The sequence below is a fragment of the Heteronotia binoei genome, chromosome 4 (assembly GCF_032191835.1).
Source record: "Heteronotia binoei isolate CCM8104 ecotype False Entrance Well chromosome 4, APGP_CSIRO_Hbin_v1, whole genome shotgun sequence".
Taxonomy (NCBI): domain Eukaryota; kingdom Metazoa; phylum Chordata; class Lepidosauria; order Squamata; family Gekkonidae; genus Heteronotia; species Heteronotia binoei.
The window spans coordinates 37,148,782-37,220,870 of NC_083226.1; positions in this window are offsets into that span (position 1 = coordinate 37,148,782).

Consider the following 72,089-nt stretch of genomic DNA (forward strand, 5'->3'; position numbering starts at 1 on the left):
GGATAGATTGAAGTAGCAAAGTTTATAAACTAATTCTGCTACTGTATTCAAAGGAGACATTTCCATTCTCTCTGATCTGCTGCAGAAGTCACTCAGGTAATTAAACAATGCTACCCAAGCAACTACAGCCTTGTTCAGCAGAACAAATTACTTTAAAACCATCATAGAGATGAAAACATACTCGAAGAAACAAAACTACAGTCCAAGAATCGATTACTGATGGCCTTCATGTTGAATCTTTAATTGCAAAAGTGTTCGTTAAAGCCACTGAAGAAGTAAGCAAACAAACTTGGTTCTTTTAAAGTTACAACAGAGGCCTATTATGCACGGGTGTTTTGCCCTACTTTCACCATGCATGTGCGTTGGGTTTTCTTTTTCATTCTGCATTGTTTTTTTGACTCACAGCTGGACTGCCCTCTCCTGCCACCTGCTTTAAACAGGGCAGCAGGAGAAAGCAGGGCAGAGCTGCATCTGCAGGGAGTCATTGGCTTCCTGCAGGCACAACAAACCCAGCTGGGCTGCCCTCTCTTGCCATCCAGTTTAAACTGGGTGGTGGGAGCTGGCAGGGAAGAGCTGTGCTTGTGGGGAGCTATTTGCTCCCCATAGGCGCAGCAATCCCAGCTGGGCTGCCCTCTCCCACTGCCCAGTTTAAACTGGGCAGCGGGAGAGGGCAGCCCAGCCAGAATTGCTGCAGAATAAATACACCAGAGGAAAAAGAATGGTGTGTACTGCAGGCTCAGAATCAAGCTTAAAGGCTTGACTGCTCGGATTCTCTGCAGTAAGCTGTGAGTGTATAATAGGCCAGAGACTTCTGGATTCTATTCAGAAGAGCCTTCATAGGTATCTGTCAAATAAAACAGTAGCCAAGTGGAGTGAGGTTCTAGCAGCAATAGGATCAGCATGTGATCAGGGCACTGATTAGAGAATTTGACCAGAGGGTTGAATATTATTCAACAAACAAGTGAAGATTTAACTTTTCAGAACCTCAACAGTGGCAATGGCGGCAGAGGCAGCAGCAGCAGCAGAAGAAGAGTTGGTTTTCTCTGCCCTAAGGCGACTCAAAACAGCTTACAATCACCTTTCCCTTCCTCTCTGCACAACAGGCATCTTGGGAGGTAGGTGGGACTGAGAGAGTTCCGATGGAACTGTGACTGCCTGACCAGAGATCCCCAGCAGTCTTCATATAGAGGAATGGGGAATCAAACCTGATTCTCCGCATTAGAGTTAGCTACTCTTAACCACTATGCCACGCTGGCTCTCAGACCTATCTGACTGTTATCTTTCCTGGAATGAAAGAAGTAGAAATCCATTTCTTGATTCTTCTAGTCACATCTGCTGCAGGTGAGCATTCTTGTTCATCCTTGAATTTAATGTTGTGTTCTAAAAGTACAGATTGCCTTCTGCCAAATTATGTAAATGAATTTATGTGGTGATGGACTAGACGTACCAGATGTGACAATATTGTATTGGAGATATTTCTTTCACAGTACTGTGCAAAAATTACAATAAACAAAGGAGGATGTACCTCTAATGCTTCACACGATGGCTAGTTAGTCAGCTTTAATTGATGCCATGATAATTTATATAAATATTAAAAATATAGATTAGATCTAATGAAAGAATCATGAAACAGTTTTAATTCTCTCCCCCCCCCACACACACACATAACCATATAGCCCATTTCACCTCCACATTTCAGGGTCTCACCCTTCTATTCTCATCTCCCTAAAAACTGATACCCTCTTTGTGCAAATTTCTGGGGAAGAATGTTGCTGGTTTGTGAGTGAATATTGGGAGTGTACGAAGCATCATTTACTGATTTTTGTGCTATGTGAACTCTTTGGAAGAAGGATTGGCACACAATACATTTGTGGGCTACTATTAGTGGCTATTTTCCTTTCACTCACAGTAATTTAGATCAAATTATAAGCCTGTATACAGCTTATTACACATATGTTCTAGTACTAAACCCCACAATATAACCCTATATTATTAGTGTGGCAGATTATTGCATTTTTATCTCAACTTTCTCCTAAGGAGCTCAGAGCAGTCCACAAGATTCTCTCCTCCTCCATTTTATCCTCACAACAATCCTGTGAGATCAGTTAAACTGAGAGAAAATAACTGGGCCAACATCACCGAGTCAGCTTCATATCTGAGTAGAGATATGAACCCTGCTTTTCCTAGCTCTAGTCCAACTCTCTAGCCATTTACAACAGTATCTCAGAGAATGGTTTGCCTACTGCCACCTAGCCTGTTCACAGAAGCAGTTTTAGCCATGGGTCATCTGGATGGGAGAAAGAAGAGAAAGTGCAGGCACCCACCATTGCTCATGACCACTCCCTCTGGGGCTTGGGCAACTGACTTGGTGGTGGTCGTGGGTACCTGCATTGCATGGGCTATGGACTGCCCCTTGCTTGAGGGGCAGTGAAGTCGGCAATGGGGGGCACAGGGATAGTGGTTGCAACAATTATTATGGATTCCCATCCTGGATTTTTGCCCGGGTTCGCAGAATCACTAAGACCGCCTCTGTCTGTTCATGGTAAAATGAAGTTTGAACTGGGGTCTTCCCAACTCTCAGTCCATTTCTACACTAACAGGCATTTATCTGAATAGGTAAATGTATTCCAGGCTATATCTACTAAGACTATTTTTGTGCTTAGTGGTAAGAAGTAGTGCATGACTATATTTCAGCATCAAGAGACAATAAGCAGATGGTTTGCTTACAGTAACTAGGAACTGCTAAGATCAAAGTTTCCTATGCAAATATTAGCACTTGGGAAATATTAGGGTGATTTAGACTTCTCTCTAGTCTAGAGGGTTTCGTTTCCCTGTTGCCTGCTGGGAAGCAAACATTATTCTGTTCCAATATATTCCATGCTGTTTGAATAGTTGTCACCTGTCTGGATCCTTGACATTTGGAATTACAAAGATTGTCTTCATTCCTCCCTATGAATAAGCGAAACAAATCACCTTCTTTCATGTCAGTGCTGTGAGGAGGGGAAGAATGTTATATTTGTATTCTGTGCTAGCGAGGGCTAAAAATGATGGATGGAAATAGATTCACCTCAAACACAGGCAAGAGAGCTAGGGCAAGAGGGTCATCTGGAAACATGGCGGGAGTGAGGGTTAGAAAACAATGCGATAGAAGATTCCTGCCCTTGCTCAGAATAGCATATAAACTTTGGTGGGGACAAGAGAAAGGAGTCTGGTAAAGTGAAGAACATCCCAGGCTGGAATTTTGAACAGGAATGGGTGATTACCTTTGAAGGAGCTCAGCAGTAGACTTATACAAACTAGATGCAGGAACTTTGCATTGAGAACTTTAATGCAAACATCATCACAAGCTGAATTTATTGTGATGAAACTGCTTGCTTACGCTTAAGTCAAACCCCCTTGCCAGATCAACTTAGTACTGTAGTTCACTTCAATGCTACCAATATTTCCCAAGTGTTAACAATGTCAGGCAGGTTGACAACTGCACAGTAGCCACATGTGCCAGATGGTCACAGCATTAAGTAAGTATACTTTACTTCTGTGTTGCAAGTGATAGCTATTTTAACACCTGCGCAGCCAGCAAGAAGCATCCCACCTGCCCTGCAGATTGGGGAAGGGGCAAAAAGACTTAGTATTTCCCACCCCATCCTCCATATAAAAATAAAGCGCACAAACACACTTTGGAGATGCAAGAGGGATTAGTAATGAATAAAAATTATCATTATGAATGACATCATACACCCTGATCTGGATAGTCTAGGCAAAGCTCAATCTTGTCAGATCTTGGAAGCTAAGCAGGGCTGACTCGGGCAAATACTTGAATGGGAGACCTCCTTGAGATATCAGAGCCAGAAGGACAGGGACAGGCTTTATTCATCCGCCTCTCTGAATATCCTCCAGGCCTCCAGTAGGGGTCAGTCACCAGAGATCACCATGATTTACACACATACACACACAAACATTTTAAAAACAGCATATCATATGTTTATGCCAGAAAGAACTCTGAAGTGGTATGATCCAGAAATGACTATCATGGTATATTTTATATGGTATATGACATATATCTTCCAAATACTTGATTATTGTTGCATTAAATACCATCTTATGTTTTTTTTAATTCTGTTTTAATGCAAGAAGCTAGAATGCAGAAAGAAGGACTTGGCAATATATTGAATGGGCACAGATTCCTTCCGAAGTATCCACAAAACTAAATGAAATTGCCTAGGGAAGAGAAAGGCATTATGCTTAAAAGAAATCCTGCCTTCTCTAAAAGCAGCTGAGGACAGTGTATACAGACCCCACCCCTTTTCATCCTCACAAACCTCTGGGAGGTAGGTCAGGTTGAGAGACACTGACTAGCTATCTGAAGTGAACTTCAAGGCTAGCTAGCCCAGTGAACTTCAAGGCAGAATGAAGGTCTGAACCTTGGTTTTCCTAGCTTTATAATCTGATGGTCAAAATTATTCATACAAAATCCACATGTCAGCATAGCCTAGACAGTCACTCGACAAGAGAAAATGGAGGCAGAGCATTATCATTCTTCCACTGGGGTTACGATAACTTAGAAAATCTAAAGGGCATAATCCAGAGCCAGTAGCGGTTAAGTATGAGGACTCTTATCTGGGAGAACCGGGGTTGATTCCCCACTTCTCCACTTGCAGCTGCTGGAATGGCCTTGGATCAGCCATAGCTGTCACAGAGCTGTCCTTGAAAGGGCAGCTTCCATGAGAGCTCTCTCAGCCCCACCCACCTCACAGAGTTTCTGTTGTGGGGGAGGAAGGTAAAGGAGATTGTAAACCACTCTGAGATTCTGAGTAAGGGCGGGGTATAAATCCAGTATCATCACCATCACCATCTTCTTCTTCTTCTTCTTGGAATCATGGTTATACATTGAAACAGAGACTTATCTTTACAAAACTCTCTGTTTCTCTGCTTGGATAAAGATGGAGTAGTGAAGAGGGAGAGGCATCCCTCCCAGAGTGTTTTCACCATCAGAAACAGCACTGGGAGCCTGTTGACCTTTCAGCTTGGGTCCATGTGCCCTGGAAAAACATGTGGTGCCAGAAAAAGGGAGGAACAGATGCCTGGGTGCCATTTCCGGTGGCAAAAATGCTGTGGAAGCCCAAAGGTTCTCCTTCTCCCACATCCTGTTTTGGCCCTGACACTCTAACCAGCACACCGTAATGGGCTTGCACTTAAACTAAAACCAGTGGAAGTCTGAGTGCCAAAGAATTCCTGAGAGGAAAAAGAGATTTCTTTTTGAATAGGCATTTTCTGTTCCTATTCTGCATAAAGTTAATTTGCTTAAGTTTTCACAAGGGAGCTTTTTTCTCTTTTGGGTAACCAACTATGCAGCTTAGCATTAGAAATTGCCCCCCTTTCCCCCTCACAAGTTGATTTTAATGGGATGAACTTCTCACAATGCACTGTCATACATCAAACAGAGTTGCCTTTCTCCCCTTAGATGTCTCATACCAACACATGATTATGCCCTCTAGATTTTCTGAGTTATTGTAACCCCGTGGGAGAATGATAATGCTCTGCCTCCATTTTCTCTAGTCGAGTGACTGTCTAGGCTATGCTGCAGCCATTTAAATCCAGTCAAGCCAGGCCTAAGAATGGCAATCAGAGAGAAAATGAAACTTCTACAAAATAATTAACATTTAACTCTGCATGCAAGGGGAGAAAAAAGAGTTTTGTGATGAGATCTCCAGAGGGTCATAAAATTAAAAAAAGAAAGAAATTAGTAGAGGAAAAAGTTTGTTATCTGACAGCTGGGAAGTTAATAGTTTTACCAGGGCTTATGACCTGCAGGCTTCATAAGAGACATTTCTTTTCACGATGCTTCATGATGATCTCCCGGTGTATACAGACTCCATATTCCTGCTGACATTGTTAGGCCTACCATCTGCCTTGGGAACTGTGGTGGTTTATGAGGAGTTGTTGATGTGCCTGCTTCTGCCTCCAGCTTCGGAGCCCAGAAGTAGCGTCCTCTTTTTCCCAAAACAAATGTTGGCATGTTGTGCTCAAAAGCACATCTCAAATAGTTATAGTTTGTTCCAACTACAGCAGTGGAACTCACTCTAAGGCTCATGGAGAATCACATTCACAACTACTATCAGTCATAAGAGTTGCATTGGCTGATAACAGATGGGCAGTTTGGGCTGACTCAGAATCCAACATCAAAAATCCTTCCAAACGCTAACATCTGCTGCCCGTTCCTATCCTGTACTCACCCCATCTGACATCCACAGAACAGCTCAAAAAGTTGCCAGTTTTGAGTGGTAGCAAAGTTTTGAGCCACACTCCAGTCACCTCTTTGGCATCTGGATGCGGAAGTGCACAAGTGCACAAGTGAGGTGCCTTGGTGGTGTAAACCCATAAAGCCACTCCAAGCCGCTCATGAGCACATGAGTATGCATATGTCCATGACCACTGAAATTGCCCCCCATTTGGAATAATGAGACAGACTCAGGTCTTATGGATTAAAGGGCCACTTTATTCATTATAACATAATGGCAAGGGCAAACATGGGTCAGGACAAGCCAGGGGTCCTTGCCAGACCACCTCCTTGACCTGTGCTTGGGCGAGCCCAAATGCCCTGGGTGTGAGCCGTCTTATGTGGCTCAGACCTGGCCAACAAGGCCACATAATCCCCGCTTACCTGAGTTCCACCCTCCCCCAAACTGTACAGCCTGAGATGTGGACAACTCTCCATGTGACAGGATCCCAAGGCCCCCTGGATTCGGCCCTGGGCCGTACAGCTTAACAGTCACTCCATGGAGACCACACACCAGAAAGGTGAGGTGCCATGGGTGCTCACCAATACCCAACAACAGGTGCCCAACAGAAAACAGCCAGTGACCAACCCAGTTAAATGGCACCACCCATGCCAATTGCCAGCACCCATTCATATCAGTACAGGGTAGGCAAAAACACCCCCCAACTGGCCAATTTGTTGGAGGGTGTGTGTGAAAAATTCCTACCCGGCCCCTATTAAAACCAGGCAACCAGTGTGCTTGAACTGGTTAGAGGACGGGCGAGCAGGCTGAGAGCGGCAAACAAACTGTGCCACTGGGGGCGTGGCCAGCCTTTTAAGGCCATCCTTACCCCCAGCCCATACCCGGATAAGCCAGGTGAATCCTCTGCCTCCTCTCCTTCCAAGGGAGCAATGGACAGCCCCCAGTTTTAGTGGCCGGTGGCTGCTCAGCTAGGAGGGGGCCAAATTGCCCCCCCAGTTGGAATAATGAGACAGACATAGGTCTTATGGATTAAAGGGCCACTTTATTCATTATAACATAATGGCAAGGACAACCATGGGTCAAGACAAGCCAGGGGTCCTTGCCAGACCACCTCCTTGATCTGTGCTTGGGTGAGTCCCAATGCCCCGAGTGTGAGCCATCTTATGCAGTTTAGACCCAGCCGGCAAGGCCACATGATCTCCACTCACCTGAGCTGCATCCTCCCCCAAACTGTACAGCCTGGGATGTGGACAACTCTCCATGTGATGGGATCCCAAGGCCCCCTGGATTCGGCCCTGGGCTGTACAGCTTAATGGTCGCTCCAGGGAGATCACACACCACAAAGGTGTTGGGTGCTCACCAATACCCAACAACAGCTGCCCAACAGTAAACAGCCACTATCAGGGCCAAGCCTCAGCTTAGGTCCTGTACCCCACTAACACTCCAGTTCCTGTAGCAACCCTTGCCGTATGTTAGCCAAAAAGATTTTGTTGCCCTTTACCGACAGATGAACTTCGTCCTGCCTGTACAACTCACTAAAGCTAGCTTGAATGGATGGATGTGGGACAAAACTCCTAGCCCATTCTCGAGAGCTATTTGAAAAGCCCTGTTGGCCTTTGTGCGGGCTCTCTTCAAGCCTGCTGGGTCCCAAACTGCCCACCCTTCCCTGTGTGGCAGCATGGCTGACCACAGGATGAGAACACCCAGCCACCTTTGGCAAATCATCCTGAGATCACCCCGGGCCTGGAGGGAAAGGGCTTTCCATCCCAGGTCGTTCTCCCCCAGGTGTATCACCAAAATATGCAGAGGAGGACCCCTCTTCCCCATAAAGAGAAGGGGAAGAAGCCCCTGCCACCACATGCCTCGGTGTCCTTGCCTCTCAATGAGTGCCCACTCGCTCAGGCCCAGTTGCAAACCAACCGGCGTCCGTCAGGCCTGATGCACCGCCCAAAAGATGGTACTGTGGCCACATATGAGGATCCTCCTCCTTTCAGCTCCGGCCACAGCACCTAGGAAACAAAAATAGTTAAAACATGCTCCCAATGTAGCTGTAAACTAGTAACTCTATAACGAACAGGGAATAGGGTACAGGCAGGAGGGACTTAATCTCCAGGTCATCAGTGGCCACATGTAAGCATAGTAGGCCCCCGATCTCTAGCATCCCACCCGGCAAATGGCCTCACCCCCGTAGCCTATAGCTGCCACCGTCGAGGTTGCACCTATCCTAAATGAATGGGTACCAAACTTTATGCCCCAAGGCCTAACGATGCAAGAGCCCTGCTGGTGATCACCCAAAACTGGTACTTTGTCAAGGGGGTGCGGTCTTTATGACAAAACAGTGGCCCGTCCGCCTTTCCCTGCAGGTCTATATAATGTGCAAGGGTCACCATGCAACCCTGCTGTCCTTGGTCAGTTTTGGACCGATGGACATGAAGCAACACTTGACCTCCCGAGAATTTAAGATCTCCCATCAGCAACACCTGTCATTACAGGAAAGTACCACCAGCTCAGACACATGCAAGGCCCCAAAGAAAGCTGTCAGCGCAGCCGTGTGAAAAAGCGCCTCTTCGAAATTTGAGGCACACACTGATCCCCAGCTGGCATGCAACCCTTTCAATATGCTTGGGGAAATTGGTTGCCTGAGGTCTGCCTGTGGTCCAGCCTCCTGTGTCTAACCCTCCAACATTTTTTGAATCCAGAAATCCTTCGTTGCATCCATGAACCCCTGGGCCTTACTTAAAAAATGACAATGCTGCCATCTGTCCCCTGATGGTCTTTACCATTAGGCCCCTCTCCTTCTGCCACACAGAATTGCATTAGGTGCTCCACCGGGACTGGCCAGGCATCAGGCAACCCTGCCCCTTCTCTAAAAACAGCAAACTGGCTAGCCGCCCAGTTGTATGACCTTTTAGTGCTAGGTGCTATGGCAAGTTGGATCGCCCGGACAACTTCATCCCTCCATCCGCCAAATCTCTGCTGGAATGTGCACAGGTAATGGGTCGGCCTCTGGGATGAGCTGATGAAAATGCTCCATCTGCTGGCGAGACAGAGCGTCTGCCACACCATTTCAAGAGCCCAGAACATGCTTTGCCAAAAACAAAATATTTAGCTTAAGGCAATGCAAGGTAAAAGCTCTGACAAGGCACATGACTGGTAATGACTTAAAGGTCAAGTTATTGACCACATGGACAACTGCCAAGTTGTCACATCAGAAATGTACCATGTGATTGGCAAGTGCAGGTCCCCAAAGGAACAGTGCGACCACAATGGGGAAGAACTCCAAAAATGTCAGATTACGGCACAACCACTCATCGAGCCAGCACTCGGCACACCAATGCCCTCTGAAATACACCCCGAATCTGGTGGTGCCAGCTGTGTCTGGAAACGATCTAGAGCTTGGTTTCCAATCTCATCTCACTACACCAGAAAGAAATGCCGTTAAAGTCAGCCCAAAATTCCTCCCATACATACAGGTCGCACCGCATACCCTTGATCACCCTGGTGTAGTGATGCGGAAGGTGAAGAGCTGCCATCCCATCACAAAAACGCCTCAAGAAAGCCCACCCCGGGGCCACCACTTTGCATGCAAAGTTCACTAGCTGTTGTAGTTTGCGCAGTATAACCTTGCATTTTCCTCTCACTGTCTGCATTCTGTTCAGGAGGTCTTTCAACTTAACGGCAGACAGCTGTGATAACTGCCACACAGTATTGATTGTTGCCAACCCCAAGGCAACACCCCGGCAGATGTGGTTTGCCCCCCCGCCCCTGCTTCCTGCAGCATGAGTCGCCTGCCATAGCAACCAAGTGCCACCGGGCCATCTGACTATGCCAAGGCGCCCCACAGGTGGGATAAGAGTGTCTTGCACTGGAGCATGTGGTTCAGGATGGTTCTTTCTAAGCCAGCCCAATTTGGGATGCTTCCCATCCACTCCAAACTGCCCATCTGTTATCAGTCATTGACTCCCATCCTTGGCATGAGGTTTGCTCCTCAGGAAGGTTCTCAGCCTAACAGTTTCTCTGATGGGAGCAGTTTCAAGGTGCGAACCACCTGTCTGTCATAAGCCCCACTGTGCAAAGAACTTGCCCACTTTCCTGAGCAAATGCCATACTCAGGAACAGTGCTCAGAAGAACTGTGGGTGACAGGTCAAAGAGCCACATATATCTCCTGAGCCACCGACTATCACTGGCACAGAGCCATGAGGTCTACTGCAGAGTTTTTAAAATTAAGAATGTCATCTGAGGGAAGGTTTTGGGGTTTTTTTAAAGCTGTTTCATTTTTCCTTTGAGTTTTTCCAGTTCCTCAATGGATCAACAGAGTAATATATATATCTTTTACATATCCCAAATGGTACAGTGAATCCAGGCTCTGTTCTGCGCCAGCATAATTTAAAATATTCCAGCACAAGGACAGCCATTTTGAAATAGTTAGGGTTATGCACTAGGAATTCAGAAGAATTCCACACTTTTGCTGGTCCAGTTTGAATAGTGATGATTCAACACTGATGGCGTCGAATAAAGTGAGCTTTGACTCACAAAAGCTTATGCTGAGTTAACATTTGTTCATCTTTAAGGTGTCCCAGGACTCTTGTTTGACTCCAGTGATGGTTCTAAGTTCTGGGGCACAGTCCACATATTGGACTTTCAGAGCAACTAACCAAAAATATAGCAGCTGACAGGGCTTTTTTTTGTAGAAAAAGCCCAGCAGGAACCTATTTGCACATTAGGCCACACCCCCTGATGTCACCATTGTTTTGCACATTGCATTTTTGTAGGGAAAGCCCAGCAGGACTTCATTTGCATATTAGGCCACACCCCCTGACACCAAGCCAACCAGAACTGCATTCCTGTGCGTTCCTGCTCAAAAAAAGCCCTGGTGGTTGATATTTAACATGACTATTATACATCAGAAGCTAAGAACTCAAGACTACAGGAAGGAAGGGATTCAGCAGTTTGGAAATGGTTGAGGACAGTACTTTGCAGTCAATTTGGGCTTTTCTGTCCTCTAAATTATGTGTTGTCACCTGCAAAGGTTGATGCCATGATGTTTCACTTGGTTGTTATTGCACAATTGCTAAATTTTCTTAGATGCCTTTGATAAGTGGAATTTTGACCTCACTATCCTCTTAGAATTCTTTGAACAGTCAGCCAGCATCTCAATAAAAATCAGGTTTTTCCAGTTCTGTATGATAATTATGTTATTATGTTGATGAGTCAGAATTATCAGCTGCTATTTACTCAACAGATATTAACTGGCGTAGTATCTCCTGGTAACAAACTTTGCTGAAGACTAGTGTGCATAGATCAAAATCAAAAAGTGCAATTAATCGTTAGGCAACAGTTGACAATTTATATGGGAAGACATTGCAGTCATTTGAAAACAGCTGAAAATGACAAGCAAAAAGCAGCTGCAAAAGAGGCAACTACAAAAGAGGCAACTAAAATTTGGCTGAATACTCACAATTTGTTTTTGTTTTTTGTTTTTGTAAAAATAAAATAAAATTCAGGAGCAGAATTTGGAATCCTGAAACATGAACAAAACCCAAATGAACTAAAATGGACATGTTCATACATCGTTATATACCTTACAGGCCTTGTTATTTTGTTATGGCTGCCAATCTCCAGGTGGATCCACCCCAAAGTCTCCTGACTCCACCTCCAAAGTCTCCTGGCTCCACCCCCAAAGTCTCCTGGCCCCACCCTCAAAGTCCCAAGATATTTATAGAGTCAGACTTGGCAACCTTATATTTTGTGCCAGACTTATACTTGCCAATAAGTAGGCTAAACCGAAGGAAATTTGCTGGCTGCTTGTGTGGTTTCAATTCTTCTTGGCACTCTTTTCTTTCCTTCTTCTTCCTTAAAGTCCTTGGCCTCATTTGCCAACTTAATTATTTAACCTGAATGACAGCAACACCTCCATGGAGTCCCAAAGCCTAATATGTGAGAACTATTGCATCAAATGGAGAGTTATGTCATCATTAAGTGCCCTGTATCACAACTTGAGCACATCAAGCCAAGGACCATGAAAGCAAGGAAAAGGGAGGGAAATGCTGCAGGAAAGACATGTATCAAAATAATGTGAATGTACCAAAAATAGGAAGGTATATTTTCAACACAAAAGGAGATAAGTAGTTTTATAGATGATACAATTCTTCCTCCATAAATATCTTGATAGGGTGCACTACAGCTACATATACATTCTTCTAAGTCCCTTTGATTTTAATCATTTCAATAAATAACTTAAAACAACATATCTTTGGCTATTTGGTTCTAAGGTTTCTTTTCCTCTATTGAAACAAGAATTTAATAGCAGGCATGCTGCAAACTTCAATATAACCAAATAAGTACTTTGTACTGTTTCATATTATGAGATAACAATAACATGCACCATAATTAACTAGTTACTGCCAGCAATGACTAACATACACCTATTTGTATAATACCATATATTGAAATAATCCTGACAACTCTGAATGCAACTGAAAGTGGTTCTATGAAAAGCTTCACAGAAGGGGGTGCAATCACCTACGTTAAAAAATGCACTTTCAATCCACTTTTAAGGTACTTTTAAACTGGATTTTGCTTGTGAAATGGCAAAATCCATTTCAAACAGCTTCTGGCTTGAAACTGCATTGCTATGCATGTGTTACCACACCCTGAAAAAAGAAAACACTACTATCATTCTGGCAGGGCCATCACATTAATATTACAAAAGGGAAAACATGTCCATATTTTCTTTTTCTTTTATATTTACAAAGCACTGGTCAAGATGCCATGGAGACATGACTAATATGCATCCAGATCAATCAGACATTTCAAATTTCTTTGTAAGAATTGCACTTAATGCAGAAACTGTTATAATATGTAAATGATACAATGAAAATACAAACAGTTCCTTACTAAGGAAGGAGAGCTCCCAACCTGGTGAAACTTGCTGCGAAACAACTTCAGGGCCTTGCAGGATCTTATGCAATTCCTCAGGGCCTGTGAGGCAGAGATGTTCTGCCAGACATTTGGTTGAGGGCCACAACGCTTTACATTTTGGCTGGCACCCTCCCTTGTTCTCGGTCCCCTCAGATCGAGTCAATTCCTCTCCCCCATATGCATGAGACATCCACAGGCTGGAAATGGGAGGGAATTGCAAATTTTGCCTCTTGATCGTTTGAATTAATGTATTGATAAAAGTGGATTGATTTTACGGTTTTAATGTTTTTTATATTGTTGTACATTGCCTAGAGCCCTGCAAATGTAGGGATTAGGCAATCCATAAATGTAATGTAATAAATAAATAAACAATACATTGTATATGCCTATATTTACTGTGAATCATGGTCTGAGTGTTTGGAGACACCAATGGTCTGTGCTGGACTCAATGAGAGTGTTGTAAAAGCATCAGTGTCCCTTGAAACATATAGCTGGGAGCACGCATGCGCCTGAGGAAGCGATTCCGAGAAACGGGATCTTACCAGTGTCCTGTTGCACAAGATCTCCACACAAAGGGACTTTGGACTCGTTTGGACTGTGGATCAATATTGGGAGCTTTATGGAGCCAGTAGAAATTGTTTACTAATTTGTATGGGCCTTGTTGTGAAACAGAGCGTTAGCTCTTTGTGAACTGCTTTAAGTATTTTTATGAGTCAGCACGCAGAATTAAATGCATCCATGAATTTATATAAGTCTTTATTAAAAGTCTGTGCATATAAGTGTTTGCAGCAATATAGATTGTGTGCCCTTTGGGCTTTGGGTTTGTTTGGATTTGCTGAAGGGACAGCAGTTGTTTTGCAAAATGTTAACAATGAGGCAGCCATATGAAAGAATGTTAGAATGGGGAGGGGGGTCTTTTCCCTAAGGCCATTTTACTACCAAAAATCTCTTCTACCAAGCTGGCTTTAAAAAGGTAAAGGTAGTCCCCTGTGCAAGTACCAGTTGTTTCTGATTCTGGGGTATTGTCGCATCACACTGTTTTTACGGCAGACTTTTTAATGGGGTCGTTTGCCATTGCCTTCCCCAGTCATCTATACTTTATCCCCTGCAAGCTGGGTACTCATTTTACTGACCTCAGAAGGATGGAAGGCTGAGTCAACCTTGAGTCCAGCTTCCACCAGGATTGAACTCAGTAGGAGTGTGCATTCGGTTCGGCCGAACCGTATAAGCCGCCGAATCACCACTGATTCGGCTGTATTCAGAATCGGCTGCAGCCGATTCCAATTGGGGCCCATTATGCGGCAGCCGAGTACGGTTCTCCGTATACTTCCGTATATATATATTCGGAAGAATACAGATGTCAATGCAAAAGGTGGGAAAGTGGCTTCTGCAGCCTCAGGGGAGCTGCTTGCCTACTTTTCCGCCTTTGGTAGCCTTTTCCCGCCTCTCCCATAGCCTCCCTGGGATCAAGGAGGGGGGAGGGGGAGGAGGAGCCCCAGCAGCCAATCCAAAGCATGCATTTGCAAAATGCATTGCAGATGCATCCTTTGCAGGGCTGTTGTGTAGCTGATGGCCCAGCCATCATCAACATTGTTGTTCTTTTGATCTTTTGCTTACTTGGGTATCCAAATAAGCACTGTTGTCTGGCCAATCATAGAGCAGTGCTATTTTTTGAAACTACTCTCTGTAGGGCCAGAGAACCTTTTTAAGGAGTCTTCCTGGCTGGACTCCTCCACTGCTGCTGTGTTGCTGTGTGTTGGTTGGTGTGAGAGATTGTGCTGCTGCTGGCTGGCCCTTGGCTTCAGCTGCTGCCTGCCGCTCTCTCACTCAGCCTTACCAGACTTCCCTGGAGTAGAGAAGACAAGGTAAGACAGTCTTGGGGTTCTTGTTTTTATTTTAGTTGGTAAAAGGACTTTTTAAGACTCAGAGTCCCTTTACTTATCCAGATTTTGGTGGTGGTGGTGGTGATGGTAGGGTAGCTCCATACGTTCCCCAGAGAGCACTGCGATCAAGCGCAAAAAATCTTCTTGAAATCCCTGGGCCAAAAGAAACTAAATTAAAAGCTACCAGAGAACAGGCATTCTCTACAAAGGCCCCCCAATGGTGGAACCAATTGCCGGAAGAGGTGCGGGCCCTATGGGATCTTAACCAGTTCCGTAGGGCCTGCAAAACTGCCCTCTTCCAGCTAGCTTTTTAAGACAGAACTCTTGATAAGACCAGTAATACTGAGCCATCTTATACGCTATTCGACTGTATTTTAATGTCTTACTGTTTTATTGTTTTATTTTTAAATTATTAACTGTATTATTTATTGTCTATTTGTATAATGGTTTTCACCATGTCCTGTTAGCCGCCCTGAGCCTGCCTCGGCGGGGAGGGTGGGGTATAAATAAAAGTTTATTATTATTATTATTATTATTTGGGGTTAGGGGGTTAGAGGTTTCTGCTTGGGGAGGGAGCCTGGGGTGGAGGGGTTTGCCAATTTGCCCATATCTTAATTTAGTGAGAGGACTTTTAAAAGTGCAGTGTCCTTTTACTTCTTCTGATTTGGGTGGCTTGGATTTCTTGGGGTTAGGGTGAAGGGTTTTTTTGGGGGGGAGGGGTTGGCAAAGTTCCTGTATTGTTAAAAGTTAAGTTTTTTACTGTTTTAAAAGGATTCTGTGTTTGATTTGTTGCTGCTTGTTGTGCTTGGCCAGCTTTCCCCATGTTGTTTGGGGCAGGGCTGGAGAGCTGGCATCTGTAGATTGTGTGTTCTGTGGCAGGGAAGCTGGCACCTGGGTGAGAGACCCAGAACCAGCAGGCTTGTTGTGTTTGGCCAGCTCTCCCCGTGTTGTTTGGGGCAGGGCTGGAGAGCTGGCATCTGGGTTTGCTGCAGCCAGGTCTGCAGAGCAGACCTTGAGCAGATTGTGTTTTGTGTGGCGGTGATGTTGGCAACTGGATTTATATTGGTTCCAGGCCTGCACTGCAGGGTTCATAGAATAGATAGAGGGATGTAGTGCATTTGGGTCCTATAGAGATTATCTGGTGTGAAGTTAGGTTTGGCTTTGGGTGCCCCAGGAATTGGTCCAATTTTTTTGGGAGACTTGGGGGTTTTGTAGGGGAGAGTCCCCTGAGGGTTCCCTGCAGTTTTTGGGGCTCTCCCTCAAACCCCCTGCCCCCCAGTAGCCTCTAATTATGCCATATGTTAGGGTATAATGGTGGAATAGGGTATAATGGTGGGATAGGGGCACCCTCTTTGGGTGCCCCTGGAATGGGATCCCCTGGCCCAATCTTTTTGGGACTTGGGGGGTTTGTAGGGGAGAGTTCCCTGCAGTTCCCCTGCAAATTTGGGGGCTCTCCCTCAAACCTCCTCCCCTCCAGGTGGCTTCAAATACACCCTATTTGCCATTGATTTCAATGGCCCATAGGGAATAATGGGGCCGTATATTCGGAAATAGCCGCGCATCTACTGTATATGCGGCTATTCCGACTACGGAATTCAGAAATATACGGGATACCAAATTTTTTTCTTCCGTATACTTCCGAATCCGTGTAATTCCGAATTTTTTTTTTTTTGCACATCCCTAGTTGTGAGCAAAGCTTGGATGCAGTACTGAAGTTTACCACTCTGCGCCATGGCACTCCTAAGCTGGATTTACCTCTGTTGAAAAAAGTGGATAGGATCCCTTCTTGCCACTTCTTCATAGTCCTCTTCAAGGCAGATTACAATTAAAAATAATAAATTATCAATATAAAATTGAAAAAGACATTAAAAGTAGCCCTGGGACATAAAACACACAAAACTATCCATAAAACAGGCCTCAGGACAGACATAAATGGTTAGAAAGGTTAATTTGTTTATTGTATGGCAGGGTTACACTTAGGAAGCATATAGTAACATAAAATACAGAACCAAGTTGATACAACAGGTATGCAGACTGACTGAAGAATCCCCCTAAATACTAATATCTAAATTTTAAGTCCACTCACTCGCAGCTGGGGAGAATTCAAAGAGCTCCATCACATCTCCCTAGAAAGCACATCACTCACATTCCTGTGACAGCGAGGAAATAGTTTGATGGGCTGCACAACTCCATTCAGATCCTTGCATTTTGCCCCATTTAAACAACAGGTCTGCACAACTGCCAAAGCCTGTTCATATTCTATTAGCTGTCTTCCATATTTTATATAGCAAGTCAAATCCTGTGGGTCTCTCATTGGTGTTTATCAGGTTATGGATATCAGGGGGGACCTGACTGCACCCATTGTCACAACCATTCATTCCCTAGATCAAAATTTTTGTGATTGCAGGATCTGTGCAGATCTTATTGCTGGGTGTTGGGATCTTAGTCTGAATAGGCCTGCATCAGCCATGTCTTTGTGGATAAGCAACCCTCTGTTTTCAATGATCTTTCTATAATCAAAAAGAACAGCATCTCATCTTTGGAGATGTGGGGGAGTGATGTGACACAAGATAGGTAGCCAATAGGTGAGAGTGGGTTTAATACATCTGCTGATGGCTCTCATTGTTGGACATCAAATTTGTGGGCCTGAGGGCTGTTGAGTCACACTGAAGCACCATATTCTACAATACTATGCACCAACCTCAAAGCTAAGCATTTAAGTGTAAATGGTGGTTTATCCGAAGTCCAGGAAAAACAGAATACTTCTGTTTCCATCTCAATAACAATCTTGTCAAATGTAAACTGAATGTCTGCCTTAATGGTAGACAGCTTACACACAACCATATACCTAAATGTCTCAGCATTACCCTGGACAGGACTCTGATTTATAAACAACATCTTACCAATGTAACAGTGAAATACACATGCAAAACAACGTCCTCCCCCCAAAAAAATTAGAAAGGTAGGTTCATAAATGCACTGATAAAAATCCTGGGTAAAAACATATGTTTTGGCCTAATGCCTAATGGATAGTAGAGATGAGCTTCAAAGGAGAGTGTGCTCCAAAGAAGAGGTACCACTACAGAAAATGACCCATCTCTTACCATCCACCTTACCTATGAAAGGTACCTTACAGGCAGCAGGGATGAGAAGCAGGTCTTAATTGGTGGGTAAAACAGTACAGGAGTGGATGGTCCTTGAGGTCCCTTGCTCAGGTCCCAAGATTACAATAAATCTCAATGGAAGAAGAAGAATTGGAAGAAGAATCTTTCTTCTTCTTCCAAAGGATCAGTCCCTATTTTGTAAAATCTTACATAGAACAAAAATTTGTGCTTTTTCACTAGGGGTTAAATCAGGAATCTATCAGATTTGCTTTGCTTGACATTTAGAAGAATGAAAACTAGAACAATATCTAAATATCCTGACTGCTCATGAATATTTTTGCAAAAAATATTTATTTTGCATTTATTTTTGCAAAAGTCCACACTGGCTTTCTATTGTGGAGATGCCATTAAGGGGGAAAAAAAAACCCTTTGCCTAACAAAACATTTATGATGTGACTGTCCTGTTGGGTCCTGTTTAATGCCATCCAGTTTGTTTACCTAAACAAAAAATGATATATTCAGTGAATTCAAATGAATTTGCTAGTTTGAGAATAAAATGTTAAGGATGAAATTCTATCAATTAGATTTCCAGAAGCTTCTCAGGGACTTTTCCTGTAGTCTGAGATGAAAAATTGCAGATTTATGGAAAGATTAAACAATTTGCCAATTTATTTTTAAACACTGTCACTTTGATCCCTCCATTTGTTTACCATTGAGCTATTAATCCATTGCAATGAGGAAGTCGTTTGCATTAATATTAATGTCTGACACGCTGAGGGATCAATGAAAGCAGAAGCCCTGTGCACTTAAAAGAGCACCATAACACATAAAAATAAATTGATTCCATTAGAGGTCTTGTCCTATGCATGAATTTGTTCCGAATGATCGGTCAAAATACATTGCTGAGTGATGAATGTTCAGCATCGCTATGGTATTACTGTGATTATTTTGCTGATTAACTTTAAAAAAAAAACTATTCTTTTTATGTCAAGAAGGGAAAAGAGAGAATCAACCCCCATACAAACATATTGGTTTGCATCAGACTTCCCTGAGCAAATTGATCTTCAGGCTGGGCCTTGTATGCATACAAATGTCTAGAAGAAGGAATATCCCATGTCTCTTGGCATTTGCTGGATCATAGACATACACATACTGTTGGACAGATGACCAGTGTTGTCACCATCAGTAGTTATCTGTTGCCAGAGGGAAGGGGACCAATTCTTCTTAAATAGTAGATGACATCCTCAAACCACCCATTAGAAGAAGAAGAATTGGTTTTTATATCCTACTTTTCTATACAGTAACAAGTTTATTTATTTATTAAATGCAATTTGTTAGACCTCCCTTCCCTGTGAGCAGGACTCAGGGTGGTTTGCCTCAGAGGCAGATACAATAAATAACAGAAGTAAATACAACATTAAAAGTACCTAAACCTTAATAATAAAACAATGCACTGTACAAGATAGCAGAAATAATTTCAGTACCCACTATACCCCTGGTGTGGAGGGAATGTGGAGAGGTGAGATAGGGATATGATAGTGCCAGACCATCGCTGTACTCAACCAAATGCCTGGCAGAACATCTCTGTCTCACAAGCCCTATGGAAAGGTAACAAATCTCTTGCAGAGAGTTTCATCTAGTTGAGGACTGCCAGATTACTCTTGAGCTGGGGACCACCAGAAGGTTCTTATTCCCAGAGCATAGGACTCTTCCAGGAGCACATTGAGAGAGGCAGTTCTGAAGATATGTGGGTCCCTGACTGCTGAGAGCCTTAAAGGTCAGAACTAAGACAAGTGGATTACAATCTCCTTCCCTTCCTCTCCCCTGACATGCATCTTGTGAGGTAGGTGGGCTGAGAGAGGTCACCCATGGTCACCCATCAGTTTACATGTGGAGGAGTAGGAAATCACACTCAGTTCTCCAGACAGAGCCCATTGCTCTTGACCATGACACCACACTGGCTCTGTTAGCTGGGGACATTCCCATGTACAGCAGTGCTCTTCACCATTGTTCTCTTTCTTCTCCATTTTCTGTCTTCCAAAATATGACACTGTATGGCTTTTGGATGGTATTTATCCCTACTTATTTTTACATGAAGTAAAAGGCATCCCAGGTCCATTTTCTTCCCTTCCCTCAGGAGATCTAGCAAAATTTATCCTATATTCTGATATAATCTTGTTGGTAATTCCAATTTGTTCCCACTGATGGTATGAATTCCCACAATGATATCAGGATACAGGTAACATTTAAGGTATGATGCAAAAAATTATGATTTATTTTATTAATGTAGAATATTTCTATACCACCTCTTCAAAGTTCTACTCAAGCTGGTTTACAATTAAAAACCACTGTATTAAAACACATATTGTTCAACATAAGGTTGATATGAGATTTTGGTGTCACTCCACATTCCTTGCAGTGTGTCATTCTATTATACCGAGACTTTGTTCTCAGCTTTCTTCTTATTTTGTCAGATATTGGTACGCAGAGAGCCATCAAGATTTTTACCTGTATCATTTTTAGTTCCTATGCTACCTTGAGAATCTTGCTTCTTGTAAATATGATTGAAATTCTTGTACAAGTCATATCCAACAACAGATAAAGAGGCTTTGAATTAAATTAAAGTTATAGCCTCAAGACTGTTGTGGGAGACACACTTCAAAGACCATAAGAACTGCATTCATAAGAACATGTTTGCTGGGCTGAATAAAAGTTTCTTAGCAACTGGCATTTTTAATGCCTTTTTCTCCCTGAACTTATCCATTATGGATTATTTATCCCATTATCTCTTGGTGTAGCTAAGTAAAACAAATGTATTGTTTTTCTTCCAGCATTAGCATACTAAGAGTTTTAGTCTTTGAATGTATGAACAATCATAAATGTAATGGAAGACGATGCAAACCTTTGTTAATGGAGTTAACCTAGCTTCACTAATTACAAATGGAAACGATTAAAAGCCCTTAATAACATAATGGCTCTCCTAACTTTTACTGAAATCATTATTATTCTTTTTTCTTTGTGGGAGACATTCTATGAGATTAATCATGCATTTCATTGTGCTGTTATTTAGAGTTTCCTCACAATTGTTGAGGGGTGTGCATGGTTAGGCTCACAAAATTCCATTTTGTACCATTTGTACTTTTTCAAAGCTTTGGTCAAGATCCATCATTGTGGCAGAGTATTATTTTGGTAGAACTGGGAATCAACAAAGACACACAAAACACTGAAAAGGAAGTTAACACTCATTGGACTCAAAAGGTGTCCTTGCCTTTGTTCTAAAGCCCTATTGCTTCCAAAGAGGTATAATTATACAATTCCCTCTAACTCACACCTTTAGCAAGCAATCCTAGGTAGGATGAAGACTTAAACACTCTGAAGTCCCTCAGGGTGTGGCAGAGAGGCTGAAACTTGGCCAAACTCTCTTATTGGAGTTTACCTACTTTGATTGAATCATGGCCTTAGAAATCCTATGCATATTCTCTTGGAAGTGAATCCCTGGTGACATCAATGGGCCTTGCACCAGAGCAATCATGCTGAGGAGCAGGATATTAAGCACAATGTCTCAGGAGTATGGTTCACTGGAATAAACAGAAACTAGGTGCATTAGCATCAGAAAATAACCTCTTGATTTTTTCCCCATGTCAATGGGGTAATACAGTATGGATTTTTAAAACCTGAATTTATAGCAGTGTTGACAATGGACTGGAAGGCCTTATTATTGTTGTTGTTAATAGCTGAAATGAAACATCCCTTACTCAAAGCCATCTGTCTCCTCATCTTAATCTGCTCTCTATACATTTACTTCAGTTCCAACAAATCTTGGAGAAGTGATATTGTACAGTTATTTTTAAACTCACAGTGCTTCTGTTAAGTGTACCTTTTCATTATTCTACAGTCACTGCTAAACCAGCTATGCCTCTTGGCTTCAAAATATGTCCTATCAAGGTTCTTTCTTCACATAGAGAGGCCTAAACAGTTCTCATAACTCGTTCAAGTTATACAAACAGTTGGAAATTGAATCTGATGCAGAATCCTGCTAACTATGGTGTTATAAAGAATTGAACCCTTTATAGTTCTACCCTTATCACTAGACTTAGAACTCCAACATAATCGACAAACTTTATTTTGATTTTGTGTGAGAGAAAAGTTTTGTGCTGGAACAGAATAGCATTCCAAAGAGAAGTCAGTAGAAAAAGAGAATGGGAGATGATCACTTCCCATAAAATCTCCAACTTTTACATATTCAAAGAGGGAAAGATATTCAAGTGAAACCAGAATATAATCTTTTATGCTGGCTATTTTGAGCTAGGGTTACCTGGCTGCTGATGGGGGAGGCTCTATGGTGCATTGGAATTTTTACCCAAATGATAGAATGTTCCCCATGTGATGTGCCCAGCATGATGACATTACTTCTGGGTTACATCATCACATGAGGCACACGGGGTGCTGATGGAGCTCTGTGGGGGCAGGGATCCCTCTGTCAGTCAGCTCCATGCCAATTGGTTGGAGGCCCCAAAGCCAGGGGAACCCCTGCCCCCAGCAGGAGTCTGGGAACTCTATCTGAGGCTCATATAAGTAAAATCACCAGCTCTATCAATCGCTAAATAACTAAAAAATATCTCTGGATCACAAATTGTCAGCTCCACACCACCACTGTATTACAACATTCTTAGATTTTCTGTTTTGCCAAACAGGGCTGAGAAATTCATTGTTATCATGACCTAATAATTTTGAGAGAAGAATAGAGTCATCCTGGCATGGAAATCACCAGCTAATACTAGAGAGAGTCCTGGAAATCAGGCATGCAAGACATCAACTATTTTCCCCAGGCAGCCCATCTTTGAATCATTATACTAGGTATGGGCAGGAGAATATAAACAGAGGAGAGGATAACTGTCAAATCATTTACCCTTAATGAAAAGGCAATGATCAGGTCATCTATCACCAAGAGATCACAAGATCTAGTATTCAAACTGAATGAAATTCCAGACACACACCCCTTGACCTACCCCTTGGACTCATGAATGCTCTGGGGAAAAAAGTGAAATAACCAGGGGGAAAAAAATGTTTGTCCATTAACCAAGTCTCCTGAAGAAGTAAAACATCAAAGGAGGTGACAAAGCTCACACCCTGAATAAAACTTCGTTGGTCTTAAAGGTGCCACTGGACTCTAACTTTATTCTATTGCTACAGACCAACACAGCTGCCCACCTGGATCCACTTTTACAGCTTGATTGTACAGCAATTGTGTGTTAGCTTTATTTAGGATGACATACAGAGGCTTTCATGACATGAACTATGATGTCATATTGCCACCACAAATGGTATGATAATATGTCTAACCAGACATAGCCTCATACATGAACATATGAACATATGAAGCTGCCTTATACTGAATCAGACCCTTGATCCATCAAAGTCAGTATTGTCTTCTCAGACTGTCAGCGGCTCTCCAGGGTCTCAAGCTGAGGTTTTTCACACCTATTTGCCTGGACCCTTTTTTGGAGATGCCGGGGATTGAACCTGGGACCTTCTGCTTCCCAAGCAGATGCTCTACCACTGAGCCACCGTCCCTCCCCGAGGTGTGGAGGGTGACAGAATATTCTAACAATTCTAATGTTTAATAGTTACACAGGGGATGTCCATTGAACACCTGTTGAATCCACCTTTCAAGTGACATTTATTCCACTTGACAGGCCTCTTGAGAATGATATAAACTCACTTGATCCACCCAACCTACAGGGGAGGAAAACATAGACGCATGCTATTGGGAGAAGCATGTGGACAACTACAGAGGAAGTGGCGATCATGCTACTTCAGGTAACATGCAACTGGTGTACTTCCAGATCACCAATAAGTATACTATTCTCAATACACATGACTTGGTTTGTTGAAGTGATTAGAACCCCTGAGGATTTTGTCTTTATGCCATTTTAGTTCCCCCTTTTTTTGGCACATTGTTTAAGGAGGACTGCAAAGGGAGGGCAGAGTCAGCAAAAACCACTCCCTTTTTCCATTGTTGCTGTAGAGGTACCTTCCACCAATGGAAAACAGTTAGGCACTGGGTCCCTGCTTAAGTCATTGGAAGATATTGTTCTTCAGTCTACTAACTGTAGCATAAGGGGTTGTGTGAGGAATAATGGAGGAATTAACATAAGGAACTGTCCCTGCTGGATCAGAGCAGTTACTCAACTAATAATAATAATAATTATAAATTTTTATTTATATCCCGCCCTCCCCGCCAAGGCAGGCTCAGGGCGGCTTACAAGACATGGAATGGACCATGATTAGAACAATACATTATATAATAAAATACAATAAAAACATTAATAAATTAATTAAAAAACCACTACAGTTAAAGGCGCTACCGTACAACGTGGTGTATATGTATATATCAGATGGCTAGGTGTCACTTCAGGATTCCATCTCATAGGCCATCCTGAGTCACAGTTTGGCCACCCCTGGTCTATGGCTCCGCAGTCAAACCACTATGCATCACAGTAGACACACCAAGGTCGTTTCAGGATACTAGTTCAGTATCCTGTTTCCTAGGAGGAGTCAACTAATTGCCCCGGAAGGTCAACAAGCAGGGCAGACTGGTCAAGTTCTCCTGCTCCTTGATGTTATCACCTACCAGTGGTCTCGCTTTTCAGAGCTAGATAGATTAAAAGAGATTTTATTGTGTTGTGATGTGTAAGGGAAACACAAGTTTTTATGAGTTTCATTTTCAAAACTGTAGAATGTATGACTGTGAACTAGCAGGCAGGTATAGCTGAGGGGAAGGCAACTAGTGGAACAAAATTTCAGGAGCCCTGGTTATCCTGGCAGTCTATGGAAAAGGGAAAGTGATGTGGTTTGCTTTCAAATAACATTCAGTTTGGGTCTAGGTGGGATGAGGGGAGCTCACAATGTTATAATGACTTGTGCAGGCAAGTCTCCATTCCCATTTCCTGTCCTCTCTGACTATGTCTTCCATCAAGTAGTTTGCCCATGTTAAATGCTAAGAGTATACCTCAGACCAGTCTACTTTGACCTCTTCCAGTTCAGTCATTTTCTGATAGTTTTCACATTGCTTAAAAAAGCACCCTCTTTGTTTATCATAGTAGTACACTACTTTCCCCCATAGGAGTGCAGGACAACCTACGCATTTTTCCCATTAGTTGCACACAATACCCTTGTGATTGGTAGATCTTTCCTTCGCTGAGTTCAACATCAAATTCTGTCTACTCTGGCACACCAGCAGTGTAATCCTCATTGTTTACTTCAGACAATGTGAGAGGAAAATCGAAACCTCTCTAGGTCCCCATGACAAAAAAGTGAAGTCTGAGGAGGGGAATCAAGGAAGGTTAACAGAAAAGTGGCTAACAGAAAAAAGGAATTAAAATGCAGCCTCTGCTTCGATCAGTTTGCTTCCAAGCATCAGAAAAAAATGTTATGGCTAAAAAAAGTGTAGGCTGGATAGGTTTGTTGCAGTGTTTAAGAACATAAGAGAAGCCATGTTGGATCAATCCAATGGCCCATACAGTCCAACAGTCGGTGTCACACAGTGGTCAAAATACACACACACACACACACACACTGTGGCTAATAGCCACTGATGGACCTCTGTTCCATATTTTTATCCAGCCCCTTCTTGAAGCTGGCTATGCTTGTAGCCGCCACCACCTGCTGTGGCAGTGAATTCCACATGTTAATCACCCTTTGGGTGAAGAAGTACTTCCTTTTATCCATTCTAACCCTACTGCTCAGCAATTTCATTGAATGCCCACGAGTTCTTGTATTGTGAGAAAGGAAGAAAAGGACTTCTTTCTCTACTTTCTCCATCCCATGCATTATCTTGTAAACCTCTATCATGTCACCCCGCAGTCGACGTTTCTCCAAGCTAAAGAGCCCCAAGCATTTTAACCTTTCTTCATAGGGAAAGTGTTCCAAACCTTTAATCATTCTAGTTGACCTTTTCTGGACTTTTTCCAATGCTATAATATCCTTTTTGAGGTGCGGTGACCAGAATTGCACACAGTACTCCAAATGAGACCTCACCATCGATATATACAGGGCATTATGATACTGGCTGATTTGTTTTCACTTCCCTTCCTAATAATTCCCAGCATGGCGTTGGCCTTTTTTATTGCAATTCCACACTGTCTTGACATTTTCAGTGAGTTATCTACCATGACCCCAAGATCTCTCTCTTGGTCAGTCTCTGCCAGTTCACAACCCATCAACTTGTATTTGTAGCTGGGATTCTTGGCCCCAATGTGCATTACTTTGCACTTGGCCACATTGTATTGCGAGAAAGGGAGAAAAGTACTTCTTTCTCTACTTTCTCCATCCCATGCATTATCTTGTAAACCTCTATCATGTCACCCCGCAGTCAACGTTTCTCCAAGCTGAAGAGCCCCAAGTGTTTTAACCTTTCTTCCTAGGGAAAGTGTTCCAAACCTTTAATCATTCTAGTTGCCCTTTTCTGGACTTTTCCCAATGCTATAATGTCCTTTTTGAGGTGCAGTGACTAGAATTTCATGAACTAATGTTCATGAATTAATGAACAAGTTAAAGAGCATGAGATCCAGTACTGAGCCCTGTGGCAGCCCACTACTTACCATCTTCCACTGCGAAGACTGCCCATTTATACTCACTCTCTGCTTCCTATTAATTAGCCAGTTTTTGATCCACAAGAGGACCTGTCCTTTTACTCAATGACTCTTCAGCTTACTAAGGAGCCTTTGATGAGGAACTTTATCAAAAGCTTTCTGGAAGTCAAGGTAAACAACATCTATTGGGTCCCCTTTGTCTACATGCTTGTTCACCCCCTCAAAGAACTGTAACGGGTTAGTGAGGCAAGATCTTCCCTTACAGAACCCGTGCTGAGTCTTCCTCAATAACTTGTGTTCATCAATGTGCCTACTCATTCTGTTCTTGATAACGCTTTCTACCAACTTTCCCATTATTGAAGTCAGACTGACTGGTCTGTAATTTCTCGGATCTCCTCTGGAACCCTTTTTAAAGATGGGAGTGACATTTGCTACCTTCCAGTCCTCAGGAACGGAGGCAGATTTCAATGAAAGAGTACATATTTTTGTCAGGAGATCCACAAGTTCAACTTTGAGTTCTTTCAGAACTCTTGGATGTATGCCATCTAGACCTGGTGACTTATTAGTTTTTAATTCGTCAATCAGTTGTAGGACCTCCTTTATTTTGGCAACTCAAGATACAAAGAGAAATGAATGTACTTGCAAGTAAGAGAAGTTGGAAAACTCAACATCAAATAACAAATGAAATTAAGTCACTGTAAAATATTATGAAGGTATATGAATAAGAAGGCATCTATCTGCCCCAAATAAAGATAATGTGTTTTCCACTCCAAAAAAACTTCATTAAAAGAAAAGGATTAAAATTTAAAGGCCAGAATCTGTGGGTCTGGGGTGTTGTGGCTCAGTGGTAGAGTGTTCAATCCACATTGCACACAGAAGGTCCCAGATTCAGCTGCTGGCATCTTCATTTAAAAAGATCTGGCAGTAGGTGATAGGATGTAAGATGGTGGAGAGCCACTGACGGTCACAGGAGACAATACTGGCCTTGATGGACCAATGGACTAAGTATAAGGGAGCTTCACGTGTTCAAGTATTTTCCCTCCACCAACTCACACTGCATTCACTCTGCCAGTTAGGGGTGTGGAAACCTTCCCTTTTTGACTCATGGGAAATTTATGGCTTTCCATATGCTCACATTGCATGTTCAGGACACATCAACAGACACAAACCTGCTGTTTCCCCCTGCAAATACAAACCAGCATTGCACATTCCACATATATTGCTATCTACAACTGGATGAATTAGTAGCACATGATGTTCTTTGTTCAAAGAGCATGCTTGTCTTTTTAAGCAGAAATACACAATTCATGCAGATATTCCAACTCACATCTGGCTTAATTGAACATCAGCTTGTGCATTCAGTTGCCACTTTGTGTGTATGTTGGAAGGGTGTATCTTGCAATAATATTTTCAAACCTATTCAGGACATTTCTCTCATATCCCTAAGGCCTTAGGACACCCTCAGAACACTTATGCACAATGGCAGACGCCATTTTTTTTTTTTGCATCAAGCATGGAAAATAACAAATATAGGCAGGCTCTCTGCTCCTCATGAATAGTGCTTTCATTCTATTCCTCAAGGCTTGATGTGAGGAGAATTTTTTCCCCATCTTGAGTTTCAAGTACAAGTCATCTGTCTCAATGAATTTGTACTGAAAGGCATGTTTTGCGATATCTCTCACATCTCTTTTACCTTAGACAACAGATGATGCCAGCATGCTAATACTACTGTTACCTAGATCTTATTGGCAAACTCAAAAAGCCCTCTAGAACATGAGAAATGTAATTAACAGGAGCATGTGCCAACTGCCTTTTAATACAAGGGAGCCACAAACACATTTGTGGTTGGGTAAGTCCCTCTACAGGAAGGAATATGGCTTGAACACATGAAACTGCATTATACTGAGCCATTGGTCTAGCAAGGTCAGCATAGCCTACTCTGGTGGGCAGTGACTATCCAAGATCTCTGGTGGTGGTCTTTTGCATAATCTACTTGATTCTTATAAGTGGGGATTCTGGGGGTTGAACTTGGGACCTTTTGAATGCAAAGCAGATGCTTTCTACCTGAGCCACAGTTCCCGAAAGACTATCATTGGTTGATATGACCCAGGCCAGTCTACAGTCCAGCATTCCGAATATGTATCCTAGTGACTATACAAAAGAGATAAGACACTTGATAGCACATATTAATACAGCGGCTAGGATTTTGTTTGCTCAGAAATGGAAGCTTCAAGAACTACCTACAAGGCAATAATTGATCGGGAAAATATTGGAAGCAGCAGAGATGGACTATTTATCTTTATTGCTTGCTGGGAAATCCAACGAAGCAAGAAAATACTGGGAGAAGTTATACATAATGGCTAGGCACTTAAAATGGTCTGGTGTGAACTTTTGTTATTATTTTTCAATATATATATGGTTGAAATATAAGCTAAGTTGATAACCTAAATGGTGATTTACCATCTATACAATATTCCATATGATTTACTGTAATGAGAGGTCAACATGTAATAACATGAGGAAATCTTTTTTACTTTAATGATATAGTGACATGCAGAATGTATTCTATTTTAATTGATAGATGTATTATTACTTTTCTGTTTCCATTTCCCATTCTCCCCCCACCTTCTTCTTGAAAAATAAAAATTTCAAATGTAGCATCCTAGTTCTACATTTCTATCCCAGTTCTGAAAAGGTGACAAGTAGGGGATGGAAGCCAAACCATTCCCCATATTGTTCCCTCATCCCATTAACTTCCTCTGAACACTCAGCTGCAGCAAATTCTATAAACTGGATTCAGACTTAGGATCCTGTTTTTTTAAAAAAAATAAATAAATAAACATGCCATGTCTCAGGGGAATTAAGGGAGAGAAAAGAGGCTTCAGTCATCTTCCCATCCATGTTTTTGCATTTGTGCTGTCTGGAGACAGCTGCCAGCCTAAATTCTGAGCACTGTTAAACATGTGTTATTCCTTTCACAACCAGGACTTTTGCTGTTAATAATGATTAATTTCCTATAGCACTTATTATTTTACAAATGGACTATGAAATACTTAGTTCATCAATTGGCCATTCCCCTTTATTAAAATAACATAAATCCCATTGTACTGACTCACAATCTCATTTTCCTGATTCCCCCCTTTACTTTTGAAGCAATTTAGACAGAATTTAGAACAGACATTAGATCATTACAATCAGGGCTTTTTTTGTAGCAGGAACTCCTTTGCATGTTAGGGCATGCACCCCTTATGTAGCCAATCTTCCAAGAGCTTACAGGGCTCTTAGTATAGGGCCTACTGTAAGCTCCAGAAGGACTGGCATCAGGGGTATGTGGCCTTATATGCAAAGGAGTTCCTGCTATCCAAAAGCTCTGATTACAATAACGGCTGAGTAGAGTTTTAGATACTGGATGTTTTTTAAAAAATCAAGATAAAGGACGTAAACCAGAGAATTTATGGCAGGCTTGGCCTCCCCCTGCACCTCCCCTGGGTGGGGTTTAAACAGTCCATGTGCAGGCATCTTTTAATTGCATTCACAGCCAGCACACCCATTAGGCAGCCTTAGGCAGCTGCCTGGAGCATGGTTACAAGCAGGGTGCTAATCCCTTGACAGGCTGTTCAGCTACCAGACACTGTTCACTGGGGCACTCCTCATATGTAGTATACATGTCATATAAGTACACTAGAGTACAAGTTAATCTGTGTTGCACCATATTATGTGAAAGGAGAGCCTGACAAACAGTATTGGCCCTTCAGCAGGCCTCCCCACTGGCAGGCCACACAGACCTCCCCAATACTGGCCTTTGGCAGACCTCCCCCTGCACCTCCCCTTCCAGCAGTCACCACCCTCTCTTTAACTCAAGGCCAAACACAGAAAGGTGGGAGATGCCAGAGCCACCCCCCCCCCCGCAAAGATTCCATTTCCTCCAGAAAAACTGAACTTTGTAGTCTGGAGATCAGTTGTAATTCCAGATCTCCAAAATCCACCTGGAGGCTGGCAAGCCTAGTGGGGAGATTCAAGGTTTGGTGGGTGAGTGTTTACAACTATCAAACATGGCATGCTCGCTTGTCAAGGCATCCTTTCTCTCAATAATTTTATCATAGCATCCACAAGTATGCCAAGTGACCCACCAAGCTGAATGCATCCCACAAGCCCTGCATGGTAGCCCACCAGGGACTTGCTGTGTCCCTCATTTCTGCTGTTGCCTTCCCAGGGCTGCAGAAACAGGAAGTGACCTCATCTGGCTCTTCACAAAACATGGCTGGGGACTGTAGTTAACTCCGTGAGTCAACACTGAGCCAGTCTGTACTACAGCTTATATAAAATAGATATAAACATGATTATCTTCACAGCTGAGGTGCTTTTCATGCTTAGAACAAGTCTCCCATCTCAGAGCATCACAGGACAATGATGCTAACCATTACACAGGGGAAATCAAATCAAAACAATGTTACTGTGATCACCATGGTGATGGTGGCAAGAGCCTCGATAGATTGGTCATGAAGCAGCATGTTCCATCACAACAGGAGTTTGTTTTCTTCTGACTTAATATTGCCCCATGAATGACTCAACCGCTTGCAAGCTGCTCAGTAACAGAATGAAGAATCAGGACCTCCATGGCCCCAGACTGTGTGACATTTCTAAGGAGTAATGAAGGAACAGTGGGACTGTTAGCTATTTCTATTTTATCACCAGCCACCCTGAATTTGATGATTTGTTGAAGCCTCAACTGCTGAAGTGACTCCAGTTGATGGAGAAATGCTGAAGATGTAAGTAACCATGTGCTTATCTATTACAACACTAGTGAACATCTATCAGTACAACTGAATATTGTCAACTACCTTTCTTTCCAGAGAGATTCACCAGTGACTACTAGCCATGATGACCAAAAGGAATTAAACCCCGAAAAGACAGAAGTTGTACTGGCTGGGAAAATGGGGGTCTTGAAGGACATTATTCTCCCTACTTTTGATGGAGTTCAGCTGACCCTTACTGACTCAGTTAAAAACTTTGGGGTTATACAGGCGGTCTCCAGTGGGCACCCAACTGGGCCTCAGCGAGTGGGCAATAGTGGAGTGGCTGCGTCGCCGGGGCCTGCACTGGCCAGGGATCATGCCATTATTGTTTAGAGAGAGGCACCTCCTCCTCACATCCTGGTCATTCACCTGGGTGGTAATGACTTAGGACTTATGCAGGGGAAAGCCCTCTCGCTGCAGGCGCTGGCTGACCTTTGGGAAATTAAGCAAAGATGGCCAGGTGTGGTCCTGGTATGGTCGGCAATATTACCATGCAGGGTTTGGAGGTTTGCCCTTTCACCTGGTGGGATAGAGCGCGCTAGGCGTAAGGCCAACATGGCCTTGCAGAAGGCCATGGAGAATGGCCTAGGGCTTTTTCTCCCACATCCGGCCATACGGGTTGAGGACGCGGACCTGTATCGGCCGGATGGGGTCCATCTGTCAGAGTTGGGCAACCGGGCCTTTTTAGAGGAGATTCGGCAGGGGTTGCGGTCGGCTCTGGGCTGTCCGGTGGGGCGCTAATGCCTAAGCAGAGGCTTGGCATTGGCGGTGGCTGGAGGATGTATTGGCCACAGTGTTTTCAGGGGAGCACCTATGGCTTAACACCAGGTGTGTGGGTGGTCTGTATGAACCGCAGATGGGCTGTACGGCTCAGTGCGGGGAATGCAGATCACGGAAAAGCCTCACCTGGGCGGATTTTTCCATGGGGGATTGATGCTAGCCCAGGTGGAGAATGGCTTGGGGCCTGGCCACTCAGCAACAGCCCGAATACGGGGGGCTTGTGCTGGGGGCAGGGTGGCTCGCCCTCCTAGGACAAGGCGGGGTCAGGGGGTGACCCCAGGGCTTGTCCTTCTAGGCCTTATCCCTGCCAGTTATAGGTTTGATAAGTTTGTTTCAATAAAGCAACCCGGTTTTTATACTCAACATATTGTGTCAGCCTCTTCATTCCGACTGGGGGGGCAAGGTCCGGCCCCTTACCAGCCAAGCCGGCATCGCCGGCGTTTAGGCTGGGGGCCGTCTTTGCCTGCTTGGAAGGAGGGAGCGGATGATTGACAGCCCCAGTGCATCCGGGTGCTTCTTCTGGGCGCCCAGAAGTACACAGTTTGTTTCTGGCTCTCTGCCCGCCCGCGCTCCCCTTTTGGCAGTACAGGTTTTCACCGGTCGTCTTATTAGGGGCCAGGTAGGAATTTTTTCATCTTCACAGAATTGGCCCATGTGGAGTTGTTTTTTGCCTACCTTGTACTGCCTTGTAGTGTTAGGGTTTTTAGTATGAGTTTTGTTCGGTCAGCCTCTTCATTCTGACTGGGGGGGGGGCAAGTTTGATTTTGTTACATAATTGTTGTGTCTTTTAACCTGCTGTGTTAATATTTATGCAGTGTTTCAGTTCTGCCTTTTAGATTTCTGTTTGGTTTGTTTTCAAATATCCCATATGCATTGTTATCAAATATCCCATTTTGCTAATCATATAAACTATTTTCTGTGTAAACCTTGAGTCCCTGTGAGAAAAAATAGACTGTAAATAAAATAAAATAAAATAAAATAAAATAAAACCTCTATATCCAGAGCCAAGAAACTTCTGAACAACACATGTACATTGTGTCATGGGGCCAGCCAGCTGTCACCTTCTCAGAGGAATTGGAGGAGTTAGGCTCTGCACTGGTGGAATACTCACCTGAGCAGATCAGCTGAGATGCAGACCCAGTCATGGTCATGCTGCTCATTCTGGCAGAAGAAAGGACACAGAGGCCAGGGCCTCTGTCTCTGCCAGGGTCCCTTAGAACCAGCAGAACATAGAAGAAGGAAGGAGTGCTTGACAGCTTTAGAGAGAAGACAGAGCGTTTGCCTCATCGTGCAGCCATGATCAATGATAATTCCTGGAGCTGGAATCTTTACAGGACCGGGATTGACAGGTTATTAGGAAGCAGCAGGGACCTACACTCACTGGGAAGAAGTGACACCTGGGCCTTGGGGGGATGAGTCAGCAAGAGGAGGCAGATAAAAGAATATGCTGAGCAAGGCTTGGTGTGGAATAAAAGAACAAGCTGAGCAAGACTTGGTGTGAAAGAACCATTGCTTGCCACACCCCTCTATGAGCTGACTGGTGAGCAAATGGAGTGCTACCATGATTTGCTGCCTTGCACTCTGTACTTGCTAACCTTTGATTGCTTTTACAGCTAGAAACCTAGACCTTGTATCCTGCACTGGTTCCCAAGCTCTGGACTCTTGTTTCCTCTGATCCCTGGACTGGTTTGTAGACTGTGTGTTTGTATATTGCCTTATTTGTTATTGCTGTATTTTGTATATCCTGGAAGCCCAAAGTACTGTAAGAGCACTAGGCATTGCCCTGAATGCAACACAATGCCAGGGAAAGGACTTGACCTGTATGCCCTGTTTGATGACCCTCCAAGGTAGCAATCCCCAACAAGCTCCTGAGTGCCATGACACCCACTGATAAGATTTCCTGGCACCCATTTGTTTAGAATCATAGAATCAGAGTTGGAAGGGACCTCCAGGGTCATCTAGTCCAACCCCCTGCACAATGCAGGAAACTCACAAACACCTCCCCCTAAATTCACAGGATCTTCATAGCTGTCAGATGGCCATCTAGCCTCTGTTTAAAAACCTCCAAGGAAGGAGAGCCCACCACCTCCCAAGGAAGTCTGTTCCACTGAGGAATCGCTCTAATGGTCAGGAAGTTCTTCCTAATGTTGAGCCAGAAACTCTTTTGATTTAATTTCAACCCACTGGTTCTGGTCCTACCTTCTGGGGCCGCAGAAAACAATTCCACACCATCCTCTATATGACAACCCTTCAAGTACTTGAAGATGGTGATCATGTCACCTCTCAATCGCCTCCTCTCCAGGCTAAACATGCCCAGCTCCTTCAACCTTTCCTCACAGGACTTGGTCTCCAGACCCCTCACCATCTTTGTCACCCTCTTCTAGACCTGTTCCAGCTTGTCTATATCCTTCTTAAAATGTGGTGCCCAAAACTGAACACAATACTCCAGGTGAGGTCTTACCAGAACAGAGTAAAGTGATACTATCACATCACGTGATCTGGACACTATACTTCTGTTGATACAGCCCAAAATGGCATTTGCCTTTTTAGCCACCGCATCATACTGTTGACTCATGTTCAGCATATTATCCACTAAGACCCCAAGATCTTTTTTGCACATACTACTGCTAAGACAAGTCTCCCCCATCCTATAGCCATGCAATGGATTTTTCCTACCTAAATGCAGAACTTTACATTTATCCCTGTTGGGCTGGACTGTGAAGTTGGCCACATTCACATATATTTGTGTCCAGTGTCTTCCAGATCATATATGGTAACAAAGGACAGTTCCTATTTACAGGTACCTCTTCCTCAAGGATAGTATTAGTGATTCTGTAGCATTGGGCAAAAGTTTAGAATGGGCCCCCAAAATCACTGCTGCATGCTCTCACTGCCCCCCCCCCCAAACTGGGCTATCCCACCTTCAAGCAAGGCAGATAGACACATAAGCTGGCCAGTGTTCAAGCCTCTGAAGACAAGATCACATGATTTGAGCTGGCCAGTTGCTGCTACTTGGCACCTGGAGTGGGCCCATGCATGCATTGGCCAGTCAGCCATTACTTATCCTGGAGGAGCATGTGAATATAGTGGCCAGCCACTGTTTAAAGCCCTGATGGGGCTGGGTGGCAACAGAGCCAACTGGCAACTGACTTGCACCTAGTGCCCACACTTGTATGTATGTGGACAAAAATGCCAGTGTGTTTCTTTCCTTCCATCCCCATTCCAATAAGATTCTAAATTTCTTTCCGTTGCCAGTATCACTTAATAAGTACAAGCACCTGTACTGCAAGATGCCATTAGAAGCCAAAATGGGATAGGATTTTGCAGAGTAAGTAATAATACTAGGGGAAGAGCCTTTAGCAATGTGTCATAGTTGGGGGAAGCCTCAGGCAGTGATGCAGAGAGGGAATAGGAAGGACCACTTTACAAACATTCAAAAAAAATGTCTGTTTTCTTCTCTGATATACTGGGAAAGTACGCAGAGGAGATAAACAATCTTGGAATGTGTTTATATGGTCACAGGCTTTAGAACGATAATCTGTTCTAAAACTGAAAATGAATAGGAGAAGTTCACCTATGGTGGTAGATCATGTACTTCTGAATGACACTTTATCACTGCAAATTGACTGAAGCCTTTTGGAACCTTTATGAAATGGACAGATGGCCATGCTGGTTATGTAGGTCCAACCTGGGTGTGACTTAATGTTGCCCAATGGGAGACAACATAGGAGATTTTTCTTCAGAAACCTATCTCTTCTAGCACTCAAGTGTACTTTGCTGGAGGAATCTGTTTATATGGAAGTTTTGGAGCAACACTGAACTGATGCAGACACGGCATCTTTCCTATACTAGTAATCACCTTCTGAACCTCCTGCACTTGTGGCCCCTCATTCTTCTGTGACCCAGCTTCTGTTGGTTTTTCCTCTCCTATTTGAACCCCTTATACAGAAAATTAAACAAGCAATTTTTTTTTTTAAAAAAAAGCTCTTTCTTCCTTATTTTGAGGGTGAGCTTGCTCTGAGCATCGTCTACAGGCCTTGAATTCAGCAGGAGCTCACAGGAGCACAGCTCCTGAACCTTTCTGAGGGTTCCCCCTCTTCCTCCCCACCTACCCTGTCCATTGAATAGTGGGTGCAGCTGCATAACAATCCCTGGATTAGGAGAGCAGGCAGCCAGCCAGCCACCAGGAGCTTTGCCACACCCCTAGCAACCCTCATTAACTGCTGGAGAAGCCTGCACCACCCTTTTATGTGATTTGGGGAGATGGGTGGCTTGCTGGCCTTTTGATTGAGGGGGGTGGGGTGGCCAAGGAGATCCCCAGGTGAATGAGGCCTGCTGGGGCTGGGTGGATCTCTAGCCAACCCAACAGGAATCCCTCACCTGGGGCTCTCCTTTCTTTCTTCGGGTTGCTTTGGCTGGTGTGGAGGTTGGCATATGCTAATGAGCTCCACCACCTATTTTTCTTCAAAATGACCCCTGATCATCTACAGTCTCTTCCTCCTCAGCCAGCATATGTTGTATGTGTTGCAGAAAACTTACAGCACCCCAGCAAGGGACTTTCAAGGCAAATGAGAAGTAGAGATGGTTAACCATTGCCTTTCTCTACAGAGTCTTCTTCGGTGGTCTGCCTTTCAAGTACCAACCCTGATTAAGTTTCTGAGATTTGACGAGATCAGGCTATATCATGCTGCCTTCCCTCCCAGCCATCATCTGCAAAGCCTTAAATAAGCCTCAGCAACCCATCTGTGCTTATTGTCCAAGAAAAAAAAAATCCTTATGAGATATCTAGCTTTCCCTCTTGCTTTCACCCATTTCTGTTGTGTTCACCTAGACCACTGTTCTTCTAGCAGTGATTTCACAGATGCTCCTGATTTCTCCCTATCTGTCCATGTGCTCCTCCTTCTGGGAGAGACTGTAGAAGAGTAGTAGAACATTTGTGCTAAAGATAGCATCTGCTCTAAAAATGAAAAAGAATATATAGTTGAATATATATATTTTCATATATATATATATATATATATATATATATATATATATATATATATATATATATATATATATATATATATATATATATATATTAAAGATGTAATCATGAAGGGAAATAATATAAACTCCTGGAATAATCTTCAGATAGAGTTTTTTAAAGATCTGAGGTCATTTCTTGTGTCTGATCTTTTAAAGCATAAATATTAGAATCTTGTGTTACTGTCTGATACGCCATGATATAGAGTGACTGGGGCTTCAATAAACAATGGATTTAGATAACTTGGGGTGAAATGTCATTTGCTGCATCTACTTGAACTCTGTAAATTATTATTCTTGATTTATGCGGCAGCCTCCCTAATGAAATCTCCTAACTGCCACTGCATAGGTGTTTTCGAAGTTGGTTGAAAAAGTCACATTTAATTAAGAACCTTTCCACTAATGCATCATTTTTCATTGCTCATTATCTCAACCCATAGTAATTGAAAATGAAGGCCTGAGGCCACAGAGGACTATTTGGGCTCCATTTGAATGTTCAGCACATGCTGCAGGAGTACACCAAATTATAAATAATCAGATTAGGCCTTTATCAGAAAGCCATGTCACAGGAGCCTGAAGAACAGCAGAAACAGCCTGATGTTTCAGTCCAAAGGTCCTGATATATTGCTAAATGGCCTCATAGCCCATGGCAGGGCTTCTCAATAATCAATGGTAGGGATTAAGCCCATTTCTCCATTTCATTCATGGCTCTGCTTCAGCCATGAACACCATTGTGCCAGCCCTGGTGATGCAAGATGTCATATGACCATCTGCCTGGCCCCCAGCCAATGGAAGGGCTCAGGATAGGATTGGGAAATAAAAATGGCCCTGAAACAAGTCAAGCTGAGAGGCCCCAAGCCAGCACTGCAGGGGCTGCTTAGAGGCACTGGCAATAGGCATTAGGTTACCTATTGCTTCCTTATATAAATTGGTAATAGCTTGGGAATGGACAACTGGCAAATTGCCATCAATTACCATTGCCAATGAAAGATCTGAGCCAAGCAGCCCCTGAGGCTCTGGCAGAGTAGATAGGGCTTTGTCCGCCATTAGTAGCCCTCTAGGGCAGTAGCCTTCTGGGAAATTGCTCACAGTCTGTCTTGGAGTGATGGGATGCTTACTAACAGGCTCACTTTGCCTTACATAGGCATTTCTTTACATATGCTCCTTCCTCTCTTTTTTGAACCTTCACAAATTGACACATACAGGGCAATTTGTTTTTTAACCTCCTTCATGTTATTCTTAGGGAGAAATGTACTGTATAAGTAGTCAACTGGTTAGGCTACGACTGGTTAGGCTATAACTAGAATTGATAAGAATGATGTAGATCAGGGGTATCAAACTCATTTTTAGGAGGGCCAGATCTGACATAAGTGGGACTTTATGACATATTATTATTATTATTATTATTATTATTATTATTATTATTATTATTATTATTATTATTATTATTATTATTATTATTATTATTATTATTACCATCATCATCATCATCTGTTTATTTATATTTCACCCAGTCTCCATAGGGGCTCAGAGCGGAGCACAACATGAATAATAAAATCACAATAAAATCAACATAACAATAAAACAGCATAACAGTAAAAACCAATTTCAATATTCAGTCCAACAGAATAGTTTAGCAGGATCAGATGGCATAACAATACGATGCAGCAAAACAGTGCAGTAGGATAGTACAGTAGGGGAGGCCAACCGATCTAGAGAATAGATGCTCACCGCATTTTATGTGTGTCATAAAATGTAATGCAAGGTAGAGGAGATATAAACTTATACAGGACACAGACAAACACAATTAAAGATATCATTTAAAACTTAAAATACAAACATGCTTAAAACTCTTGCAATATTTTGTTTAAAACGGAAGGGTGGGGATTGTGGGATTTGTCAATGCAATTCTTAAAATAAAACATCAAGAAAAAGCACAAGGATCACAGCAGGAACTAAAACTATAAAATGCTCTGAGCCTGGGAAAACAATGAAATGACACTGCTAGCTTCTCCCCCCCCAGGGTCTACTCAGATTGGCAATGGCTCTTCAGTATAATGTGCTGATCATAAAGTAGCCTGTCATTCTCTGGAGTGATGGGTTGGGTTGGGAGGTCCCTTGGTGCTGAGTAGCATCAGCCATACCCTTAAGTTGGAACCTATCATCTTTTCCACTGGCAAAAAAGAAGATGAGTTATACTGGACCCCAAAGAGACCATGCCAGGGATTCTGAGAAGTGCATGAATGCAGAATGGGGAATGCAGACTGCTGTGAGGAACGGAGCTAGGTGAGGTCAATCTAAAAAGTTGGTAGGATCTGATCTCCAGTTGCTTAAGAGGAGCACTTCTCTCAGCATAGAACCACAAAATCACATAGTTGGAAGGGGCCATACAGACCATCTAGTCCAACCCCCTGCTCAATGCAGGATCAGCCTAGAGGAGGGGTGTCATACATGTGGCCCAGGGGGCAAATCAGGCCCTCAGAGGGCTCCTATCAGGCCCCCCAACAACAGGCTGTCATCTGCTTTCTTCTGCATAACAGCTTGCTTTTCAAGGCTTGCTCAATCACACAGGAGCTACAGAGCAAAACCTCTATTTTCTTCATTGGCTGAGGCTCCTCTCTTGGGATGAAGGGGGGAGAGGGAGAGCTTGCTTTGCCAGGCTCTCTCAATCACACAGCAGAGCTACTGAGCCAAGCCTGTCTTCCTTCTATTGGTTGAGGCTCCTCTCCCTCCTGATTCCCTGGGGAAGGAAGGAAAGAGCCAAAGCTTCCTTTGCCCAGTTCCCTGGATCCCATGGAAAAAATACAAAGAAAGCACTTTTAAGACCAACAAGTACTAATGTTTTAATCATGTTTTAAGGGCTTTTTAACCTAATCTTAAACAGGTACACATATGGCCCAGCCCAACATGGCACGGCCTGATATCTCAGATTCAGCCCTCATAACAAATGAGTTCGATACCCCTGGCTTAGAACGTCCCTGACTAGTGTTTTTTTTTCCAGCTGTTGCTTTAAGACTGTCATTGAGGGGGAGTTCACCACCTCCCTTGGTAGCTGATTCCACAGCTGAACAACTCCTACTGTAAAAAGGGTTTTCCTAATATCCAGCTAGTACCTTTCCACCCTTAATTTAGATCCATTATTGTGAGTCCTCTCCTCTGCTACCAACAGGAACAGCTCGCTGCCCTCATCTAAGTGACAGCCCTTCAAATACTTAAAGACAGCAATCATGTCCCCCCTCAACCTTCTCTTCTCCAGACTGAACATTCCAAAGTCCCTCAGCCTTTCTTCACAGGGTGTTGTCTCCAGGCCCTTGATCATCTTCATTGCTCTCCTCTGCACCCACTCCAGTTAGTGTACAAGTCAGAATAAAGAAAACCAGTGATAACACTGACCAGACTTGGAGTCACGGTGAAGCTGATAAAAACAATCGGAGTCTGTGTGCTGCTTGAGTTACAACTTTGCACTTAATAGTTCAATGAATAGTTTGAGGATACAGCAGCCATTTCATGAACCTTAGTTTAGTCCATATATTGTTGTCCTGTGTCTTCACTTGGGGATGCTGATACAACAGCAGCTAATTGGCCGCCTTAGGCTGGGGGCCGTCCATTGCGTCCCCTGCTGGATGAGAGACAATGGTCTAGCCCAGAGCTGCTGGGGGGTGGGTGGCCTTATATAGGCTAGCCCAGCCCCCTGTGTCGCAGTTCTGTCGAGCAGGGTCTTTGGCCCGCCCACCCGTCATGCAGTGCAGGCATAGGCTGGTCGCCTGATTATGGGGCCCGGTAGGAATTTTGCGCTTTCAAACACATTGGCCTAGTTTGGGAGTGTTTTTGCCTACCTTGCACTATGGATGGTGCACTGGCAATTGGCTAGGGTGGTGCTGTTAATAGTTTGGTCACTGGCGGTTTTACTATTGGGAACATGTTCTTTTGGGGTATTGGTGAGCTCCCATGGCAATGCACGATTGGGGTGTAGGGCGTCCCTGGGGTGACCTAAGCTGTACGGCTCAAGGTTGGCTCCAGGGAGCCTCAGGATCCCGTCACTTTTGAGTTGTCCACAACCCAGGCTGTACGGCTCAGGTGAGGGTGGAGCTTTGTGAACGGGATCTAGTGCCTAGCTGGCCGGGTTTGAGCCGTTGTGTCGGCTCACACCCGGGGCTCGGGGCTCACCCAGTTTTCGGGTCAAGGAGGTGGTCTGGTTTTGACTCCTGGCTTGACCTGGCCCCATTTTTCCCCATTGCCGTTAAGTTTAAATAAAGTGGCCCTTTATCCATATTGTTGTCTGTCTCGTTATTCCGAATGGGGGAGCAATATGTAAAGAGTAGAAATGCTTGCTGTTGCAGCTAGCGATGTTTCATTTAATTTCTAGGAATGATTTGGAATTCCTTATCCCTGATGTTCGAAACACTTGTTTCAATTTTGCTTCTGGTTGTGGAAATCAAATTCATGAAAATTCCTTAATTTTCAAGCAATTTCTGTGACCTGACATGGTACCACATGGATGCCATGGCATCCAACTATCAGAATGTTTCTTGGTAGACAATTTGTTCTTTCTCACAACAACTCTTTCTTAGAGCCTGTCCTGTCTTCCACCTCAATGGAGCAGGTGATGTTTCTGATGAGTCCAAGAGATGTTCCTTTATATTTGTAGGAAGCACTCTATTGAAAACAGTTGCCCATATCATAGGAGGATGCTTGGCTTGGAGCCTCTCAACATGTGGTAGAATCTTTCAACACTTTGAGATTTAATCCACTCCTCATGTCAGTTATTTTAATGTAGCACCAACTCCCTGTTCTCAAGAACCCTGGAATGCCTACATGCTTGGTAAGTTTGGGGTCTCCTTTGCAATTTTCCTCAAATGCACAATTTTTTCAATGTTACTGGTACATCAGCACTCACACATACAGGTAGCATTTGCTCATTCCTGTTGGTGCGCTGCAGTAGGCAATAATTCTCTCTCTTGTGTATTCAAGGGCAATTTCCACTTGGAAAACTGGCATCAGTATCAGAAGCACACAAATTATAGGAAGATGATGTATAGACCACCATTATAAATCACAAACACCAAAGGTCTTCCTTGACACCTGAAATCCTGATCCAGTGCTGGAGCAAGGTCTAGTCATGCTGGCTGCAATGTGGCTTCAGCATCACTACTTTTCTCGCACTGCTGAGTGACAGATGGTATGAACAGCTATTAGACAGTGAACATAGGTGCACCACCTGTTGCTAGTTATTTCCATTGTTCTTGACTATGGTTTTCATTCCCTGCCTTTTAAGAATTTATTCACTAGCAGGGAAGCAAAATAGTAAAATGTACATAGGAAATCCTTGATGTTGTTTATTACTGTGACAGTTCTTTCCTGTATTGGAAAAGCCACAATTCATGCTCTGCTGCTCTTCTGAAGATGTTCACTCCTTTTGATGGATGGTACCCCAGGGATAGCCAATGGAGGAACACTGAAGACAAGCCAGTGTGTTTCTCCAACTCTGTTTTGCTTTATGAACAAAACCAATTTGAAAAGCCAATGGGATTAAAATATTCATAAGAAGAAGCTGCACCGGCATCCCATTCATGATTTCTCCTTTTTCATTGTGCCAGATCTTGCTCAGGTTGGAGAAAACAGTGCTTTATCCATGAAAGGAAGCAGCAAGACATATGTTGAGAAGGCTAAAATGATTGTACAAGTTGTGCATTGCTTCAGGTAGCATTTGCATGATGGTGCTTTCTGAGACGCTGGTTATTATCTTAATGGAACACATAGTGAATGCCAATTTGTTCCAATTTTCTTCTAAGATACATGGCTGTGAACACATGGATAGAAATATAACTCTTTTGCTAACATGATGTCAAAGGAGAATAGACTCTATTATGAATAAAAAGGAATAAACCAATGCAAGTCCTGAGATACCACACAATTAATTTGTATGTGCAACTTTATGGCTTCCTGGTTGGTTTGTTTGTTTGTTTGGTCAGGATCCCCCCACCCAGAAGCAGGGATGGCCAACTGATCTGTCCCAGCAAAATATGTCTATCTGGCCCCTGAAGTGGGAATGATCCAACCATTCAGAATTTTTAATTTTCGTTAATACCAAAAAGGCTCATTTGATCTCATCAGACCTTGGAAGCTAAAGAAGGTCAGCCCTGGTTAGAATTTAGATGGGAGAACACCCAAGAGGTCCTGGTTGCTGTGCAGAGGCAAGCAATGGAAACCCCCCTCTGAACATATCTTGTCTTCAAAACTCAGGGGTGTCAAACTCATTTGTGATGAGGGACAGATCCAACATAAATGAGACCTTGTCGGGCCGGGCCATGTGTGTCATAAAACATAGTGCCAGGTAGCAGAGATATAAACATTATAAAGGACACAGACAAACAGTTAAAGATTTTTAAAAACTTAACATAAAACATGCTTAAAACATTAGCATTCACTGATCTTAAAGGTGCTTTCTTTGTATCTCTCCCATCCAATCCTGGCAATTAGGCAAAGGAAGCCATGGCTCTTTCCTTCCTTCCCCAGGAGACTGGTGGGAATCCTCAGCCAACAGAAGGAAGAAAGGCTTAACTAAATAGCTCTGCTGTGTGATTGAGCAAGCCTGGCAAAGCAAGCTATCACTCCCCAAGGGAGGAGCCCCAGCCAATGGAGAAAATTGAGGCTTTGCTCTGCAGCTCCTGTGTGATTGAGCAAGCCTGGCAAAACAAACTGCAATGCAGAAGGAATCAAGGGAGGGAGAAGGAAGCAGATGACAGCCAGTTGCTCAGGGGCCTGATAGGAGCCTTCCAGGGGCCTGATTTGGTCTCCAGGCCACATGTTTGACACCCCTGATCTACAGGGTCACCATAAATCAGCTGATGGCACTTTCTACCACCACTACATCAACAAACCCATTAGATTTAACTTTTAACTAGATTTAACTCCATAGTTAACTCTTCTGTTCCATTTCCCACTTGTACCCAAGTTTGACTCCCACCCACAGACACTACAATCCATCTTTCCTTCTAGAGCCATCATAGTTTCACTTTATTTGTGCTCACAAACCTCCCAGTCTTGGAAACACACCTAATCCTAATCTCTGTTCCCTCTGATCCAAAGCCATCTCATGATTTGTCCTATAAACTGGGGCAGAAAAGTCTCCCCCAAATGGGTTTTTGCTTCCCTAAAAGCTACTTTTGCCCCCTGACACATGACAAATGATCTTCCACCCCCTCCCCCTTTGGCTTTACTTGCTGCTTTGCATTTAGTGCATCTACTTGCCTTGCCTTGGCTGTCCATTGAACAACATATTTGTAGGTCTTTTCCTTCTCTTTCTGCCTGCCTGCTTTCCCCCATGCTGCTTCCAAATGGATACTATGATGATTCATATATTATACCCCACTGGAAGGGAGGGGGGAGCAAAGCCTCATCATGCACTCTGTTGAGAGAATGTGGTACTGCCCATCCAAGGAGGTAAGGAGAAAGCTGGCATCTCTCCTCTGAGTGTGCCCTTGGGCGGGGGTGGAAGGTTGTCTGCCCCTCCCCACCACTGCCACTGCTGAGGAGAGCCAGAGAGCCCACAGACAGGTGGGGAGGGAAATTAGGCATTTGTCTGGGGTGCCAGGAGTGGGGAAGCCCAAATCAATGACCCCTCCCAGCACCTTAGGCAAATGCCTAATTTGCCTAATGGGAGAGCCGGCTCTGGCCCCGGCTATAGCCAATCTTCCTGGAGTTTACAGTAGACTTTGTACTAAGAGTCCTGTGAGCTCTTGGAGGATTGGCTACATCAGGGGTGTATGCAAAGGAGTTCCTGCTACAAAAAAAAAGCCCTGGCAAGGAAGCTGCTGATTCAAAGTGACCCGGAGCTCTTAGGAACCCACTGAGGATTACTTAGTCAAACACTCAAGGGTAGGGTTTTATTGAAACACGGCATTTATTGATGATTATATATGATTTGTAAGTGATCTAATTGTCCATTTAAACAATTGTCAACTGAGCAGAGCATCAGGCAGCAAGGATGGGAAGGTCATAGACCTCAATCAGCTGTGTGTGAACTCACATGCATGTAAAGCCAATTGCACTCTACCACATCATTAGTAATGAGTACAGTGAATCAAGCTGTTGAACGCTCACAAACAGATCAGAGAACTATCATCAAGAATCCTGTCTCTGTTTGCAACTGGTGAACAGGGCTTGAGCCAAATCAGCAAGTGATTGAAAATCCCTAGTCCAAAGCAATACCCAAGTTACTCCTTGCTTGTGCAGGGCCATTCCCCTAGGCCAGACAGTTTGGATTTTCAGGCATTGACAACCAGGACCAAGAGAGATCCCTCCCCTGGCATTTGGATCCAACAACCCAAGGTGTCTGGCTTGCATAGCTCTTTCTGTTCCAATATACCACCAAGGTGCTTGCTGATTAAATTAACCACCAGCCCACACTAAACCTGCCGCCTTAGGGCCTTACCAGTCTATTTTAATTAGACCTAGTTAAATAAGGCTCCACTCCCTGAAACAAAGGCTGTGGAGACAGGTCCAAGGTCCAAGAATGGTCTATCATCACTGCCTTTCAGCCTTTTAGATACCCTTTCCTGCCCATTCCAAAAGAGGAATTTGTCTGCCTTTTATAAGCACAGGATGAGCTGCTTTCAGAGTGCACTTGCTCATGAGTCTGAACTGCCAGTTCTTATCAGGATTGGAGAGGCAGTGCATTTCCCATTGAGATACAAAATGTCCCAGTTTTTGGAGATGCTGCCTCATCAATTCGCTATGGCTGCATCCTTCCAGAGCTGTATGAAGATATGGCCACTTTAATCAGAATCACATTATTTATGAGTGGAGTTGCAGAGTCTGTCTTTGTCACCATGAGCATTTTCTGCAATCTTTTGCCATGTTCTAAGGAAAACTTGCCTATCACCACAAAGACAAGGTTGGGTTCTTTTATTTTTTTAAGGTTTCAAGCAAAAAAATACAGTGGGTTTTTTTTTCTTTCCCCTTTAGCTTATGACCCTTCTGTAATTCAGTCAGATACTTCCTTATATCTACAAATAAGCATAGCTTTTTTGTAGAAAAAGCCCAGCAGGAACTCATTTGCATACTAGACCACACCCCCAATGTCAAGCCAGTTGGAACTGTGTTCCTGCTCAAAAAAAAGCCCTGCAAATAAGTACATACAGTAAAAAAAAAATACAGATACCATTAACTTACTCAGTGGTTGCAAAATCAATAAGTGACTCCCACCTGTTAGTTATCTGAGTGCACACCAAATTATTCTCCATTCTATCAGACAAATTTTAAAAAGCTGATGTTTTTCTCCACCCAAAATTTATAATGCTGTGCTAAATAGGAAAAAAAGGTTCATTGAGGTCAATGTATCTGGCTTCCAAGTAAATATGCTCCAGATCACATACCTATGGATTTAGCCTCCTTTCAGATTGCATGCTGAACTCCCAGGATTTGCCCAGTCTTGTTGTCCCATTTCTCCCAGTCCCCACCCTTCCTCCAAGTTGCTCGGGACAGTATACATGATTTTCCTTTCCTTCATTTTATCCTAGCAGCAACACCATGAGGTAGGTTAGGCTGAGAGAGGGGGTCACTCACTGGCCCAAGGTCAGGGAGTGAGTTCCATAGGCAATTGAACCCAAGTCTGCACAGTTCTAGTCCAACCCTCAATCCACTCCACTACATGACCCTCTTTATGGTTGACCAGAAGTCTGAAAGTGTTTTGTGAGGCTGGCCCCCCAGTAAGTAAGCATAGTATTTCACCTCAATACCAGCTTCTTCTGGCACCACTGAAGAAGAATGCTAGCATTCTAATACATGCTCTACAGTACTATCCTCCAGGAGATGCATGAGTTCATGAGCATCTGCTTCAACTATAATTTTGCCTCAGACTGCAAAGTCCTTGCGGCTCTACCTTGTACACATAACAAAGATTAGTTATTCCCTTTCTTCATTAGCATCCTTTGTTTTCAACTCCAAAGTGAATTTAGCAGAATCCTCACCTTATTAGAAGAGACATAAAAGCCACCAAAGCTCCGCAGGCCACATCTGATTGTTGGCATCACAGATTTGAGAATTTCACTTTTATTCTATGGGAGCCTGAATTTCATAGCCTTGTTCATGGACTATCTGTATTCATCTTTTTCGGTCCAATGAATAATGGATTCACCAATATGCATTTCAAATCTCTCCCAAGCTTCATTTAGTGTGGGTAAGATGGCTGTGCATCATTTGTAGTATTTTTTTTTCTGAAAAGGGGATACGTGGGTGAGAAAAGGTTTTGGGAGGCTGTGGAAATCAAGTTTTAGCAGCATTGATATTATGGAGGGAGTAAAAGGATCCATGGACATTATGTTGCCATAGCTACAAATAATGAAAGAATGCTCTGTCAATCTAACACATATATTCTTTAATTCTATGTTGCAAGGTCATACAGACTATGTTCCCACTGGGGCAAGGGACCAGTTCTTCTGCTCATTCATGTTCCTCTCCTGTAGAATATGATTGGACACATAGGTAGTGTCAATTTCTATGTAAATAGGTCTTATCAACACTATTTATTTATACATGTTCTATGTTTCTCCCCCAAGAACACCTAGAGCAACTTACAACATCATTCTCCCATCCTCCATTTTATCCTCAAAACAGCAGCACTGTGAAGTAAGTGCTGGAGCATAAGCATATAGGGGAGTGTGCACACATATGAGCTATCACATTTATAATGGAGAAAGATGTTCAAGAGTTGCTTTTATGCCCTATTATGAGTACAAAAATGGCTATTTTCACAAATGTTTATTCACTACCTGATAAATGGAGGCCATCTTTTTGCGATAGACATTCCCATGAAACTGGCTTTTGTGAATGAATTGTCCATGTACTTTCCGCTAACAAACTATAAAACTAACAAGTACTTACTATGAGATGGTTATATATATATATATATATGAAAGAAAACTGTATGCCACTATGTGTGAAGATAATCCATATGTGTGTGTTTTACTCAGGACTTTTTTCATTCTTGCAGCGGGCATCCTTTGCATATTTGGCCACACACCACTGATGTAGCCAATCCTCCAAGAGCACACAGTAAACCCGGTAAGAAGAGCCGTGTAAACTCTAGGAGGATTGGCTATATCAGGGGTTTGTAGCCTAATATGCAAATGAGTTCCTGGTACAAAAAAAAACATTGGTTTTACTTTGTGTACACACATTAGGAACACACTTCAATTTGCATAATTAATGTACATTAAAATCAGGTATGCTTAATCCCCCACCTCTTTGGTTCATAGACAATTGGCAAGTTTCGATGAGTACTGCCAGACATGCAACAAACTGTTCGCTTCCATTAAAAATTGAGCATGACTGTTTTTCCACAGCTTTCTCCACCAGCCACTGCCATTTCTCCTCCTTGTCTTCTGCTCAACACAATCTTTAAGCCACAAGATATGAATATTTCATAGTTAGTTACAGCAGTGATGTGTGTCTGCTGACCTGGTATTCATTAGTGGCAAAGACAGGTGAATAGTCTGAATTGGGACAATCTGTGCATGCTCATTTTCTCACTACCTCATAAACTGTAGTTACTGTGTGGTGGAAGACTTAGGATTCAATCCTATGACTCCCTTCAGCTAAGTTGGATCCTATGTCTCGCTTTGGTACAGTCTTCCCTCTAGAGAGAAATATTTCCTCCAACAGAGAATTTCTATGGTGAGGTTTTCTCTGATGGACAACAGTCTTTGTTGAAGGCATCTTCTCTCTGTTGAAGGAAGAGTTGGTAGACGGGAAGTCAACTCTGCTTAGGATAGCAGTGTTACAGAGCAATCCTAAGTAGATCTGCTCAGAATTCCAACTCAGATCTATTCACACTATTTACTAAGGTAAAGTCTGCCCATGATCCTGTGGCACATGGGTAGATTGTACAAATGGGAACATGGACAGCTGCCAGGCTGAGTGCCATGAGACTAATTACGCAATCAATGTAAAACACTGATTTGTATAACACCCAATCTGACCTTTGACCAAAACAGCAAGGCAGCCTCATTAAAGGTTCTACTCATGTATGAGATAGCAACTAAATCACAATACATTCAAGTTTACAGTATCTTGAACTGAGGCATGGGTATTAGAAACAGGAGTTTCACATAATCGCTTGCTTTGGGGTGAGGGGCACTGTGCATACACACCAATGCCAACTTTTGACATGCGTTGCAGCTCTAGTATTATTTGTGTTACCTTATTCCAGGCCCTTCCACCCCAATCTTGTATCCATGGGCACCATGATGCCTGATAACACCTTTCCAAGTATTTTTAGAAAGTGGATGGGGCTAGATGGTCTTTTGGTCAGCAGGGCTTCTGATTGACCATTAGAGATTTGATTGGCTGTGTAGTTTGCAGCTGTGCAGCTGCCACCACAACACAAGGATCTTCACTCTGTGACTGAAGTAAGTTATGCCAGCCATTTTGTGGCTGACTCCACCTCTTGCAGCAGCCATTTTGAGGCTGTGCCCACCACTCTGTGTCAGAATTCCAAAAGTTCCAACAGGTTCAATTCACTGTAGTGCATTCACCTTTGGATTATTTGCCTCCTTCTTCCCCTTCATTACTTTCACTAAGCCAACAACAAATTGCAACATCACTCTCACAGGTTTGAACTGGAAAGGAAAAGCCTGTGTAGTGTGACCTGACGAAAACCTGGTTTAATTTACTCTAGGTGTTTCTCTTTATGAAATACAGCTGGTGATGCTAATAAGAGAGCAACACAGACAAACCATCCTTTGGAATTATTGAAACTGTTTCAAAGATTGGCTGTGATGGATCATGAAACAACTTGTTACAGGTCAGCTGGAAATATTGGTATATAAGTTTTTGTTTTTTAAGTATATGCAGCCACAGAATGCACCAGATTGGGGTTTGTTAGCAAAGACTAAATGAGTTCAGGCCATTCTGAGCTAGGGCAGTCAGTTTTGCCTCATGAAAATAACTAATGAAAATTGTGTGGCAGCATTTCTGGGTAAAATTTAAAAACAAAAATACCCAAACATGCCATGGCTGATTTTCCCCTGGGATATGTACTGAGAAAGCATCAGTTCTGACAATGTAGTATAAAGATTTTTCTCTAGATTTAATGCTCACATCATTTAGAAATAGATTTCAGAAAAAGGATGAGATTAGTGGGATGACGTCCTCATCCAATTAGCCTTCCTTCCTCATAATATCATTCAACATATCCCACTCTACCACCCACATTTAACATCAGCAAAAGAGATGAGATGAACACAACTCTTAAGAAACAGGGGGCTATAACTTAACAGATAGCAGCAGGCTATAACTTTACAATGTAGACAGTCCGGTCAGAACCCTTGGAAGCCAATTTGGATAGATATATCCACAGACAAGAACAGGAGGAGACATACATAGTAGTCACATGATCTGAGAGAATGAGAACTTAATTGTTTTGCTTCTTAGCCAATATCTTTATTTTTTTTATATAAGAAACTAATGTGCAGGGGAAATTGTCCATTGATAGTCAGCAAGAACACAACTGAGAAGTAACTCTGAATGAGTTAAAATGGAACTCTGAGATACACAGGCTGCAAAGGCCTCAAGAATGTTGACAGCAAAGTGCCAAGAGGACTATGAGGGCAATCCTAAGCAGGTCTGTTCTGAATTCTACTATGGTTTATTCAATGGTGCTTACTCCCATTGCACTATATACCTCTAGACCAGGGGTGTCAAACATGTGGCCCAGGGGCTGAATCAGGCCCCCAGAGGGCCCCTATCAGCTCCCCGAGCATCTGGCTGTCATCTGTTTCCTTATCCCTCTCTCTTGCTTCCTTCTGCATCATAGCTTGCTTTGCCAGGCTTGCTTAATGGCACAGGAGCTACAGAGCAAGGCCTTTACTTTCTCCATTGGCTGAGGCTCCTGTCTTGGGGAGGAAAGTGGGGGGAGATATAGCTTGCTTTGCCAGGCTCTCTCAATCGCACAGCAGAGCTACTGAGCCAAGTCTCTCTTTCTTCTATTGGCTGAGGCTTGTCCCCCTCCTGGTCCCCTGGGGAAGAAAGGAAAGAGCCAGAGCTTTGCCCTGTTCCCCGGATCCCACAGGAGAATTACAAAGAAAGCACCATTAAAACCAACCAGTGCTAATGTTTTAAGCATGTTTTATTTCAAATTAAAAAAAATCTTTAATTGTGCTTGTCTGTGTCCTTTATAAAGTATATATCTCCATATCTGGCATTACATTTTATGACACAGATGGCCCGGCCTGACAAAGTCTCATTTATGTCACATTCAGCCCTCATAACAAATGAGTTTGACACCCCTGTTCTAGACTTTCCCTTGTGGATTTGGTGGAATGAAGGTGAGACAAAACAGAACAAAATCAGAAAAAAACAACAAAATTGGTATTTCAAAATCTGTGAAATACCAATCAAACTGGCACAAAACATTGAGCAAGCTTTTGAGTTCACCAGAACTCTTCGTCAGGCTGGTTGTTACAAAATTTCAAAACACAGTGCAGTGGAAAGCAGTTTTTTTTTTTTTTTAAGGCATGATAAGGTTGAATTTTTCATTCATATTCTGCGAGATGCAAGCAGGCAATTAAATTAACATTAATTATGGGATGGCAATTTTCAGCATGTTCTCCGGGAAGCTAGAGAACGTCAAGAAAAAGACATAGATAAGCTGCTCTCTCTGCCCCCATTTTAGCTGTAACACCCAGTTTCCTTCAGGATTTGTGGAGTTATTTGACACTATCCACAATCCAAATTATGTAGTCAAAGACTGGGGTATGCAACCCAACACACAAGCCAATGGATGCATTACAAAGTCATTTCATTTGAAACCTAGGGCCAAATCTTTGTCCAAACACCTGAAGCAGTGGCACCATTGTTGGGACCAGAGGTGCAGGAGGAGGCAACAGGCATGGATTGTGCCCATCATTGCCTCCTAGACCTCCACAGCCATCAGCCAAGTTGGAGATAAATTCTTGAGATGCAGGCAGTGCCATTGGTGGGGCTTGGCATGCTCTAAATTAGGGTTGTCAGGTCCCCTCTGGCCACTGGCAAGGGATGTGGTGGCAGGGTTGCCAGCTCCAGTTCTGGAAACTCCTGAAGATTTGGGGATGGAGCCTAGGGAGGCCAGGGAATTCAGTGGAGCATAGACATGCCATGTTCCCCAATCCAGTGTTTTTGGACTTGCTGTATTACTTCAGGTAAAGACCCATTATGGCACCATGTTATAACTCCAAGGAAGAAGGAGGAGGAGGAAGAGGAGGAGGAGCCATTGAGTTGCGACTGATTCATGGCGACCCTTTTTACAAGCAACTCCAAAGAGTAACTATTAAATTCCAGAATAAAATACCCAAGGAAATCACATATACAGAATCAGACCACCAACCCCCCATAGTCTATTGCCTACTCTGACTAGAGGCACTTCTTCTAATTCTTGTAGGAAAATGTCTTTCTCATCATCTGCTACCATTTGCATGGATGTCCTGGGATCAGACTGGGGATCTTCCGTATGCAAAGCACGTGCTCAGTCACTGAACAACACCCCCTCCCAAGCTCATGTAGCCCGAAGAAACAGTGATATCAGAGAGAAGGTCCAAAGGGGTTGGGGATGCAGGATATTAATTTTTTAAAATTTCAAATGCAAATGCTGAGATGACATTTATTCATTATGCATAAATGGTGACATTTCAGTTTCCTACATTTTGGAATGTAGAATTCATCTTGTGGATCAATCAGCACGAAAATGACCGACTACCAGCAATTCATCCACAAAGAGGAAAAGTTTACTATTTTTCTCCTGTTCATTTATTAAAACTTTGCTAGCTTTGTTTTGTTCTACATCATGTGAGTGGCCACTGATAAATTACATGATGAGGAAGCATCAGAACAACCCTTGCTGCTCTGAACAAGGCTTCTATTGGTGATCATTCAGGTATGTGGGCTTTGTGTTGCCTCAGATAGATTAGTTAGGCCCAAACTGAGAGGGAAGAATAAGTATAGTTGCCTCAGTTTCATTAGACTGAAAATTACCCAGAGGCAACTCTGGGTGCTGGCAGCTTAATTAAATCATACTTTGGGGGCTATCCCAGCATGGTGTTGTGGTTAAGACAGATCAGTATATTTTAATCTGGAGAACCAGGATTGCTTTCCCACTCCTCCACATGAAGCGTTCTGGGTGACCTTGGGGGCTACACAGTTCTCTCAGAACACTCAGCCCTATCTACCACACAAAGTGCCTGTTGTGGGGAGAGGAAGAGAAAGATGATTGTAAGCCACTTTGAGACTCCTTAAATTAGAGAAAACCAGAGTATATAAAAAAAACTACACTTCTTCCTAAAACTCTACCTTTTGTTATGCAAACTGGACTCATATGAGGGGATATTAGCTTTAAAAGATTTCCAGAAAGAAATAATGTAGGGCCTGTGTAGGTCTATGTATTGAAGAAGAAGATGATATTGGATTTATATCCCGCCCTCCACTCCAAAGAGTCTCAGAGCGGCTCACAATCTCCTTTACCTTCCTCCCCCACAACAGACACCCTGTGAGGTAGGTGGGGCTGGAGAGGGCTCTCACAGCAGCTGCCCTTTCAAGGACAACCTCTGCCAGAGCTATGGCTGACCCAAGGCCATTCCAGCAGGTGCAAGTGGAGGAGTGGGGAATCAAACCCGGTTCTCCCAGATAAGAGTCCTCACACTTAACCACTACACCAAACTGGCTCTCCCAAGGTGAATCTTGGTAGGGATTCCCCAAAATAAAATTATGAAGAAACAGGGTGAGAGAGTGATTGTAAACACAAAGAAATAGTTTTATTGTATACAAAATATGTGAAAGAGTGAAAATGTAAAGAACCTACTAGGCATCTGAGTGTTTCCCAAGAAATCACACATGCCTATACACACCCTGACAAGAGGGTGTGCTTATAAATGATAGAAGGAGGAAATTGAAAAGTTTTAGGGAAGGGACATACAACCTTAAATCTGGGTCTTGAGGTATAATATTGCCCTGCCTGTATTTTTCCTGTATATGTTTCCCTATCCAATTTCCCCTCTATATATTCCTAGGACTATGTGATTGCTGTGTGATTTATTTTTCTTGTATGCCTGAACAATTTTCTTAATAAAAACCCCTTTTAGTTTACAAAATTTCCTTAATATTTCAAGATGGCTCCTGGGTAGACTGACTCCTGTATACACAGGTTATTGACCCCTCTCATTTGCCATCTTTGGCAACCTAAATCCCCCATACCTCATTTGAGGGCAATTTGGCTAACAAGATGCAGGTGAGACCCAAGGAACTGAGCATGGAGGAGGTGAAGAGGAGAAAAGGCCTGCAGAGTGTAGCAGGTGTTTCTAAAAGGGAACCAGAATTCTGACCAGCAGTGATCGGGACCAAGGATCTGAGGAACAATTTGCTAGTGCCTTGTGTCCTTTCTTTTATAGAGAGAAGATCCCATGGTAGATGGAGTTGACTGTCCTGGCCTTGGACTGGGTTAAGATAAAGAGTCTGAATTTCATTAGCTGGTTTAAAGTTAATTGCTGTCAGACTTTGGCAGAAAAAAGTGGGAGAAATACAGTTGTGAGCCACATCTGCATGGGCACAAATAGTCTGGGTGAGACAACATTAATAACATACTTTAATTAGGTTGAAGGAAGCCAGATCTGCATAGGCATAAAAGTTTGGGTGAGTCAAGATAGCTCCTGAAACAGGAAGGAGAGCAACCCTGATAGAAGAATGGTGTTGATGTATAGCATCTCTTAGCACATTTTGGTGTGCAGGAAAGAAAAAAAGTGATGTTACCATTCCAAACTTTGATTCAGAGTGATTATGTCCAAATACTAAAACCAGTCAATTAGTCATGTATGGAACTCACATTAATAAGAGGGAAATAATAAGTTGCACTTCACCTTTTAAAATTTTAATAAACCTTAATTTAACAACTTCTCACCCCAAAAGGGTAAGCATCAGCACACCAGATTGGTTTCTCAATGTTCAGCTTTTAAATGCCAACCAGCTGAAGCCTGGACACAGCAAATGTGCAGCATTCAGATAAATGTTGTGAACCCACATTTGGTGTGTCCAGGCTTCAGCTGGTTTGCTTGTAAAGGCTGAACATACACCAGCATTGATCTCATGCTCTGTTAGAGACTGCCTATCAGAACAGCAGTGTAGAAACATCTCCCCCAGATGGCTTCGGTTATTTAGCTTTGAAAATGGGTTAATGAAGGATATGAACTTAATGTAATTAACTATTGATCTCTTTGGTGAAACATTGTCAATGGTGGGATGGAAATAGAATATGGAATGCTTAAAAATGATGAAAAAGTATTTGAATACACTTCAGTTGGTTTAAAATGCTTGCTGAGTGTTTCCAATATTAAAAATTCAGACCTCACAACATCCAGTGGAAAAGCATCAATGATGAACTGCATCTTTTTAAAAGCCTCAAAGTACTATGCAAATAGAGTAAAGGTATGTAAAGAGTTAATTCTTCACAGAGCCAGACAGCCTTGAGTAACAGGCTGTTTGAAGCAATCTGATTGGACAGCATCATTTGAGCAGACACAGTCTTGAAAAAGCTGGATGCTGAGAAGTCAGATTCTGCCTTGACTGAGAGTCCGATTTCAGCCTTAGCGATTTAGCACAGACAGGAGAACTGTGGAAAGTGGCTAGGAGGTTTGGAAAGTGTATGGAGACTCCCATTCAGGTCAAGAGAAAGGGCAAGATATTCTGGGGAGAGAAGAAGATTTGCTACCCAGTTGAACAAGGAAAATAACCCTGAAGAGTACAGAGATCCTTGGTCTGGTACGAATAAAAGCTGCCTGTAGAGACCCAAAGAGTTACTAAAGAAAAAGAGAGAAGGGGCCTGGGTACTAAAAAGGTGTACCAACCTTCTGGGAAGCCAAAAGAGTTTGAGAGATACTAAAGAAAATGTGCTGGAGTGTTAAGGAAAAATACTGGAACAAAAGTCTCTCAATAGAAAGTTTCAAGAAAAAGAAAAGGGGAGGGACAGTGGCTCAGTGGCTCAGTGGTAGAGCATCTGCTTGGTAAGCAAAAGGTCCCAGGTTCAGTCCCTGGCATCTCCAACTAAAAAGGGTCCAGGCAAATAGGCATGAAAAACCTCAGCTTGAGACCCTGGAGAGCACTGCCAGTCTGAGTAGGCAATACTGACTTTGATGGACCAAGGGTCTGATTCAGTGCAAGACAGCTTCATATGTTCATTTGTTCAAAAAAACTTAAGAAACTCTCATTAACCTGAGAACTAAAGTCTGGATAAAAACTGGTTTTATCTCTTAAATTTCAACCCCTGAATTCAGCTGACCTTTCCCTTCTACGTCAAGTAAAATGTTTTGTTCATTTTGATATTTTTTAAAACACAACAAAAACATCTCAAGTGCCATTATCTGTGGTTTAAGTTAAAGAGGGCTCCTGTGCCTTCCCTCATGTTCCTGGGCTGTGCCAAAAAGCCAAAATAGTGAATTGTTAAAGGGTCAGACAGGCAGACTTCTTAGCTAAAAAAGACATATCCTTGCTGGATAGGGCAGGATATAAATTCAAAAATTAAATTATATTAAATTGATATATGTGAGTAGTTCAGTCACCAAGGAGAACAGAAAAATGGAGGCAAAAGTTTGCCTCTGAGGGAGGGAAGAAGAAGGGGTCCATCATAGCTCCCTAGCATCGGCCTCTTCTTCAGGAAGGCATGGGCAGAGTACCTGAAGGCAATGTCATTTTTAACCTCACCATGATAATCCTGTGAGGTGAGTTAAGCTAAAAGAGACTGAACAGACAGAGGACCAAACTAAACTAAACATTGACAATCCATGACCAGATCTCCCATGGCTTTAATGTTTTGTCAACACTGGGCACAGGGAGGGAAGGAAATTGGGTCGGGAACATGCCATGGGGATAGAAAAGTAATCCTTTCACCTGCAGTAGTTTCCTAATGTAAATCACTTCCTTTCGCCAGTTGCCATTGATCAGGATATCAGATGATGTTATCTGTGTATTTTTCATATTAGAGCAAATAGGTGGGGAGAAGAAATTTTAAATCAGGAAAACTAAATTCCCCTCCCCACCAGCACATGAACCCAACCGCTTGGTAACAAGGTGATGTAAAAGACCTCTGCCTGAAAATAGAGATATATGTCACATTTTTACCACAAGATAAAATCTGATTGCAGTGCTGTTTCTGTTAATTTAGGCAGATTATGAGAGGGAGAGCAGGAAGGATGAGTCAGCACATAGCTCTTGTGATGGCCCTTTCATATACAACCAGGGTAATGCCAATTGCCAATTTGGATGTCAGGAAGGAACTTTTCTCCAGGTCAGATTGGCCAAGGACCCTGGACGTTTGGTGTAGTGGTTAAGTGTGCGGACTCTTATCTGGGAGAACCGGGTTTGATTCCCCACTCCTCCACTTGCACCTGCTGGGATGGTCTTGGGTCAGCCATAGCTCTGGCAGAGGTTGTCCTTGAAAGGGCAGCTGCTGTGAGAGCCCTCTCAGCCCCACCCACCTCACAGGGTGTCTGTTGTGGGGGAGGAAGGTAAAGGAGATTGTTAGCCGCTCTGAGACTCTTCGGAGTGGAGGGCGGGATATAAATCCAATAAATCTTCTTCTTCCTCCGTGAATGGAGCAGGGGTCACTGGGGGAGTGGAGGGTAGTTGTGAATTTTCTGTATTGTGCAGAAGGTTGGATTAGATGACCCTTGAGGTCCTTTCCAGCTCTATGTTTCTAAGGTGCATGGAGCTAACAGCAGACAAAGAACACAAGGCATGAGGTTTTTGCTCTTTCGTTTTATCATGACAACCACCTTGTGAAGTAGTTTTGGATGAGAGAGTATAACTGGACTAAGAACACTTGATGAACTTTGTGGCCATGTGAAGAGGTCATTGGCACAAAGGCAGAGTGTCTACTTTGTATGGAGAAAGGCCCAGGTTCAATCCCTAACCTTTCCAGTAAAATGGATTAAGCAATTGCACATGCTGATGTCACAGAAGTGATGTCATCATGTCAGTAATGTTGCATGGCTATGCTGTTGGGCAAAAGTTACCATAGAGTTTTCCCAAAAACCAGAGAGTCACTGATGTGATTACATCACTTCTGCATGATGTCAGCATGTAACATTTGGCCAGCAGGCCCACGGCAGGTAGGAGCTCAAAAAATGGGGATCCCCTGCTCCCAACTGTGAATGGCATCCCTAGCCATTTGGAGTTTAGGGTGGAAATTTTCCCACTGCAGGGGGGCAATTAGCAATCCTAAACTGGTCCCATGCTGCAAAGTTAATGGAAGAGAGACTGTGCTTGAATCAATTAAATTGAATCAATTAAAAAGTGAAAATATAAGAAGCTAGATAGTTGTCTGTGGAGGTTAGCTTTTTTCTTTAGATTTCCTTTTCCAAGAATGACTTTATAATAAGCTTCATTTGTTAGGATGTTGCGGAGGAGAGAACTCTGCTGCCTCTGGGAAGGCAAACATACCTTTCAACAGCAGCTTTTAGTAGTTAATGGATCTCAAAATAATAACTCTTTGAAAATTGAGTCTTGGCTTTCTTGAACGTTGGTATTCCTCATAACCTTTAGAAGAACAGTCTGTAAGACAATGTTCATAGTTGGACTAATTCGTTTAGGTTTTAAACATGCCCCTTTACTAAAGGTTCCTGGTATGTAATGACTCAGAAGACAATTAACAAGGATCAAAAACTTGAAGACAGAAAAAAGTTTTAAAGGGAAGCTATCTCATAGATAGAATAGCAGGAAAAGAACTTAACGTTGAGTCCCAGGCACAAAATGTTTTGCTTTATTAGGACGGTTTGCATTAGTTTTGCAAGGCTGCTTTGGTCAAGCCCAAATCTTTCTGCATGTGATACATGTGGGCTGCCTTAGGAGAATGAGGTACTATGATGCACCATCTTGAGTTCTATGGAAGGATGACAAGAAATAAATGAAATAAATACCTTACTTGTGTAGAGAATGTAATAGATGGCAAAGGCCATTCACTGATATAGCCTCAGTCTTCTGGCGGTAATTTCCAGTCACAGCAATACTTCCTTTTTGGGAGCACTTCTGGTTGGCAACTGTGTCTATGAAAAGCCAGGTGCAAGATGGGATGAATGAAACCTTCCAGAATAAATATACCAATCCTATCAAAAGTTCTTTGCCTTACTTCATAGTTCTTGCAGAGGAACAGCAAATTCATCCTTAGGGTATACAAAATCTCCCTGGAAATGCCATACTGTTAAAAATTGTGCAGCTTCTCCTGAAGTTTGTTTCTTATGAATTTAAATATTTTCCTCCTACCTTCAGGGCAGCTAATACATTTTCACCCAAGGGGGAAGCCCCAAATTCAAATGTAAGTTGTGTGCAAAATATTGGTAGCAATTCTCTTCACAAGTTATGTTCTCCATATGAATCTCATTCTCAAAATGCTCACAATATATCAAAGGGTTATATTATTTTCCCTAAAAGCTATGTGCTATGTAGACTTCTTTGAATAAATGAATGAATGAATATATGAGAGTAAGAAACAGAGATTTTTATGTAGCAGAAACTCCTTTGCATGTTAGGCCACACCTCCCTGATGTAGCCAATCCTCTGAGAGCTTACAGGGCCTACTGTAAGCTCTTGGAAGATTGGCTATATCAGGGAGGTGTGGCCTAATATGCAAAGGAGTTCCTGCTGCAAAAAAAGCCCTGGTAAAAAAATATTTTCTCCTAGGCCAGATGACTCAACTGGGGCACCTGGGATGAGGCAACAGATGTGGCTTGTACCTGTCATCCCGTCTGTACCTCTGCTACCAGGGCTTTTTTTGAGCAGGAACATACAAAAACACAGTTCTGACTGGCTTGATCAGGGGGTGTGGCCTAATATGCAAATGAGTTCGTGCTGGGTGTTTTCTACAAAAATTCCTGTGTGAAACAATGGTGATGTCAGGGGGTTTGGCCTAATATGCAAATTAGTCCCTGTTGGGCTTTTTCTATAAAAAAGCCCTGCCTGCCACCCACTCTAGGCAAGCTATAGAGCTCTCTTGGTCAGGATGAGGTCCTGTCCAGGATGAAGTCTCAAATCATGTACTATTCAGGCACTGGGGCAGGAGTCCTGAAGAGCTCCCCAGAAGCCTGGCTTGAATCCAGAAGGATGATTTGGAAGAGGTACTTCCCCACCGCCCCCTCCTCTCCCCTCCACACACACACATTCAAGCCACATTTGCTGATGTTGGGGGGCAGCAAACTCTTCTGAGCCAGCCCTGAGTTCCTCCTGTGCAAACTGGCCCTCTGTAACAACTGTGGAGAAAGACAACCCCTCAGTTTTGAGTATTTCAAAATGCTTCGCAACCTGCATTCACAACCTGGAACTTGATTCACAAAATTCCCTAACAAGTGGGTACCCTCAGTTAATCTGGGAAAGCATATTTGTCTGTAGTTGCATAGCTTTTTTGTTGAATGCAGTCGGCTCAACTGAGTCTGAAGCCACTACTTTTGTTTCAGACCTGGAAACAGTCAACTGCCTAGTCTCCTATTGACCTAATAAGAATCAGGGAAGCTTGTAAAGTCAGCATTTTTTTGATTCAGTCTAAGACATTTTGGTAAATCAGTACCTTTTTGATTTCACTCTTGAAACTAGTTTATTCCAGCATGTGGAGTCATACAATCTAGCAACCTGGGTCTGATCTAGAGAGCTTACTTCAGTAATCTTGCTGCAGTTAAGCAAAACAGGGTTTGGTTAATGCCTAGACAGGTGACCACCTGGGAAACCTGTATACTTATTGGGAAGACAGTACCCAGAAAAAAAAAATGTATGTGCTTGTTAGCATATTATCTTGTGGATGCATTTACAAGATGTAACAACAAACTGAAAAATAATGACATAGTTCCTTCTTAGAGAACATTTTCACATTTAAAGAGAAATGTCAGATGTGAACAACTCACATGGCAAAAAGGTCATCTTGGATATCTGACAGTGTAATCCTAAAAGAAGAAGAAGAAGATATTGGATTTATATCCCGCCCTCCACTCCAAAGAGTCTCAGAGAGGCTCACAATCTCCTTTACCTTCCTCCCCCACAACAGACACGCTGTGAGGTGGGTGAGGCTGGAGAGGGCTCTCACAGCAGCTGCCCTTTCAAGGACAATCTCTGCCAGAGCTATGGCGGACCCAAGGCCATGCTAGTAGGTGCAAGTGGAGGAGTGGGGAATCAAACCAGGTTCTCCCAGATAAGAGTTCGCACACTTAACCACTACACCAAACTGGCTCTCCTTTCCTGGGAGTAAACTTCACTGAATTGATCTGAGTAGGAGTCTGAGAAGACCTGCTTTGGACAGCATTGTGAATCACTCTTAGTTATAAAGTTTCTTATCCCATTAAGCTGTGCATCTGTTTAATTATGTGGGTTAATTAACGAACAGAACAGCTTGTGCTTAAAACTACATTGCTGTTTAAAACCTTTTTGAACTTTATTAGAAGTACAGGCACAGGTATGTAACAAACAAGGACTGAATAATGAAAAGTGATGGATGGGCAACTCTTCTAGTTAATCTGAGCTGCTAAAGTAAATCCATTTATAGCCAAGCTAAAGGAGTCAGGCAGAGACACTTAGCTTATAGTACTGCTTGGTGGTTTTTGTAAAGTATGAAGAACCATAAGCATGGATGAATCTGTGTATTGGTGCTTATTGTAAATCAGTGGTGAATATTTTGGGAGCAATCAGAGATAAATTTACTAACTCTTGTGTTCATGGATGGTATTAGTGATTCTCAGACTCTGGCCAGAAGTCCAGGATCATGTTCTAGGATCACTGCCACCCCCTGTCAATTCCCTGCCATAGTCAAACAAGAGACAGCTGTCACCTCATATGAGATGCGTAGGAGCTGCAGCTGGGAATCAGTAGCTTAAACCTGATATGGAGATAGCACAAAAGGCCCAATCCATGGAATGGGCAAGTGGCTGTTGCTGTGAGCAGGCAACCTGAGTCTTGGAGGAGTACAAGTGGCAGCAATGGAAGTCCCATGAGGGCAGGGCTGTGGGTGGGCAGGGCCTCTCAGCTTGTGGCATGAGACATCTGCCCCTGTTGTACAGTGGCTAATATCTATTGTGTATGTATTTGGTGGGGGAAACGTAGCTCTGTACTTGAATTTTTGTATGATACGAATTTACATGCATGATTATTGGGTGACCATCCAAGTTCAGAAATTTGGAAGTGTACCAGTTGAGCTTGCAAAGACTGACTCATTTACTTCAATGGAACTAAATTTGTTTCAATAGCGGGGTAAATCCGTATGTACTTGTATACAACAAAGATCTACATGTTCATAATCACACCCACTGATCAGTAAATCTATGTATACAATAATATAAGAATTTTCCAGATACCTGTTGATAATAACATGCCACTAAATATAGTGATGGCCATGAGCATAGATTACTTTAAAAGAGGATTAGATAGATTCATGGAGATTAGGTCTATTAATAGCCATTATCAATGATGTCTAAACCTCTGAATACAAGGGTCAGGAGGCACCATTAGAAGATGGCCTTGGCCTCTATGCCCTGTTTGTTGGACCTCCAGAGGACTAGATGAACCACTGGCATGATCCATCAGGATGAACCAAATCATGGATCATTCACATATTACCTCCACCATATGATGGCGATCGCACACCCACTGTAATCTTCTCCCACCCACCTCACACTGTGTGGGATGCTGCCACAAAATAACTTTTCCAAGGACTTCCGTGTGTGTGTGTGTTTGGTATGGGGAAACATTTGGTCCATAGCTCCTGCTTGTCAGTTCAAGGCACGTAACAGCCTGTCCCACTCTCCAGCAGATATCTATTCCATCAAAAGCAGCAAATCTCCATCAACAAGAACTTCTGTTTCCCTTCATTCGTCTCCTTGTAACAATTTTAGCCATTTGAAATAAATCTCTCACCTACTTTCTGAAATACCTGAGAACTTTCCTAACATTCTTCTTCAGGTTCTGCTGATTTACTGAAGCTAAAAGATATTGTAGAGCTGGAGAAAGTGCAGAAGAGGGCAACCAAGATGATTAAGGAGCTGGAACACCTTTCCTATGAGGAAAGGCTAAAGAGCCTGGGACCTTGCTGTAAAGAAAAAAAAAAAGAAGGCTATAGAAGAATATGACAGAATTCTAAAAAGCATGCACAGAGCAAAGAAAACCTTTAAAAATCATATATATTCATACTACTTCAGCTTTTCAAACAGGGGGTTGAAAATCTTGGCTATTAAAGGCTGCCAAAAATGCCAGTTTAAAGTTTTTATTTCTAGACTCAAAGAACCATCTACCCATCCAGACCTTTACGTGTAGTTACACTAGATGTCTGCTGTCCCTAATGTTTTAAATGGTTTAAATGTCTTAAAATTTTAAATGTATTAATTATTTTAACTGTTTTTATGCTTAATTTCTATTTATGTCAAATTCTTATGTTGTGAGCCGCCCTGAGCCACTTGTTGGGAAGGGCGGGATATAAATCATAAAATAAATAAAATAAATAAAAATAATGGCATAACAGCTCAAAGAACCTCTTATATTAATAAGTAAATACCTGGTACAAGTATCCTGAATATTATCCCATAGACCCAGCTTTGTGTAGTGCAAAAAAAAAAAAAAAAGGATGTGACGAAGAAGAATCAGAAACATTTGTCTTATAAAAGTAAACCAGAAAATGTTAAAAATCACCACTAGGAATTAAAAACAGGAGAATACAGTTCTATCCAAACCAATGTCAGACACAAATCCATACATGATTCTAATCTTATTTATAATCCTTTGTTCTAAGACCATTTCCAAGATTTCCTCATGCTACAGACAAGGAGGAAATTTAGCCATGCTTGCTGGATTCTCCAGGAAATTCAAGTCCGTAACTACAATCTTACCACCAGTCCCCATTTTCCCTTTTGCTAACTAGCAAGAGCCAAATTTATGAATTCAGGTGGATTAATCTCTTGCATCTTGATTGGCTGCCTGATGTGACTTTTTACCCAATCACAGGGAGTAAAGTGATTCAGTATAATTCAAATTGAGCACCCTCGAATGGCTGAAGTGTAATGGGCAGAGTTGATTGGCCATTCACAACTATAGACTGGTCCAGCAGGAAAGGGAAATGTTAGCTTGAAAGGTGATATATAAACAAACTACTTGCTCAGGGAGAAATCATAAGCAGGTCTATTCAGGCTAAGTCTCATTTTATTCAGTGAGGCTTAATTCCAAGAAAGTGTCTGTCAAGTAAATAGCAGGAAGCCCAGGTTGGGGAAGAAGTTAAATTCTCTTTCCATAATTTCACGACCCTGACTCTCCCACACCCCCTCCCCACACACACACTATGTGCATTTTAAAACAAACAAAAACTGGGGAATATCAGTTCACAGATTTCCTCAAAGCAGGTCTAAATTTGGCCCTTCAGCAAATTACAATTGAAGTGCTTCTGCTAATACTCAAAGGAAATCACCTCTTTTCTGGCTGCAGCTGACAAACATCTCTGCTCCTTCTCTTTACATCACTGGTTTGTTGCCTCCAATTTCCCCTCCTGAAATTATAGCCAATTGTGTATGCCACCTTTACAATGATCTCCCACAGGGCTCTCAATCAATCATAAAACTCTTGTTTACTCTTTCCGGAGAGCAGCAGAGAGCCCGGTGTCAGGTTTTGTTGTAGTAATTTCCTCTGGGGAAAACAAGCTTCATTTTTCGTTCCACTTTAATTTCTTCCATGGTCATTGTTTGAGAGATTCCCCATGGAGCTGTGCCACACATCACTTGTTTCTTTTCCCTGTGTGTTCCAAGGCTTCTTGAAAAAGATAAAAGATAACCCTGCTCCTTGACTGAGATATTTCTTTTCAAATGTTCACCCTGCTGTTTCTTGCATCATCTGGAGCTTGAAAAATGTGAGCTTTAGAGTGTAAAATCTGCTTCCTGTTCTCACCTACCAGGAATTACCTTGTTATGTTTGCTGTTTTTCTCTTTCTCTCTAATGATGATTTGAAATATAGTTATAATGTGTGAAACAAATCCTTTTATTTTCCACTTTGCCTATCTAGGATTTGAAATACCCATGGAATAGAATATCTCCGATGTCCTTGCTCTAATACAACATTTTCAGCACATACAGAGGTCTTTTTCCCCCTCTGAAAGACATTTATGTAAACCCATCTGCATTATCGTGCAAGACACTGACAGCCCAAATACACATTATGATTTCTTCTGTGGTTATTTTGAACATTTTTTTCCTTTTGTAAATGTATCTGTCACAGTTGTATTATAAAGGAGAAACATGATAGAGGAAGAAATGAAAACTTCTTTTCTTCCCTGCCTTTTCTCTTACCAGGAAAGCCCATCACTTAGCTGCTTTTCCCCTGCTGCAGGAAGGGGAGAGGATGTATGTACTTCATTCCCATTAGATAGATCCAGATGGGCAGCTGTGTTGATCTGAAGCAGTAGAACAAAGCAAGAATCAAGCAGCACCTTTAAGACCAACAAAGTTTTATTCAGAATGTAAGCTTTTGTATGCTCTAAGCACACTTCATCAGACAATGGTAAGGAATGGCAAGCAGTCCTAAATACAGAGAAAGTGGCCCACTTTCTCTATATTTAGGACCACTTGTCATTCCTTGCTATTGTCTGATGAAATGTGCTAAGAGCACACAAAAGCTCACATTCTGAATAAAACTTTGTTGGTCTTAAAGGTGCTGCTTGACTCTTGCTTTGTTCTACTGCTTCAGATCAACACAGCTGCCCATCTGGATCTATCTAATGGGAATGAAGCAGCTAAGTGATGGGCTTTCCTGGTAAGAGAAAAGGCAGGGAAGAAAAGAAGTTTTCATTTCTTCCTCTATCATGCTTGACTCCTGCTTTGTCCCCATTGCAGGTTGAAGCAGTTCAGAGCTGCTTTCTTCAGTCAGAAACCAGCAGGGATCCAAAACGTTACCTCCACTGTCCCCCTGACACAATTTTCCTCCATGATAAAGTAGCCCTGGCAGTTAAATTTGCAAAAGAAAAAAGGTTATTTGAAATAAATATGGAAGAAATTGTACTGGTCATTGCAGTATTGTAAGTCATTGGATATGTGACAACATTTTTCATGTGCAACTGCAAACACCACAATTTCCATTCCATTCTAGGAACAGGAGACATACAGCATTGGATCTACATACATTTGCACCAACTTTCCTAGGAAATGCCAGCTAAAGACTCCAAGGATTATTGTTTTGCTTTCTTTATGTTCTGTTGCCTCTGTATGCCCTGATCCAGCAAGTTGTATGTAATTATAAACAGTAGATGTGGAATTCAGCAAGTCTGCTTTTGAGCATTTCTGATATGGCATGGGAAATAGACCATTGTCAACTGAAACAATCTATCAAAAGCTTAATTTTGCATTGATCATGAATGGAGAAATAATGCAATTAAACCAAGAATGGGCTCAATGGTAGCCTAATCCCAATTACTCCTTGAATGGTCAAAATACCATTGCCATACCATAGCCAACAATAATTTTCTTTGGGGTATTCTCCCTTTTCCCCTGTAACTTACTCTCACCTTTTCTCAGCAGTAGAAATGGGCATGGACTGGACCACGAAACAAAATGTACCATGCATTTTGTTGTGTTCATGGTTCATAAAGTCAAGTTCATGGCAGGGTGCCCACCACAAACTTTTCAGGAACTTCAGCATTGTTCACGGAGGTTCATGGAGGTTCATGAACAGATACATCCTCAGTCTGTCTGTCTCCATTCAATCAAAATGTTTACAAACATCAAAGTAGCAACTGGAAGGGCATGTAAAGAAGCATCCAGGGGAGGTCCCCTTTGATTTTGATATCTCTAACTTGCACAGGATCCATTTGATAAACTCTTCAACCTCAGTCATTTTGACAGGCACAAATCCAAGGGTTCAGGACTGTACAGAATGGTTCCAGTGCAACAAACTTGCAGTGGACCTCCCCCAGATACTCCTTTAGGTTGGAGAGCAGTCATTTTGACAGATGCAGGTCCAGGAGTGTATAGAACAAATCTTGTGTAAGCTTGAGACACCAAACTCACAGAAGATTTCCATCTGACTCTTCTCTTCCTGCCCTCTGTTTGGCAAGGATTGGGTCTGAGTTACAGTCCCCCAAAGAAGATACCCCCAGGAAAGTGCTTTCTGGAGAAATGACAGCCTGCTATTCATTCTTTGTATTTCAATGCCATTTGATGATATGTCAGCCATTGAATATTCTTTCCTTCACTTTGTATATCTTGCCAAGATTTTATTCTTCCATATCTTATAATGAAATCATAGGCTAGGTGATCCCCCCCCCCCCCCGCTGGTACTTGCATAACAGTAGACATTGATTAGAGATGTCAATGGCAAAATAGGTGGTGGGCTTAATCTATTTTTGCATTGAAACTATATTCTCAGCAATCTGTTCCTCACAGTATGACTACAATCTTGTTTTTGAATAGCTTTTAATGGCATCTTGATCCATATGTAATTGTGAATTCCTTCCTTAGTATGTGCTATTTCCAATTTAATATTCCTCATCTGGGTTGTAATCCATTCTGATACCCAAACCAGTGCTGCTGCTTGATGATATAGCCTAATATTTGGTACTACCAGACCTCCTTTCTTTTTCTCATCTTGCATTATTTTAAACCTTACTCTTGGCTTTTTCCCATTTCATATGTAGTTCTTTATAGTTCTCTGCAGGGGTCATTTTGTAGAAAAAATAGGTGGTGGAGCTCATCCAGGAATTGTTATGCAGCTGCACCTACTATTCAATGGACAAGAAGGGGAGGAGGAGCGGGAACTATCAGAAAAGTTCAGGAGCTGTGCTCCTGTGAGCTCCTGCTGAATTCAAGGCCTGGTTCCCTTCCATTTTTTTTTAAACCTTTTCTTCTACATCGATTGGCAGTATTTGAAACAAAAAGGTCAGTTTTGGTAAGGCATTCATTTTGATGGCAGTGATTCTGCCTAGCCATGAAATTTTCAATTTGTCCCATCTTTGCAGATCTTCAATGAGACTTGTCCATGAAATTCTGAATTTTCTAAATTCCGAATCCAAAGAGTCCTAATTCTGAATCCAAATTCTAATATAGGGTTTTGGTGCTAGTGCACATGCCTAGTAGAAGGCCCACTATGCTACCTTTGTGATCAGCATGAAGTGCCAGCTACTGTATAGTGGTATGAGTGATACTCAATGCATAAATAATGAAACATTTTGCACTGAACCAAAACTAATACAAAACAGAACAAAACACTTAGCACTGAGAGGATGAAAAGTTTCTATTCCTAAAAGAGCAGTAATATTTAATAGTTTCCTGGAGGAGCTGAAAAATCCACCTACAGTGGTTGGTATAAGGGATAGTAAATTGGTGACAAAAACTCGTTCTGGTTTGGCTCCCTCCATTTGATGTATACATTTCTCCATTCTGAACATTCTCAAATTCTTTTAAACCATGCTGCCATAAAAAGAGGAGAGGTACTCTGCCAACAGGAAGAAAGAAAAATCAATCAATCTTACAGTGTTATTTCCTGAGCTGCCATGAAATTTTCATTTTCCCACTTCTCAGCAGTATAACGTGACTTCTTTCCAATCAGAAAACAGCATGAAATCACATAGAAATCAGATGAAAAATTTTGTTTTACGAGCTACAGGCTAGAGGTCATTCTCAAGAAGAGATGCCCTATTCAGTTTTTGTACACTTGCCTTTGTACTGGTGGTAGGCATTTGACTTGGGTTGAGTTGGCTTGTGGTCAGCTGCCCTGCTTGATGGCTGACCACAAGCCATCTTGTTTGTTTTCAGCTGGCTGGTTTTCCTTACCAAAGTTTTGCTCTTTTTCCTCCACAGTTCCCATGTTTTTATTATTCTGCTGTCAGACCACCATTTTGGAATGTCCATGATAGTTAACCTGTGCTCACTGTCCAAGGTGCGATGTTGCTCATACATGCAAATGCATACAATATTCAAAATGGTGGCATAGCAGCCACAGAAACTGGGAGGTTCAGGAGCTGCAGGCTGTTGAGGGCAGTGGTGATGCAGAAAAGATATAAATATCCAAACTTTTAGTTACAGTTTTGGTTCTCTTGGGTCTTAACTGAAAAAAAAGAGTATGTTTCTAAAATTCTCAGCTGATTTTCTCACCAGCAGACTGAATTGCCTTGGCTTGGATCTTCTGGTTGTCATCCTGTCAGTGCAGCACCAGCTTTTTCAAGGGAACAGCTTTTCCATCTGCAGAGAAAAGGAGGACAATGTTTGCCATTCTGTCCTCCTCCTGCAGACTCTTCATTTGTGAGAGCTGGACCATTCTGTCCTCCTGCTGCAGACACTTCATTTGTGAGAGCTGGACCATAAGGAAGACCAAGCGCAGAAGAATAGATGCTTTTGAGATGTGGTGCTGGAGAAGAATCTTGAGAGTCCCTTGGACTGTAAGAAGACCAAATCAGTCAGTCCTAAGGGAAATCAACCCAGACTGTTCACTGGAAGGTCAGATGCTGAAGCTGAAACTCAAATACTTTGGTCACCAAATGAGAAGGGAGCACTCCCTGGAGAAGATCCTGATGCTAGGAAAGACAGAAAGCAAAAGAAGAAGGGAATGGCAAAAGATGAGATGGCTGGACAGTGTTACTGATGTAACAAACATGAATTTGGGCAGACTTCGGAGGATGGTGGAAGACAGGAGGGCCTGGCGTGACTTTGTCCATGGGGTCACAAAGAGTTGGACTTAACTGTGCAACTGAACAACAACAAAAGCACTACTTCCCTTTCTGACCACCAGCCTGAAGGAGCATTATTTCAAAAGGCAGAGAAGGATGCAGTGGGAAAGGTGAGATGGGAAAATTTCTTGCCTCCGGTATGACTCTATGGCATTGCTCAGGTTCTGAACCTCTGTCTTCTTTCCAACCTGGAACTGATAACTAGCACTGTTTCATTGTTCCATGAGTTGTGGCCATAACTTTTTCATTACATCAAAGTTGTCAGGTCTAGGTAGAAAAATAGAGATTTTGAGGGTGGAGCCTTGGGGAGGTGGGGCTTGGGGAGGGGAGGGACCTCAGCAGGGTATAATATGATAGAGTCCATCTTCTAAAACAGTCATTTTCTCCAGGGCAACTGATCTACTGTATGTCATCTGGAGATCAAATGTAACAGTGGAAGATCTCCAGGTCCCACCTGGAGACTGGCAACCCTAACTCCCCCCTCTGCCAAAAGAAACTTTGTGCCACTAAAGGAGGGAGGGGGATTTGCAACCCTGACCAAAGGGGATCAGAGGGTGGCACTGGAGACAGCAAGAGTATTCTCTCAAAACTGCCAGAACAACAACAAAAAATGGAGTGGATAGCATCCAGTTCAAGCCAGGAGTGTCATTACTCATTCATGCCTGGTACTGCTATCCTTTCAAGAGCCATGTGGCTGTGTGAACAACAATCCCAGTTCCTCTGCTGCTAGCCATCTCCTGACAACCTCCGGTGAAGGTATTAGACTTTTTTACCGCTCTCAATAGTGCTCAATACCGAAAGTTGGTATTCCTCCAACAAACAAATTCATGAACCACCACTGTCCTGTAGCGGCTAAATGACTGGCTATAAATATAAATGGAAAACAATATGATTTGCTTCGAACACTTAGGAAAAGTGCTATACGAATTAGAAACTAAGTACAATCAGTCTCCTTGCAATGAGAATCACCACGCTGGACAGCAAAATCTCCTGTAATAGAAATATTTCTGCACCTCTATTAATAGTTCCACTTGCTTTAGATTTCCCCTGAAAGAGAAGCAAACAAATTTCCACAGTACTGCTGTGTAAAAATAGCACAGTCGCTTGCGTATTCAGGACACTGAGGCAACATCTCAGTCTAAGTCAGATTTATGGCTGTGCAGATCTGAGAAATACCTCTTTAACTGCTGGTGCACAGCACTAGATCTTCATTAATTGTTTCCAAAATGTGACTACATTAAAATTCAGGGATAAATATAAAATAAGGAAGGTTTCCCCTTGATTTGTTTGAAGATTGTTAAAAATATTTCATTACACTGTGAATAAGGATGTTACCGAACTTCATAACAACTCTGGCTTGATTTCAAAGGTCAAATTTCTTTTATGGTTATAGTGCTCAAAATGAAACTGAGCTCATCTTTTCCCCAAAAGGATGTAAACGAAATTTGATAGATGTATTAGTGTAAAATTGACACCTGATTTTGCATATACATGGTGTAAAAATGGCATATGACATAGAAATCATATAAAAAGGCTATTAAAATGTCATACAAGAATTGAACAAAAATGGAAACTTTGCCAAAGGAAACCTACTCCCAACTCTCTTATGAACCTACCCAACCGTCTTCAGGGCCTTGCTTTGGGTGCCCTAGATGGGTAGCACCCTGAGAAAAAGTCTTCTTGAGTGATCCATCTTTCTCCCTCTATGGTTGTCTTCTGCCAGTGGGTGAAGACTCTTTTGTTGGGATTGATGTTCCCTCACTAACTCTTATTAGCCCTCCTTGTTTGTGTGTTTTTATGCATTTGTAATATGTTTCATTTAACATATTTGTATTTCAATGCTTTTTAATGTTTGAAATATTTTAACGTTTTAATGGTCACTGCCTCGCGGACCCTGAATTAGGTGGAAAGGTGGCATAGAAATGTTTCAATAAATAAAGCAAAGGGGTGAAAATAATCTTCCTAACCATACATGAGAAATAAATGAATGAATACATATTTGTATATCTATCTCTCTCTCTCTCTCGGCTTGGCTTCGCGAACGAAGATTTAAGAAGGGTGCAATAGT